Raw genomic sequence first — 72,089 nt, forward strand, 5'->3', positions numbered from 1 at the left:
ATGGCTGCGCATGATTGTGTGCAGCCTACCCGTACCATTGCCTGATAATGTCGCTTGCGTTTGCACACGGCATGCCCTAGTGCCACTTGCATTTGCTTGCGACCCTGCCCCTGGCCAAGCACGCTTGCGCACGGCTTGCTGCTGCATGCGCGACCCTGACCATGGCCTGCCATGAGTGTGTAGCTGCTCGTGAGGTTTTAGCTGCGAGTTAACGCGTTCAATGTAGTTGGAGTAGCCCGTTTTCGGGCTCCAGGGATGTTGCCTGTTGATGTGGGTAATAGCTCATTAGATAGGATTTTCTTGCGAGCTTTCGCGTAGAAATAAAAGGGTAAGGAGCCTCTCATGTTGTTATGGGAGAATGGTGTTTTAGGGATTGTAGAGTTGGCATTTTGAACTTTTTTTGCCAAGCCATCATAAAAGGGATCAATGATTGCTGTTATGGATTGTTCAGTTTATGTTTTCACTGGATATGGACTAAAATGCAAAATTTGCAAGTTTAGAGACCAATTAGAATTCCACAATTATTCAAAGGGTAATCTATAATTTACCAAATTCCAATCGAAATTTATTTTTCTTATTTCGATTGATAATATGCAATGCTTCTATGCTTGTGATTGCATGGTGTCTGTACATAAGCCTAAGACCAATGGTGAATGTTTTTATTTTATTTTTGGAAATGTATGCTTGTAAATTTTAATTTTATTAAATAGGGCATACGAGTCCTGCCTTCTTCTAATTATCTCTATGTAATTTCTCTTCTCATCTAATTCCTCTAGAATGTAACTCGAGGTTTCCATCCTTTTGTAATGGTATTAATGATGCAAAGAAAGACGAGAAAAAGAAGTGAAGCCATTCCCGAAGATTATTTTATGTATGTTTTAACAGGATCCTTAGGTTGACCATCCAATTCCTCTTGGCACGAGGAAATCGGTTTTAGATTGGCCATGTATCGACACGTTTAATTATTGTTGTAGAATGTATGCTAGGATATTTTACATTTTGAAAAACATGTTAAAACAACAATGTATGATGAGACTTAATAACAAAACCCTCGTAAATGATATTAAGTCAAACAAAGACACCCATGAATTTAACCAAACCACTGTTCGTCATTACCTTGTTCGTATCAGTGAAGGGTATGCTTCTACCAGTGGGAGGTTAAAACATAATTGAAGTTTTCCTTAATGGTGATGGGTCTGACTTAACTAAGTGTGCTTTGCTTGTTCACCTTAATGAAGGTTGATAAGTACACTAGAGGCAAAATAGAGAAGTACACTTGCAAAATTATACGTGGGGCATGTAGTGTCCACTCTATTGACCTGAGAGTTACACTTGAGGATGATGGTTGGTGCCATCAAATTGTGTAATTGGTTTGTTAACCCAATTTACATTTGAGGTCATTGGTTGGTGCCAATAACTGGTTTAAGATTGAGTTTTTTGACATACCTAATTAACCTATTCTGGCTTGTTCGCATCAGCAAAAGTTTGGAATGGAATTAATAGGATCTCGACCCACTAGGAAGTCCAACAGGCCTTTCCGAGTTTAATAGTGAGGGCTATTAAAACTTGAGTAAAATAATAGAAGTAACTATATAATTAAAAGACCTTGTTAAATAATTAATTAACATGTTGTAATTTTGTTTATTCTGCACTTGTAGATTCTGAAAATGAGCACATCATCTCTGCGATCAATCATCAAAAAAGAAAACAGGTTTAATGGATCAAATTTCTTTGAATGGTATAGAAATTTTTGGATTGTACTTAAATCTGAAAAGAAGTTATGCATCCTTGATGAACTTGTTCTAGCTACGCCTACCGTTGATGCTACTCGGGAGCACAGAGATACTTATCAAAGGTATCTCGATGATGTTGACAATGTACATGTATAGTGTTAGCATCAATGACATCTGACTTTTAAGAACAACATGAAAACTTGGATGCACAATCTATAATCTTGCATCTCAAGGAGCTCTTTCAGGATCATGCTCGGCACAAAAGATATGAGGTGTCTAAGGCACTATTTAGATGCCGATTGGCTAATGGTGTCAAAGTTGGCCCACATGTAATCAAGATGATGGTTACATACAAAAGCTCGAGACTTTGGGTTTTGCACTGGATGGAGATCTGTTTGTGGATCTAATTCTTCAATGCTTGACTAATTCATTCTCTTAGTTTGTATTGAATTTCAATATGAACTCTATGGAGAAGTCCCTCACCAACCTCCTGAATATGCTCAAGATAGCTGAGCAAGATACGAAAAAATTTGAATCAGTGCTGTTAGTAGTTGCTGCCTCTGGAAAGGGTAAAGGTAAAGGTAAGGGCAAGGCTAAAGCCAAAACCAAGCTAAACATAAGCCTAAGGATGCTTTGAAGCCTGCTGGAGGCACCAGTAAGGATGTGAAGGTGGTTTGCTTCTACTGTGGTAAGTTTGGTCACTAAAGGAAACATTACAAGGCCTTCCTAGCAAGCAAGAAGAAGAATGCTTTTTCTACTTTAGGTATATTTATGATTGAGATAAATTTATCTCTTGTTACATCTTGGGTCATTGACACTAGATGTGGTTCTCACATTTGTACTATTGTGTAGGGACTGCGATGGAGTAGAACGCTCAGTTAAGGGGAGGTGGACTTACGCGTTGGAAATGGAGCAAGAGTTGTTGCATTAGCCGTAGGAGTTTATTATTTATCTTTGCCTTTGGGCCTTGTTTTAGAACTTGAGAACTATTACTATGTTCCTACTATTTCAAAGAATATTATTTTTGTGTCCACTTTAGACGATTATGGATATCAATTTGAGAGTTCATTGAGTCGTTCATCAGGAATGTGATCGTTCCACCAGGTTGTTCATATCTCTGATTTTAACACATCTTGAAGACATATAGAAGAATACCCATTCCATGGGAACGAATGACCATTCGCGATGGGAGAACGCACGTTCCAATGTATGATCAAGTTATTCCGAGAAGGAAGAACACCATTCCAACAAGCTATTCACTTCTTTGCAATTTTTGGACTCCAAGTGGTCTAGGAAGGAATGATTGTTCGCAGTATAGGAATGCTCGTTCAAATGAATTAAACGCTTGTTGCTAGAAGAGGAACAATCAGTACCAAATCCAAATTTCAAAGAAATATGATGTTGGATCCAAGAAAGCCCGTTCTTCTGGGTTTTGCAATAGTCGCCAATTTTGGATAAGTCTTTGGATTTCCTAAGATTTGGTGCAATGACTCTAATTGACTTCTCACAAGGTCAAAGTATAAGAAGGATGATTTTTGAAGAGAAGATATAGGAGATAATAGTGCTATCAACAATCAATCAATCTTGCAAACCCTAGAGCTCAATCGTGAACATCATTTTTACTCTTTCATTGTACTCGTCTTTTATATTCTTGAGAGAAGTTTGTAACCCACTTTGTGTATTAGCCTAACTTAGAGGCAATCATTCACAAAAAAACATTTTTATACACATTCAAAGGTGAACTCTCGTTAAACAATTGTTTTTGCAAAATTTGAGTCTAGTAAAACCTCAAAGAGGTTGCCTTAAAGAAGTGGATATAAAACACTTTTGATCATAGCTCCAAATCATTATAAATCTCTGAGCATCTGTTAAGCATGGTTTTAATACATTATTTATCTTGTAATATTATTTTGTTAGTTGTTTTTAATCATATTTATTAGTTCTTTAATTAATTTTGTTTCTTTACCTTTAATTTCTTTAGGTTATCAAACTTGGACATGGATTAAATTGTTGGATGCTTTATCAAATAACTTGGGACAATCATTCATAAGAGGGGTATGGTTACAAAAAAATCTTCAAAAATAATTAAATGGGTTGAAAGCCATTAAGAAGGCCAAGATGTAAAAAGAATTTGAATGAAAGTGGGTTAACAAGTCTTGGTCTAGCCTATCATGCTTGCAAAATAAAGCCTAATCTTCTTTAATAGCCCACCACATTAGCATGCTCCTTTAAAAAAATAGGGGCACAGGAATTAAAAGGAGGAAACTTGCGACTAGAGATTGATGGCTGGTGGCTGAAAAAAGAAATAATGGTGTCTATTATGGGTTTACTCTTCTTTGACTATTTAATCTCAATCATGTGTTTCTAATCTTCTTGTACTAGGGTTTGGGATGAAACCTTGTTTGATGAAGTGATTCTCTTTTTAATAGACTAATTCCCTTTTATTTGTTCTTCAAAGATTATGGTTTTGCTTATATAAATAATTGAATTATAGTTGCTATTGAAGGTATTGACGGTGAAAAATGTGGGTAAGGGGATTATTACTTTACACCTCCAGAGGTTTGCTCAAATCTAGAATAACCCATTAAGGTACCACGAATTATGCAAAATCCCCAACCATTTTTTAATGTCAATTTTTTTTTTTTTTTTTTAATTTTTAATTAATTTAATTATTTGGTGTTAACATATTGTTAAGGAAAATTACATTCAGCTCCAAACTTTTTAGTCGCAATATTTTATGGCCATGACAATTTTGTGATTAATTATCAAACCAACATATTATAGAATGCTTTTTAAACTTATCAAACCAACATATTATAGAATGCTTTTTAAACTAGGGTTTTATGAACAAATACANTTACTTTAGACAATTCAAGGGCAAAACAGTCATAAGAATTAAAAATATAAATAACTAAAAACTAAAAAACCTAAAAATATAAAAACATAAAAGAAAGAAGCCCTTTAAACCTAACCTAACGCAGACCCATCTCAACCCACAATCTATTTCAGCCATTTCTATGTCCCCTCCCTATGTCAATTCAGGTGCGTATCCAAGCCATGGATTGCTTTAATCAAATGATCCCCACTTTTATCAACTTACACCTCTACCACTCTAACACCCATAAGCTCATTCTCGTTTCTCACTCTCTTTACTCTATAAACTATGAAGCCACACCTACCTATAAAGAAGTTGTAGAGAGCTCAATTATTCTTTGAAATCAAGTCCCAGCCTATTTTTGAAGTTTTCTTTTTGTTCAATCCTTCGACCACTATCAATTCCCCACCCAACCTAATCATAAGCCAAGACAATCCAATTTTGAAGAAATTCTTTCCCATAAGGCATTGTCGCGCAAAATCTAACTTTTTCTCTCTACAAATCTTTGCCTATAGGCAATTTAATGATTAATAGATCATTCTAATGGATTCCCTTTTAATATTTGCTGCAATAACTCTCCACTCATTTAATTTGGTAGTGTTGCTACTTTTGTGTAATGGTTATGGAGGTTGGCATTTTTTTTTCTTTCTTGGAGATGAGGGGAGGGAAGGGAAGGTAAGGTTAGGTAAGGGCTTTTGTGCAAGTGGGTTGGTGGGCAAAGGTGGTTGAGGAGGGAGAGGTGTTATGTATTTGAATAGGTTTTGATTAAAAGTTTTTAATAGGTGTATGGTTGTTGATGGTGGAGATTAAAAGGTTTCTTTATGATGGTAGAGACTGATGGTGGTAGTGAAGTTGGTGGGGGTTTTAGGTTTGGGTGATGGGTGATGAGTTTGGGTGTTGATAGGATATAGTTAGTTAGGCATGGGAACCTAAGTCAAGATAATACAAGGGCTACAGATGTTTTTAGAATGACCACCATAAGTGATCATAGGGATCTCACAATCAAGACTTATCATTGCTTGATTCGCTCGACCACTCTAAGGGCATCTATTAATACATATATATGAAATGTGCTTTACATAATATAAATGATGCCTTTATAGATTAAATAATCATGATCCATAAAGTCAGCATATAACAATATGATTGGCTCAGGGGCACCTATTATAACAATCTCCCACTTCCACCTATAGCCAATCATTTACGTATTTAATACCAAATGAAGCCAAGTGCCTATTAGACTTCTGCTATGACAGAGCTTTTGTAAGCGGATCTGAGATGTTATCATTGGTAGGTATTCTGCTTATTTGCACATCTCCCCTTTGAACAATTTCCCTGATAAGGTGGAAACATCTAAGTTTGTGTTTGGATCTCTGATGAGACCATGGTTCCTTGGCCTGAGCAATGACCCCATTGTTATCATAGAATATATGTATTGGATCAACAATGGTTGGAACCACACCAAGTTTAGTAATGAACTTCTTGATCCAAATCGCCTTTTTGGCTACATTTGACAATGCAATGTACTCGGCCTCAATTATAGAGTCAGCTACAGTACTCTGCTTTGAGCTTTTCTTGCTCATTGCAGCTCCATTGAGACAAAAGACAAAATCTGATTAAGATCAAAAATCATCTCCGTTAGTTTGAAAACTGACATCACTGTATTGTCTTAAAGTGAGTGAGTTCATCCTCTCCTTCATAAACCAAGAACATATCCTTAGTCCTCTTCAGGCACTTAAGAATGTTCTTGACCACAATCCAGTGATGCTCACCTAGATTCGATTGATATCTGCTACAAATGCTTAAAGCATATGAGACATTAATCCGAGTTAATAACATGACATACATAATGGATCCAATAGCGGATGCATATGGTATCATGCTCATCTTATCTCTCTCCTCGGGTGATTTCAGATACATATCATTCGAGAGATAAACATCATGTGACATAGGAAGAAATCCTTTCTTGGATTCTTCTATAGTGAATCTTTAAAATACGTTATTAATGTATGCGCTCTGATTTCAAGCCAAACAACTACGTGATATATCACGATAAATCTTGATACCAAGGATGTAGGCTGCTTCCCCTATGTCCTTCATGGAGAAGCACTTAGATAACCAAGTCTTTACCGTCTGCAAGTTCAATATATCATTCCCAATAAGTAATATGTCATCGACATATAATACTAGGAATGTCACTACGCTCCGACTGAACTTCTTATACACATAGGGCTTATCTTCATTTTTTATGAAACCAAATTCCTTAAGGGCTTCGTCAAAACAAATGTTCTAGCTCCGGGATGTTTGCTTTGTCAGAGTAGGTGCACTAGAGCCAACATTGTAGCTCTTGTAAACTCATATTTTATATGAATAAAAGGCAAACGCTTCTTTATAGGCAATATACTATAGTATCTATTTACTGCACGTAAAGAAAATAGTATATGTCCTTAGAAAGGTTGAAACTAGTGATAAGGGTATTAAATGTCATAAATCTTAATTATGAGAACCCTATGAGCACAAATGGTGGCCCTTCTTAATCTGTCCATAGTCATAGTATAAATTTGACATAGGACACAAATTATACGGAGAGACTATCATCGCATTGAATGACCCTATCAAAAGATAGTGACATGTCTCACATGTCGAGGTTGTGAGCATCAACCTAGTGCAACGCATGGCTGCTTGCTTGTGCAAGTCCATTGGATTGACCCATCAGATGATTCCATACAAAATGGTAACTCAGTGTCTATGGAATATATCCTCTTATGGATGGTGGTGCATGTGGTCTTTCGACTTGAGATCACGAGAGTACCGTGTGTAAAGATCGGTGTGATTTGACACCAACCTAATGTCCCCTCTCTTTGGGATTACCAAAGTGGTGGTGATTAGTTACATTGGAAAGTACACTATGGCTATGGTGGATCAACAAAGGATTCATCACTTTTAGTTATAAGAGACCTTATCTTGGTAAGATATTTCGTTAAAGAACTACGACTGCAAAGCCATGGCCACGGTGGAATCGAGTTGGTGCTCGAATCTAATCTCATACGATCGTTAAATTCAAGAATCGAATATACAACATGTCAAGGAAATAATTGAGGTAGACACTACTGTTGTACCTCAAACCTTGATGAGATATAAGGTGATAAAACAGATCAAATTGCACGGTAACCATATCGTAGAAAAGGAAATCTTAATCACTGAATCTTTGCTTACCGGGGAATCATGATGTCTTGCTAGAGACCAATCTTGATTAGTGTACGAAAACACTAATTGGCTGATACCTAATTAGTTATCGGGACATTGCCGGCAAAGTAGAGAGGCTTCGAGTCACACACATAGAAGGGAGTTAAGTGAAGAATGGAAATGGAAGGACAATCTTGTCCTTGGGTCGAAAAGGGTATTTCGGTAATTTGGGAGTCCGGGGGCATTTTCGTCATTATGGGCGAAAATGGCACTTTGGTATTTTTGCTAGGGTTGACGCCATTATCCAATATTTATATTGGAGGAATTTTCACAAAATTAGATTCATATTAATTTTAATCAATATGAAGGAATATATTTAATTTAAATTAAATATATTAAAATCCAAAATTAAATATGATATATATGTGGATTAAATAAATAGAAATATTTATTTAATTAGAATATATATGGGAATTAAATAAATGATATTTATTTAATTAAAATTCATATTTAGGAGAATATCTTAAGAGATATTCTTATCTCTAATATAAAGGATTGCAATCCAATTCATATTAGAATTAAGGAGATTGCAATCCAAACCAAATTGGAAATCAAGGATTCATAATCCTTGTAGGATTCTAGTTTGGGGTTGTCTATATAAAGGGATAATGGATTTTAATTAACAAGGGATTTTAGAGAGAACTCTTTGGAGAAAAATTAAATTAATTCTTCTCCCTCTCCCAAATAGCTCACACCCAAACCCTAGCCACCAAGAGAATTTTATTCTCTTAATTTCCGCCCCCCTTCTTTAAGCTCTAAGATTGGTCTAGCAATTAATCTTAAGGTGATCCCGAGCCTGCCTTTGTGTGGATACCGACGGACTCAATCCTACGTTGGGTTGATAGCGATTAATCAAAGATATCCAGAGAAGGAGCCACCAATGAAGGTATTATATTAAACCTTGTATGGTTTTGATTTAATTTTATGTTGATTATCATGTCAAAATCATGATCTTGGGTAAAAGGGATCGTGCCATGGCAAGATTTTTTTTTATATTTCTGCGCTTGCGACGACACGGTTCCTACATGCTTAAGTTCATATATGGACCTTTGCAACTTGCATACCTTCCATGATTGTCCTTCAAGAATGAAACTATTGGGTTGTGTCATATAGACATCTTCTTCAAGGTTTCCATTCAGGAAAGCAATTTTGACATTCATTTGCCTAATCTCATAATCATGGTATGCACCTATTGCAAGCATCATTCGAATAGACTTCAGCACTGTTACTGGCGAGAAGGTTTCATCATAGTCTATGCCATGCTTTTGCTTGAAACCTTTGGCAATCAGTCGTGCCTTACGAGTATGCACATTACCTTCCATGTCTGTCTTCTTCTTGAAGACTCATTTACATCTGATGGGTTTTATCCCATAGGGTAAATCCACTAGTGTCCACACTTGGTTCTAGTACATAGAGTCCATTTCGGATTTCATAGCCCAAGCCATTTAGTGGAGTCTAAATCTGATACAACATCACCGTAAGATTGAGGTTCATCGTCCTAATAAACTAGTACATTGCCACGCTAAGTCACGAGAAAATTGTACCTCTTGGGCTCACGATGTGCTCTACTAGACCTACATAGCTCTTGTGTAATCTAAGTTGGCTCACTTTCTTCCACAATCTGTGGAGTGACCTCCTCCTGATGTTCCTTTATTTCTGGTGGTACATCTGCCTGTTCCTCATTAGCCATATCTTGTGGAGTCGAAACTTCACTGAGTTCGACCTTTCTGTCTCTTGTACTATTTTGGATAAATTCCTTTTCCAAAAATACCCTAGATCAAGCTATGAAAACCTTTTGCTCTTCTGGCTGGTAGAAATAGTATCCTATGGTTTCCCTGTGATATCCCACAAAGATACATTTGTCAGATTTTGGGGCAAGCTTATTTGAAGTCAATTTCTTGACATAAGAGCATCTACAAAAGACTCTTTATATGACCCAAACTCTTTATTATAAAGAGTATATCCATAAAAACAAGAGTCAACATAGTCTTTATCTTTTAAATACAAATTAAAGAGTGAGTTTGGCTCTCCACATCTAGAGAGTCAAATTTCATTCTCTATCTTAATTTTAAATAATAAACTACAAGTTTCTATGCATTTTATTTATTAATTCTCTCTAATATTAAGTCTCTTTCTTGAAAATAAGGAGCATCTTCATTAAATTTAAAGAGTCCATTGCATTTGAATAAAAGTTTTGTTCTTTATATTTAGAAATTAATGAAGATGCTCTTTATTTATATGAAAGATACTTTTTAAAATAAAGAGTATCATTGGAGATGCTCTAAGTATTACAACCCCAAATTCTCAAATAAGACAACTTGGGCTTTCGCCTATTCCATAGTTCATATAGAGTCTTATCCACTGATTTGGACGGCACATAGTGTGTGAATCACAATCTCCAGGCCATAACCCCAGAATGCTGCGGGTAGATAAGAAAAACTCATCATCAAATGAACCATATCATGTAAAGTTTGATTCCTCATTTCAGATACACCATTGTGACGAGGTGTATATGGAGGTTTGAGTTGTGATACTATCCCACATTCCTTAAGGTATCCACCAAACTCCAAGATTAAGTATTTACCTCCTCGGTTCGATCGAAGGGCTTTAATACTCTTACTAAACTTATTTTGTACTTCATTTCTAAATTCTTTGAACTTGTCAAATGATTCTGACTTATCTCTCATCAAATAGACATACCCATATCTACTCTAATCATCAGTAAATGTGATGACGTAAGAATATCCTCCTCTTGCCTGAACTGTCATAGGGCCATATACCTCACTATGGATGATCCCTAATAGTTTGTAGATCTTTCACTATTGCCAGTGAAAGATGACTTGGTCATCTCGCCTAAAAGGCATGACTCGCATACCTCATAAGATTAAAAATTAAATGGGTCCAAGACTCTGTCCCTATGGAGTTTTACCATGCGAGTTTGATTAAAATGACCCAGCCTACAGTGCCAGAGGAATGTTTGGTTATGATCGCCATTCCTGGCTTTCTTATTTTCAAGATTGAATATCCTTTTATCCATTTCTAGAACATATAAACCATTATGTAACCTAGCATTTCCATAATGAATATCATTCAAACTAAAAAGACAACAATTCGTTAGTTATATCAAAATGATATCCAAAATTGTCCAAAGTGGACACCGAAATAATATTCTTAGAAATGGAAGGTACATAGTAACAATCCATAAGTTCCAAGATAAGATCCCAAGGTAAAGATAACTGATAAACACCTACAGTTAGAGCATCACCTTTGGCTCCGTTCCCAACGCGTAAGTCTACCTCTCCTTAGTTGAGCAATTTACTCTACCACAGTCCCTGCACATTAGTACAAATATGAGATGCACATCCAGTGTCAATGACCCAAGATGTGCTAGGAGATAAGTTTATCTCAATCATGAACATACATTTAAGAGAAAGAAGATGCAACAACATTCTTTTTCTTTTTTGCCAGGAAGGCCTTGCAACATTTCTTCCAATGGCCAGACCCACCACAATAGAAGCAAACTACCTTCCTTTCCTTGTTGACATCTCCCATATAGTTCAGAGTATCTGGGGACTCAGGTTTGGGCTTGGATTTAGCTTCAACCTTATCCTTGCCTTTACCCTTTTTTTCACTAGTGCTAGCATAAACTAGAAACACTGATTTGGACCTTTTAATGTCCTACTTTGTAGTCTCAGTTAGGAGCGTAGGGAAAGTCTTCTCATTCATGTTCATGTTATATATGAACTAAGAATAAGAATCAGGTAAGGACTGACTAAGTCACTGCCCAAACCAGAACCCAAAGTCTTAACCCTCCCACTGCACCCAATAATCTTGAGCATGTGAAGGCCAACTTCGGCACTCTTATCCATCATGTTGTCCCAGGTGATGTCAACACCAGGCTCTTGGGAAAGATCCTACAGATGGTGTATAATTTACTTTTAGACTCAATTATAATCTAGAGATTCCTAGACCAGTCTGAGAAATTACTACCATCCAGCCTATTTTTCCTTTTGATGATCGATCACAATGTTAAAGTAGAGTTGTCAATTTTGATTCTACATGTGCAAAATAAAACGAGTTAATATCATGTTATAAATTTAATTAATCAAGGTCTTTTAATTAACAATAATGCTACGGACACCGGGACTGTGCACCGAAATCTTACACCGAATAAAGTGTCACATGACTCAGACCAGCCACGTATCCCATTAACAAATATTTTGCGAGTGAACAGCCGTTCATCAACTTTGGATAGTTGTTCACTATTATTGGGTCCATTATATGTGGACGCCTGTCCATGCGAAATGAACGATGGACTCCTGTCCATATTATATGGACGGGAGTCTATTTACTATGGATGAGGGGCCACATACAATGGATGCCCGTCCATACTTTTAAAAAAATGAAATTTTAAATAAAATGCAGGGACACTCGATCATCAATTATGGATGGCCGTCTTTGAATTTTGGACCCCCGTCCATACTATCAATTAAAAAAAATTAAAAAAATTTATGGACGCCCGTCCATTATTCAGTGGACGAGCGTCAACATATAATGGACGCCCGTCCCTGAATTTTGGACCCCCGTCCATACTATCAATTAAAAAAAATTAAAAAAATTTATGGACGCCCGTCCATTATTCAGTGGACGAGCGTCAACATATAATGGACGCCCGTCCCTGAATTTTGGACCCCCGTCCACATATAATGGACACTCATCCATCTTGTAAATTTAAAAAAAAAATTGTATATAAATGAAAGGACGCCCGTTCATCAGTTATGGATGGCCGTCCCTTAACCTCTTCTTGTTTCCCCATTGTAAGAAAAATTTTGGCTCTATTGATGATGATGATTTACAAGCTTTCTAGTTCCTCTCTTCCTTCTCCATACCTACCACCAAAACAAACCCACAAAATCTGAGCTTTCTTTGCACATAAAGATTGATTTTTTAAAGGTGCCCAAAATAAAAAAGATGATAAAAATTAAGCTCAAAAAAATCAAAGTTTTGAGATACCCATTTCGATTCTTTGGTTAATTCAGTGGGTTGTTGGAAAAAAAAAAAAATCTAGAAAACCCTTAAGTGAAACAAACCCAGTGTGTTTTAAAACAGTATTCTAAAAACTTTAGATGGCCTTCTTCCCTGTAATTTTGTATCCCCACTGTAAAGCAAAACCAATACATAGGAACCTCAACTGCTTTCTTGATAGTAATCAAGTATTAATTTAATAACAGAGGAAGAAGAGAATAAAGCTCGTCAAAATAAAACAAGATGAGAACTTTGAAGAAGAAGAAGAGCACAGATGAGGAATGAAAACAAAGAAGAAGAGCAGAGATAGGGAATGAAGACGAAAAAGAAGAGCGAAGAAGAAGAGGGGCTTGCTATTTTTGTTTAGAAATTTTTTTAATATAAAGTTTGAACCGGCGTCTATTAAATGTGGATCCTCATTCATAGTAAATGGACTCTCGTCCATATAATATGGATGGGAGTTCATTGTTTATTTCGCATGGACGGGCGTCCACATATAATAGACTCCCGTCCAATAACAGTGAATGACCGTCCATAGCTAATAAACGGTCGTTCACTCGCAAAATATTGGTTAATGGGATGCGTGACTAGTCTGAGTCACATGACACGTAATTCGGTATAAGAATTCGGAGCACAGTCCCCGTGTCTGTAGCATTATTGTTTAATTAATTAAATACTCCCGCTATTTTACTCAAGTTCTAATAGCCCTCACTATTAAACTGGGGAAGGATCATTGGCTTTTCTAGTGAGCCAAGATCCCATAAATTCCATTTTGAACCTTCGTTAATCGAATCAAGTTAAAAATGGGTTGATATAGGTATGCCACAAACTCAATTTATATCAGCTAATGGTGCCAACCATTAATCCTCAAATATAAATTGGGCAAACAAACCAATTACACAATCCAATGATGTCGACCATTGACCTCAAGTGCAACTCTTGGATTTGTAGAGTAGACACTACATATCTTCCCGTGCATTAGTAAAATTGCACTTCTCTACGTGTGCCTCTAGTATGTTTTTAACCTTCGTTGATCGAAAAGCCAAAACTACTAGTTAAGTTTCACCCGACATCATTAAGGAAAAACTCTAATGCAACTTAGCTTCCCATTGATAGAAGCATACCCTTCGTTGATCGAAAAGGTTACAACGATCTATGGTTTGATTAAGCTCATGATGTTGGAAGGCATTAATCACAGACTTAATATCCTTCATGAGGATTTTTTGCTCTTTCGGTCTCATCATTTTTATTATCTTTATTAACATGTTATATCCATAACATTCAACCTTAGCATGCCAACTAAAGCAATAAAGATAAACGTATTGGTTCATTGCTTTAGCTAAACCAAATTCCCTGAGCCCTGGGGAATTTGTATGTTAACCTAGGTAATTAAATTACAAAAGGACTTTCAATTTAAAAACCTGTCTTCTTCAATCCAATACTTCTTCTCCTCAATCATTACTCTAAATTAAAATAAAATCTAATTTAACTTTACATCAATAAGGAGAAACCTCAATTTACATTCGAGGGGAGTAAGGTGAGAGATAGAAATAGAAGAGATTAAAAGAAAGGCAAGGCACATAGGCCTTATTGAAATTGAAATTGAAATTACAATCCTCTAATTTAACTAGGTCTAAAGGAAAATGGAACCAACACCATGCAATTTCATCTCAAGAATATGCATATAACAATCAAACAAAAACAACAATTTTTTATCACCTGGTAAATTATGAATTACCCTTTGATGTTACACCTTGTTGTGTTTAAACCCAACAAGTTGTAAACCTTTTAGTTTAGTCCCTTGTTGTTGGGACTCTTCAAATTAGGCCTCGAGAATGATTATAATATGCAACAACAATTATATTAAATTCTGGACCAACATTTATGTGCAACAAAGCCCAAAATAGCCCAAAATGAAGCCCATCTACACCAACCGTAAGCTACCCAAAACAACAATTTTACATGCATTGACACATATTGGCAGTAGTGTTAAAGACTTGCTAAACGTGCATCAAAATTTTAACAATCCACTAGTGCAAACCGTGAGTCAATTGACTCACTATTGAATCCGTTATGACTTATTTACGAACCTACAACGAATTAACGAGCACCAACGTCGATTGACTATGAATAGACTGAACCCGTTGCTACAACAGTTTGAAAACAAATGTAAGCCCACTGTAACGATCATCACACATGTAGGAACATGTGAGATTTTGAATTGCTAAAAAATGAGCACTGTAGTGTAAATGAGAGTGATTTCCCTAGAGGAAAATTCAGGCTGCCTAGAACAGGACAGTTAAGCGTAAAAATGCCCAACGTGTCAAACACTTGAGTGAAAACACAAAGTAAAGAACAAGGCTACATGGGCAAGCAACAGCCAACAAGGCAGGGTTGTTTGTGACAACGATCGGCCTAAGGCAGCCACCGTATACAGTCGCATTATAGTGATCATGATGACAATTTGTAGGCTCCTTATCATGTCGGTAGTGAGTAATATCGCGATCAACACCCTATTAATCATCTGGTTACACATAGACCAAGATTGACCTCTAGTAAGGCATCATGACCACTCGACAGATTCAGATTCAGCGTATTCGTTACCTGTCAATAGTATGGTTGCCGTGCAATCAAATCCTTTCATCATCTATTATCTTATCAAAGTTTAAAGCATAGACATAATGTTAGCTTCAAGTATAAACCACCTTGACATATTTAGATTCGGTTATCGGACTGATCAACCAACCGAGCATCAACTTGATTCCACTATGGCCACAGATTCTAAGGTCATTGTCCTTTACCAAAATCTCACCGAGATAATTTCTCATGTACCCAGGAGTAATGAATCTTTTATCGATCCACCATAGTCATGATGTACTTCTTAATGTAGCCAATCACTACCATACTGATAACCCTATCAAGATTATGTTTGGCTAATGTCAAACTACACCAATAGGTACACAAATTGGGATTTGGGATGGCACAAATTGGAGTTGGCTGGCAACAAATTCCTCTACAATCTTAGAAGTGGATAGTTTGGTGAATTCTATCCCCATAAGTATTGAAGATAATGTTAAATGGAAGCCAAATCCTTCAGGTTCATTTAGCATAAAATTGGCATGGGAAGCATTAAGGATGCATAAGACTAAGGTGGATTGGCATCTTCTTGTATGGTACCATAAGGCAAACCCGAGGCATGCTATTATTTTGTGGATGGCTATGAAGGATAGATTGCAAACTAAGGATAAGTTTATAAGTTATGGGGATTCTTCTAATGATACTTGTTGCTTTTGTAATGGGAATGTGGAAACTATAGACCATCTTTTCTTCTCTTGTTCATTCACTATAGATATTTGGAATCGAGTCCTCGGTTTGTGTTCCTTAGGTTATGTACCTTGACCTTGGCTTGATTACATTAGTTACCTTACAAGGAGGTGGAAATCCAAGAACCTAAAGTATGCCATTGGTAAGTTGTGCTTAGGCGCCACCGTGTATTTCATTTGGCGAGAAAGGAATAATAGACACTTTAGGAGGGATTGGTAAGATGCAAATACTTAGTCCAATTTGATCAAGAGTATGGTTAGGGAAAGGGATGTGCATCTTACAAGCTTGAAGAAGACCACTAATAGCATGCGGCTAGCTCATTCCTTGGGTCTTCCTTTGTCCATTTTAAGGAAACTAAAAAGAAGTTTTGACGATCCCTTGGTTTAGTGTGTTTGAGCGAGGTGGAGAGAGTTTGGTGTCATTGTTATTGATTGGTCTATTCTTGGGGTATGGGATGTTTGTACTGGGTGTGGTTCCTTTTGGCTAGGTGTTCATGTTAATGCATGATGGGATTCGTAAAGATGATTTTTATACGGGTTTGTAATTGGGTGGGAATGGGTTTGCATTAGATATGGTCGTTATTGTTTGGCTTGTTCACTAGACCTGGCAAAACGGGCGGGTGTCGGGTCATCACTGGTATAGGTCCCACAGGTATAGGTCCAATACAGGTCCAAAATATTGGGCCCATACCATACCCTATATGGGTACGGGTGGACCCGCAGGCACCCGATTTTTCTCTCTCCAGGTTTTAATTTTTGTTGTTTCACCCCCAACAATTTTCAATTATGACAGTTACGCCCCCAAAATCCCTACAGTTTTAATTTTTTACATTTACACCTCCAAAATCAACTACTCTAAATTCAATTCAATTTAGAATATAAACAAATACGAACCAAAATAAACAAATAACACATAAACAAACACAATAAGTCAATAACATATAATACAAAACTATAAATACCAACCAAAATAAACAAATGCATTATCACTAATAGTAATACAAATAAACAAACACAACAAGTTAATAACATATAATACAAAACTACAAATACCAACCAAAATAAACAAATACATAATCACTAATACACATAAATAAACACAATAAGTCAATAAACTACAAAACCCAACTAAAATAAACAAATACATAATCAAATGTTCAACAAAAAACATTCTTAGGGCAGCAAATGTTCATCCCACAATGGGGGTGATAGAGTCTCTTGATTCCACAGTCTCAGGATTAGTTAATGGCATATCAAGATCATCATCTGAATCATCATTCACATCATCATCTACAAAACAATGATCAACTACAAATATTAATAAATGTAAATAATAAAATATATGAAATATTATATTAACATGTTACCTGTAAACTCATATCCATATAGCTAAGTCTGAGTGCATATCAAAGATTCTGCATTTTTTGGTCGAAGTGAGCTTCGATATTTGTTGAGCACTTTACTGCCAATACTAAAAGCGGACTCCGAAGCAACAGATGTTATTGGTATTGCCATGATATCACGAGCCATCATGGTAAGTACCGGATAACGATCACGATTTTTCTTCCAATGATTGAGGATATCCAAATTATGATATTTGACGCGATCAAACCTCATCTCTTCTAAATAAAGTTCTAATTCAAATTTCTTAGTGGAAATGAAATCATTCTCATAGTTGTCAAAATCCTACACCATTTAAATAGTTAAGTATCAAAAGTTAAAATAAAACAATAAACAATACTTTATTTATCATAAGAATATAAAACTAAAAAGTATAGTGACTTACAGAAGAATGATCTACACGCCTACTAGAAGTAGAACCACTCGTAGGAGAAACAACTGAAGGTGAGGTATGAACTTCTTTGGAACATTGAGCCTCGTAAGCTTGAAAAAGCTTTTTCAAGTTATTCTTAACAACCTCCAACTTCCGTGTGGTAGTAGTTAAATCATAAACTTTCTTGAAAGCATACTCCATAAATTGAAACTTGAGATGTGGGTCAAGAATAGTTGCAATCGTCAACACAAGACTATAAGAATCCCAATATTTTGTAAATTTTGGGATCATTTGTTCTGTCATGCTCCTAAAAACTTCATCCTCACTCATCCTCTCTTCAATTAAACGCAATTGAATTTCCCACACACATTTCAGGTACAAGTTTGCTGTAGGATATTTAGAACCCGAGAATAAAGTCGTAATATCATAAAATGGTTCCAAGAACTTGCATATCCTCACCCCCTATCCCATTCGTCATCTGATGGACAAAATTTATAACTGAGATCTATTGTTGATAAAGCCACAAACACAAGACGATATATTAACGTCATTTCAAGCATTAAAAATGTCGAATTCCATCTAGTGGAAACATCCAATCTCAACCCCATTTAGCTTTTCACTCTCATTTGTATAGCAAGTTCTCCAAACTTGATTCTTCTAGCCTCAGTTGTTTTAATATATTTCACACTATCTCAAATCTTATTTAAAGAGACACTAGTAGCTTTTAACCCTTCTTGAACAATAAGATTCAAGATATGTGCTGAACATCGCACATGGAAAAATTCACCCTACATAACAAAACATTCTACACACAAAGCTGGTTCCTCAAGATATCCTCCATCCTATCATTACTACTTGCATTATCCAAAGTAACTGAGAAAACTTTTTTTTAAATTCCCCACTCTTGCAAGAAATTTATAATATTATCTGCCAAAACAACCCCTGAGTGTGGAGGAGGAATATGGCAAAAGTTCAGTATTTTATTTTCTAACTCCCAATGCTCATCTATATAATGAGTTGTCAAAGAAATATATCCCTCAGTTGTACCAGAAGTCCAAACATCAGAAGTTAAGCACATTCTACTAGTAAGCCTCCCTAATTCAAGCTTAGTTTTTTGCTTCATCCTTTCATATATTTTCAAACAATCCGCCTTAGCAGTGTTCCTAGAATAATGCATAAGCTCCTTACACACATATGAAAAGACTCTCCTAGTTCTTTGATTCTCCACATATGAATATGGATAATTATGTTGAATAATTGATAAGACCATATATTCACGATAAGTCTCTTGACTAATCTTTCTACTTTGCAATCTATGATCATGATCAATCAATAATTGCCCTACATCATGGTTGCCACGTTTTGGACAATCTCCCATATGACGCTTCAAATTTTTAGTCTCATGTGTGGCACTGCCATATGTATAAGTTTTATTGCATGCCTTACACCTAGCCCTCTCATTCTTATTCTGATCAACATATGTCTCAAAGTAATTCCACTTTTGATGTTTTACGTTTATTTCTAGAACTAGTTGTAGGAATACTGGAATTAGAAGGAGGTGACATTACCCTAGAAGCATCGTCACTTGCTCTCCTGTTAACCATATCCGTATCTATAGTTTTTGAATCCGCCATGTCAATGCTTGAGACTATATATATATTGACGGGGTGATATACATTAAAATAGATTGAAAAATAAATATAACTAATGTTTGTTTGAATGACTCAGTGACCTGGGGTCTAAAAGTAATGGGAGCAAATTAATTGCTTTTTCTTGGTTGATATTTGTATGGATGCATTCTGGTCAGTATATAAACCACACCAAATTATCTAGACAATGAAGCACAGAACAAGTAAAAAGCCTACTAGTTAAGATGTTGCAACAAACAAATTTAGGATGTCCGAAAATCTAATGACCAAAAAAGCAGAGTCATGTATGAGATGATTTTACAGCCAGATTCCTATCTCTACAGATACAAAACATAAATAAAGAATAGATGGCAAAAGTGTTGACAAATATGTTAAACTTTCTGATGTGCATCAAATTCTCTTTAGCTTAGTCATCAAAGACATCAATCTTATATAGCAATTACATAAATCATCACTCTGCACACTGCACTTTCTAATTGCATTACATCTTTTTCATTGCAGATAATAAAATTTGACAACTTTTTACAGCGAAACTTTTTTAACCAAACATGTTGCTCTAAAATCTGAAGTCTACATTTTCTTAATTTGTTTCAATCTTCACAATCATTCTGATTAAAAGAAAATATAAGCAAGGTTTTAACATTCTGATACAAGCCACCATAATTAATAACAAACTCAAAACCATGCCAAGAGCATTATTAAGGCAATGGATTGACAATGTCAAACTTAGGAGTGAACAACTGCTACCTAAAATAATAATAGTTTAACTAAATGTTTGTTTTTTCTCGCTAATGTTTATGTCGGATTGAATAAATCAACCTATGGCTCTATTTTTTCTTGCAAGTGGTGTATGGAGAATATGCAAAGAGCTCCATGCAGAGAAAAATGGAAGGGAAGGCACACACTGAGATAGCAAAGATTGAAACTTGACTGATATTTCTAAATTTCAGGATCCCCCCACCAAGGCTGATATTGCCTCGTCGTGCTTGTGCCAATCTGCATAAACTCTATCCGAACTACTTTATCACTGTAAAAGATCTAAAAGTATAACTTCATTCTTCAGTGTTCTGACCCAAATTTAATGCAATGCTCTTACTCCTTAATTTACTTTTTTTTTCGTTGAAATTCAATTCAGAACTAAAATGGGAGAAAATTACTAGCAAAAATCAACATCATAAGTTTCACCTTACACAATTTCTGCTACACATCGTTCATCAGCCACTAAACCTCAAATTGAAGTTAATTCAAGTTCCATTAGCAACAGAAGACCAAATTTTTAGTCCAAAAAATCACATTCAATGTACATTAGAAATCTAGAATCCAGCCAAAGAAAAGAATAATGAATCTCTGGCTTTTCCTAGAAACAATACCAAGCAAAGGTACGTAGTAAGCCCAAGGAAAACACAGTCAATGGAAAATTAAATATAAAAACACACACACACACACACACACTTTACCTTGTTGTTTTAATCTATACTGATCTACAATGGTGGTGTGAGAGAAGAGATGTTGACGACGACGGTGACAGTGATGGTGACAACGACGATATGAGACAGTGAGAGAAGAGAGTTGCGAGTCTTACGATGGAGAGAGAGAGGAGATGGCGAGTCACGAGTGGCGACTATGGTATGTGAGAGAGAGGAGTTCAAAGATGGTGACAGTGGGAGTTGGGACTGGGATGAGAAATTGAGAGTGAGATGAGACTTAAGAGTTGAGAGAATGAGAGTAATTGGTTTAGTTAGGGATTTCAATTTTGAAATCCTTTTTTTTTTTTAAACAATAAACGGGTAACCGCGAGCACCCGCTGGTTTACCCGTATAACCCGTTAATAATACGAGTCGAGCCGGGTATTGGTCCAAAAAAATGGGTCCAATACATTAGACTCGTACCCTATATTTTTTACCCGGGTATGGGTCGACTCGCGGGTCTGGACTTGTTTTGCCAGGTCTATTGTTCACCTTCTTTGTTTTCATGTTTCTTGATTCCTATCAGATTGACTTGGTTAGGGGTGTGGTTGGTTTGTTTTGTGCTTATGTTTTGGCTTTTGGGCAGCCTCATTTGAGGTGTGCTTACGTTGTATTTTGTAATTAGTTGTTAAGATTAGCAATTAGTTAGCAGTCTTAGTGACTTTTGATTCTTTTGTGCCTAACCTCGGGTGTCTCCTATGGTAGGTTCCGATTTGTACATGACCTTTGTAAACTCTTTTCATTTTTCTAATGAATATTTACTTAAAAAAAGAAAAAAGAAAAAAAGAAAACACTTCAGTTGGATTTGGTTCGGGGTGATATAAGATTAATCCTGTAATCTTTATTTAATTTTCAAAATTCCCTCGTTTGGTTGTCAAGTAATAAAATATTACGTAATCTTTTATTGCAAATAGTGTTTACTATTGGTAATATTGGGGGTAATCAGATTACCTTCCCAAGGGGTGTTAACATAAGATTACGGAATTATCATCTTGGGGGTCCTTCACCTCAATGTGCCCTTAAAGTTGATATTCGGAAAGCTTTTGATACTGTGAGTTGGGAGTTCATCCTTTTGGGATTGCGTACTGTGGGGTTTCCTGAGCGTATGGTGAGGTGGATCATGGCATGTATCTCTACACTGTATTTCTCTGTTGCCCTGAACGGAGAGCTTCACGGATTTTTTAGGTCCTCCCGGGGTGTGCGGCAGGGGGACCCTTTTTCTCCTTACCTTTTTGTGTTGGCTATGGAGGGGTTAGCTGGTATTTTTCAGGAAACCTCTCACAGCCCTGGTTTTCAGTATCATTGGAGATGTAGGCAGGCAGCTATTACTCATTTGTGTTTTGTAGATGATTTGATGGTGTTTTGTAGAGCAGATGCTTCCTCTGTTAGCTTGATCAAATCGGCCTTGGATTATTTTGCTCAGGTTTCTGGATTAGTGACTAATGCAGAGAAGAGCCAGTTGTTTCTTTCTGGAGTTACAGATGAGGAGCAGATTGGGTTACAGTCTATCATGGGTTTCCAGTTGGGCCAGTTACCGGTAAGATATCTAGGGGTTCCTCTAATCTCTACCCGCCTTCGACACTCTGATTGTAGGCCTCTGTTGGAGCGCATTCTCTCTCGGATTAGGCTATGGACATTCGTCATCTTTGACCTAGGCAGGCGATACATTGATAAAGTCGGTACTTTTCTCTATACAGGTTTTTGGTCCTCCATGTTTCTTTTGCCGGCAGCTACAGTTAGACGATTGAGAGTATTTTGGCCTCATTTCTTGGAAGGGTACTCTCTGTCCCATCTGGTGCTAAGGTTGCATGGTCTTCTGTTTGCTATCCATTGACGGAGGGTGCCTGGGGATTAAGAGGATCCAAGATTGGAATAGGGCCGCTATTCTCAAACATGTTTAGGAGTCACTTACTGATAGATCTTCTATATGGTCTTCATGGGCCCATTCGGTTCTCCTCCGTGGTCGGTCCTTTTGGCAATCCGAGATGGTAGGACACCATGTTATGGCGAGATCACTAGCTTCCGCAGGGTCCTCTGTGTGACTTGTTTCCTTTTAGAACCTTGACTTCTACTGGGTTGCCGTGGGATGCTCGGGTTTCAGACATTATTCGGGATGGTTTGTGGATTTTCCTTCGGGCAGTTCAGACTTCAGCATATCTGGGACTCTATTACAGTGCAGCCTTCAGCGAGTCATCCTGACCATATTGTGTGGAAGGGCCATCCATGGGACGGTTCTCTTTGATTCAGCCTGGAATTGTTGCGAGACAAACGAGATGTGAACTCGATTCATCATCTCTTGTGCTTTCCCGGGCATATTCCACGTCACTCTTTTATTCTTGGCTCGCTTCTCTTGGTCGGCTTCACACCATGTCGCTCCTCTCATGGTGTCATTACGTCCTCCCGATGTGTTTTGTGCAGATCAGCTACAGAGACCCATGACCATTTGTTTTTCAGATGTGACTTTTCCAGTTATGTTTGGCAGGAGGTCACTACCAGGACTCTTTACATGGCCTACTCTCTCCTGGCTCCCTCTGCTTCAGTGGGCTAGTTTGCATCTTCGACGAAAAGGGACTTCGTCACCTTCTTTCCCTGTTTCCTTTCAGCCACAGTTTATTTCCTTTGGTTTGAACGGATAATCGCGTGTTTCGTCAGCATTGTAGCTCCCGCAGATATATGTCTTAGCTATTTGGATCTAGTTCGGCTCAAGATTTTGGTCTAGCACTAATACGAGATCTTGCCTCAGCTCCGTGTGATATGGCATCTTCCTGACTACTTTGTAAGGGACCTGCATGCTCTTTTGTGTCGGTTTGTGACTTTGTGTTTGTGGTGAGCCTGCGTGCTCTTTTTTGCCGGTTTGTGGCTTTGTGTTTATGGTGAGCCTGCGTGCTCTTTATGCCGTTTTGTGGTTTTTTTATGGCATCTTATTGCTTTGTGGAGCCTGCGTGCTCTCTTTTGCTGTCATGACTTTGTGGGTTTTCCACGTGTCTTTACTGATAGTTACCAGTCATCCTCTTGGGGTATGCCCCTCGTATTTGTATTTTTTTCTTTTATACATACTTACCTTATCCAAAAAAAACATAAGATACGGAGGGTAATCTTAATTTTGACCCTATTTTGCCATTAATCTTTAATCATTTCAGACACATTTGCCCTTAGGGCTGCAAACGAACCGAACAGTTCGCGAACGTTCGTTGTTCGTTTCGTTACTGTTCGATAAGTTCGTGAACAGTTCGATATTCGTTCTATAATATGTTCGACGTCGAGTTCGAACAGGAGTTGTTCGTTCGATTATGTTCGCGAACACTATACGTTCGATTGATCCATCCTTTCGCACAATCGTTCGATTGTTCGTTCGTTTATGTTCGAAAACATGTTATGCATTATTATAATTAAAAAATTTTTTTTCATTTTTATTTATGTTTGATTTAGCTTGGATGAATTTTTTTAATGGTAATCAATAATTAAATATTATAAGATAACATTTCAATTAATAAATAATAAATATAGTATGATATTGATAAACATAACTATTGTATATCAAGTGATGTATAGCATAACAATTTAATAATAAATAGCTTAATTAAACCTAAATAATACACACATTTGTATTGATCATTATTACAATAAACCCTCATACCACATGATTTATAGGTGTTAATACAAATATACATATAGACAGTAATGATAACACACATATATATAACAAATTAATCAACATATGTATTAATCATATATTACAATAGACTATCATTCCACTAAAATTATATAGGTGTTGATACAAAATATATTAAAACATTTACAATATTTATGATAATTTATGTATGATAATAAATATATGATACCTATAATTTATTAATTTATATATATTATATATTATATTTATAACAAATTAATCACACATATATATGATCATATAATACAATAGACTATCATTCCACTATAAATTTATGGGTGTTGATACAAAATATATATGTAAACATTTACAATATTTGATAATTTATGTAATGATAATAAATATATGATACCTATAATTTTGGTAATTCATAACATATTTAACTATATATATATAACAATTAATCACACATATGTATTGATCATATATTACAATAGACTTTCATTCCACTATAAATTTATGGGTGCTGATACAAAATATATATGTAAACATTTAAAATATTATGATATTTTATGTAATGATAATAAATATATGATAACCTATAATTTTGGTATTTCATAACATATTTAACCTATGATTAATATATGTATGATAATAATTTTGTATATACACAATTACACATTATATAACAAATTATCACACATATGTTTGATCATATATTATACTAGACTCTCATTTCACTATGAATTTTGGGTGTTGATTTAAAATATATATATAAACATTTAAAACATTTACGATAATTTATGTAATGATAATAATATATGATAATCTATAATTTGGTAATTTATAACATATTAACATATTTAATTTATGATTAATATATGTATGATAATATTTTGTACATACTATATAGTCATGTTCACTCATTGAATCCTTTTGTTGTGCTGTAATGTCTATGCAAAATGAAAATTCCTTTGTTTGTGTCATGTTGATATGGAACTAATTTGTTTTGAACGATTTTAGTTCTGTTTAATTTATTTTCAATTTTAATTATTTATGATAGTTATTTATTTTAATTTACTGAGTTTTTATTGATTGATTTAAAATATAAATATAGATAGAGAGTTGGTTTATTTTCAAATGTTGAATTAAATGGGTATGAATTATAAATTGTTGCATATTTGTTTTTTAGAGCATGAATTGGAAAGTTGGTGTATATTTTTTATTCGAACAGGTATTCGAACGAGTTATTCGAACATGTATTTACAAGTTATCGAACGAGTTATTCGAACAGGTATTTACAAATTACCGAACGAGTTATTTGAAAATGTATTTATGAGTTAGTCGAACAAGTTGGTCGAATGAGTTAGTTGAACAAGTTAGTTGAACGAGTTAGTCGAATGAACACGAACGAATTACGAACGAACACGAACGAGCTTTTTGTTAATCGAACGAACACGAACAGACATTTTGTGTTCGTTCGAACACGAACACGAACAATCGAACATGCTTATCGAACGGGCTTGTTCGTTCATGTTCGGTTCGATTGCAGACCTATTTGCCCTCATATGTTTACCAAATAACAATTACCCAGACCCTCTACATTTAAGAATTTAGCTAAAACATCCTAGCCACAAAAAAGTTTAAAAGTTTAACAAAATATCCCCAACCACCGAAGACCATTGTCGACCGCTCGCCACCACTATTGGCCGCCAACAAAAGTCGTCATATCGGCGCAAGACCGGTGGGATCTTGCCGGTCATGCGTTGGTAAGGACGTTTCCGGCCATGGATTTGTGATCCATGGTGGAAAACAACCAGATTTGGCCGTTTCATGGCCAAAGATGTGCCCATGAAACGCCATAATCTAACCATGAAAAGGCCAGATCTTTGGCCGTGAAATGACCACCATTTCATGGCCAGATCTAGTTGTTTTTGGCTATAGATCTTTGATTATGCCTTATCAGTGTACGACCAGCCAGATCCGATCGATTGTGCGCCATTACGGTGGCTGCCGGCGGTGGTGGCTAGCTGCTAGTAGTGGTTTGGGATGGGTGGGGGTGATTTTGCTACAAATTAAAGTTTTATATGGCTAGGTGTTTTAGCAAAATTTCAAATATAGAGGGTTAAAAAAATAATTTAAAAAATAATATTATATTATTATTTAAAAATAAGGGTAATTTAGTAACATACCCATTCATTTATCCTCCCAACCAAATATATTATTATAACATACCCACTAATTTATTCTAACAAACCAAATACATTTTTCTAAAGGTTTTTTGATAATCTATCTTTCCAGTAATATAACATTCTCTAATAATAAAACATTCTCTGAATCAAACGCACCCTTAAGCACACAAAAATACCATAAAATTTGATAAATAGAAATGAAAGAGAAAAGAAAAAGAAAAACACATGAGAGGGTGGTCTTGCAAAAATACCCTATCAAAACTCTCATTAAAGTAACTCAATTTGTACTCGAAACCCCAAAGTAACTCTCCCTTTCTCTCTTTCTCGTTTGTATCCGTGTTTCTCCCCAATTTGGTCGCATAGCTTTTTCTAATTTTTTTCTGCAAATCGGACACATTACATCCTCTAATTAACTGTCTCTCTTGAATTAGGGTTCCCACAATAAAACAAAATTTTACCCCAATGAATATCAATCTACTCTTTCCTGAAACCTAGGGTTTTCTTTTCTTAAATCTTATCTTTTCAATCTCTTTTTCCTATCTATCAATCAAGATTCGACTGGTTTTATCTGATTCTTCTGTGTGATTGGTCGATCTGGTCATGGATTCTCGAGATTCAACGCAATCAACCAACGCTAATAACTCCACTGACGACGATGGCGTTCTCTCCGTCACTGCCACTTTAGCTAAAGAAGCCGCTCTCTACTTTCAGTCTCGCAAGTTCGATGACTGCATCGATTTACTTAATCAGCTCTTAGAAAAGAAACCTGACGATCCTAAGGTAAATTATTTTAATTTTTTAAAATATTATTCATTTCTTTTACTATTTATTTCGATATTTACAATTAAACCGACACGGCTTCTATCTTTTTTCTTTTAATTTTTTGTGCGTGTGGATAATGTTTCGATCTTTTGGTGATATTTTATTGTCTAGAGCAAGAAATGTATATGAGTTCTATAAGTGGTTTATTGTTGTATCACTACTTGATTTCAGTTTATCCCAAGTTGATAAATTGTGTTAATGGCCCTTAGTCGTTAGTGAATGATAATTTAATCAAAATTCTGTTTAGTTGGAGCACTTCATAAGTTAAATTTTTTTAATGTCGGTATTTCATAAGTTAAATCTTTAAATGTGAGCTCATATGCAAGTTAATTAAAATGTTAATGTTATGAAACGGACCGTGATTTTAATAAGCAGAAGTGAAAGTTTTCTGTTTGCTTAGAAACTGCTTTGAATAGAAACTATTTTGAATGAAGTAGTTTGGTGGACTCGTTGAAGTCAATTGACTGAGAAAAGAAAAAACCACTAGTCTACGGCATTCTTGATTTCCTGCTGAGTGCAACAATGTTGGGACCCAAAAAGTATGGATTCTGTTCTCTGGGTTTTATTATGAAAAGTAACATTTTCTCTTTTGGTAGGAGGTCATGCATACTATAATAGCTTTCCTCATGCAAATTTGTTCAAAGGTTTTCTTTTTGTTTTTTTGGTCTCAAAGAGATCCTAGCCACAATCAAAATGTTATTAATGATTGTGTTTTCTTTAGAATATTAGATTTTGATTGTTTTTCATTAAGATTGGAATTTATTAATTTTCTCCTACATGCAAATGGATGAGTATGGTATTTTTGCAAGCAATTGCTCCATGAGATACTGGAAATGGAAAAAAGTGCTACTGTAGTTTTATTTGTGTTTTTAAGAAGTCAAGGAGAAACTCTTTGCAGTGTATATGTGATGGATTTGATGTCAATTACCATTTATTAAGTCATGAATCATTTTGCATGCTGAGATGGATATTTTCCAAAGGAAAAATGGTAGTTTTCATTAAGTAAAATATATCTAACTACTAATTTTAATACGATAATATAAGGATATCTGTGTTATATGAGGATGAAAGGGTGGCACTATATGCCTGATGGTAGTTTATTCAACCATTGTGTAAATGCAATCGTTATTCCACTTTTGATATTGGTTCACGTGGTTGAATAAACTCCACCATTGTGTAGATGCAAACCCTTTTACATTGTAGGCTACTTTAAGATCTATCTGTATCATAACCATGATCTGCTTTTTTTTAGAGGTATAAAATAGTTACAAATTTAAAAATATGTTTTGATTTGGATTTTGTGATGTTGGGATCTTAATATGCTGCCCTATTTATTCAAAAGTTTTTGATGTAAGTGGCAATTGATTTTTGACTTTATCCTGATTCAATACGGCTTGTGCAGTTTATTTCTAAAGCACAATCATAGTTGTTTTCATGGTCATAGAGTTAACATAATAGCATCGCTGAAATGGTCTTTTTGCATTCTCACTGCACTTTGGTGGATGTTTTAAGTTCATGTATAAAAGGATGTTCTGTTTTATCAGATTCTACATAACATTGCAATTGCGGAATACTTCCGGGATGGTTGTACAGATACGAAGAAGTTGCTTGATGCACTTAATAATGTGAAGGTATGATACCATCTTTTCTATTTGGGTTTACACGTATGAACCTACTCACACATCCACATATCATCCATGATTTGTGCATATTATGCATCCCGCCAAGATATGTTTTGTAGAGCAAACAATTTAGCTTTCTTTTGTGTGCAGAAAGCGCTTTTTTTTTTTTTTTTTCCTATTTGAATGTTCTGGAATTTTCTTTCTTTTCTAAGCAATCTTTGTGACAATTTTTAAACTTATCATGTTCAGACCTCAACACATGATCAGAAAAATGAAAATGAACGCAGGAAAGAAATTGGAATACAATGTGCAGGAACTAGTCTTTTTTTTTTTTTTTTTTTCCTTCTTTTGTTAAATATTTGAAAAATCTTGTAAAGCTTCTGATGGTTCTCATCTATATAAAAGAGAAGGAAATAAATTTCTGTTGTTAGAATTTTTATTATGGTAGTGTGCTTATCATTTCTTTCTAGTTAAGTATTTTCTTCTGAGAATGTAAGTGTTTTGTTTTTATATGTGGAATGACTTCTTCTTTTTAAATAAATAAAACCAGAAAAAATTTCTTGCTTGCTTTCTGGCCTGCCTGGCTGTTTCTGTATGAATAATAACATGAATTGATTTAAATTAAAAATATCTTTATCTTCTCAACCAAAGCAATTGGGGATTTGTGTCTTATTAACATCATTATTTTTTCTTCTTTTCTGTTAAAGAAGACAAGTTTGATACTCTTTATTGACTGAAAAAGGTCTCTCCTGTCCTAGAATTTACTTTAGCCAACCAGTATTAGATAATGACCCCTTTTTCTGTTTTTTCTTAACCTGCAGTTGGTAGATGTTACTGTTAGTTGATTAGCTTTGCATAGGTTTTGAGAAAATTAATGTTAGTCTGTTGGAGTTTGATACCAAGGGGTAGTAATTTGTGAATACTAAAACTTAAAGGATATAGTGGTGTGCCAATTTTCATGTTGAGGAGCCCTTTCATTGGAATTGTTGGTCGTATGTGAAAGTGATTATACTATTGTGAGAAGTACTTTATATATATATATATATATATATATAATGATAACCATATATATTGTTTGGCTAATGGAGAGACAAATCTTGCACCAATAAGGATGCACATTGATATTGGATTCAAAATTACCAATTTGTATTATTTTAAAGTTTTGCGTTTTCTTTATTATATTTCATCCAGTTTTCTTAAGATGTATGCCCAGTGCATTTCTGAATTTTTTTTTTTTAATAATGTGAGCACCGATTTTGTTGCTGTTTATATGTGCTAAAATTTGACCTGAGTTGCTTAGTTAGATTGGTTGAATGGGGGTATATTTTTTAAGAAGTTGAAGCTGATTAGATGTCCTGGGAGATTTCGCTAGCCCCATGTAGTTTGGACTTGAATTTTTACTGGGTTCAGTTTATATGTTCTCCATTTGTGCTTGTTCTCTCATGACAGGTTACTCTTTGTTTCTGTGTTATTTTAAAAAATTCGATCAGAAAGGATAGTTCATAAGAATATACATATGGCTGTTATGAAAGATTTAATGCTTATGGTTTCATTTTTTTCTGTTTTGTAAAGTTTTGTAATGTCATGTAATATATTTATGTCGATTCTATTGTAATCAATAGTCATCTGATTTTCCTTTATTGGTCTTGGTTTAGAAGAGAAGTGAAGAACTTGCACATGCCTCTGGGGAACAGGTGGAGAATTCTAGCAATCTTGGAAACAAAGTTATTTTGGGTTCAAAAGGCAGCGGCACATCAGGTCATCAATTTTCTGCTGCAAATAGTGGCAGTTTAGTTTACATGGATGAATTTGACGCTTCTGTGGCAAAACTAAACATTGTATGTTCGCTTGAATCCGTGTGGCTAACTTATTGATGCATTTCTGTTGAATAAAAAGGAATTTAATTTTAATTTTTTTCTTTTTGGATTGATTTGTTTGTTTTAAAATTGATTTTGGGTAGGCGGTTATCTGGTTTCATCTTCATGAATATGCAAAGGCTTTATCGATACTAGAACCTTTATATCAAAATATTGAACCGATAGACGAGGTATGGTAATTTTTGCCTCTTGACTGTTCTGTTTGGCTGCTGTAATTCTGTGTTAATTGCTTTTCTATCTGATGTGCAGACGACAGCTCTTCAAATTTGCCTCTTGTTGCTTGATGTTGCTCTTGCATGCCATGATGCATCAAGATCTGCTGTAAGCAATTATGATCATATTGTTATTTCTGCTTTCTTTGAAATTTTCTGTGATGTGTTTTAGTTTCCACCATTCTTGGTTTAAGGAATGAGATGATTCTATGTGAAGTAATATTGATGGATTGTTATCCTTAAGCTTTGTACTCCATCTGATGGAAGGTTTTGGTGTCATGATTCTTGCCTCTACCTTTTAAGTTTGTATGAGTGGAATTTGGAGGAAATGAATCTACTTGGCAGTAAGAATCTTTTTGTAAATCATGCCAGACTGTGGTCTTGTTTTTTCACACGGCCTGGAAAACAACATTCTGCCATAAAGTAGTACTTTTGGAAGATGCAGTTTTGATAGTTTTTAATGATGTTGATAATGTATTTGAATACTCATGTTTATTTTGAAATTTGTGTTGACTGGTAATGTGCAATTGGGATGCGCCATTTTTGCTATATAATTTGTATGGGGTTTGGAAGTAGCCCAAATTCGGAGCTTGGTGAACATGAGGAAGGTCGAAGGAGTTTTTGGTTATCAAAAAAAAAAAAAAAAAAAAAAAAAGAGGAAAAAGAAGTTTTGTTGCATGATCATGTTCATTCTGCATTGAGGGAAAGAGGACATGAGTGTTGTACCTTGTTTATAATCATTGGATGCTGAAATTATAGTATAACTGCATTTTGGAAAGGATAAGTGTGAAGCTGAGTCTAGTTTTTTATTGTAAAGAGCATATAGAGGCCTCCATCTAACTTATGTATAGTGATGATGAGTACCATAAGGTCATAATTTAGTACTTTAGATGACTTGAGATTGTAAGTTCATTGAACTGTTCATATGTTTGGTTGTGTAATGCTGTGAGCCTTGGATTGATGATGGATTTCACTATTTGAGAATTTTAAGATGTGTGATCTTCTGCTTTCTTGTTAAGTTGATTTTATTTTAGCAAGTAGCTCCTAGCCGGGAATGTTTTAAGGCTATGATATTGGACTTTTAGCTCTTTGCCTTTCGAAATTTTGATAGCGTTACTTTTGTGTTAATAAATGTAGAAAGGAGTAAATATCTTTTTTTCATCTGGATATTACCGAGAAAAAAAAAAAAATTATTTATGTCCTCGTTTGACACAATATGGTGGCCTCTTGAAGGATGGGAGTCATGATTTGCTGGATTATGTGTATGGATTAAATTTGGTTCACAGTGATCTTGATTTTTTTTCCCCATTTCATTTCATTGCTACCTCTAAGTGAATAGTGTGAAGTTATTTTTTGAAACAAAGGTTGCTTATAAAATCATTTTCCGATAAAGATGAGTATTCATTTAATTTAATCAATTTTTTGACTTTGGGTTGTAATCTCTAATACTTTAGTCCTCATTGTTGAAGTAGTGAATGTTACTAGTGTAAGTCGATGAGTTCAATATGCAGATGTCTAGTAGTAATTTTGTTGAAAACTATTCCGACTAGTACCTTTAGTTATGGTTTGTAAACTTTAAGGTGTCAACTTTTATCAAGTAACGAAATTGTTGTTCAGATTTATGATGACCTAAAGTTCCAGGCAATTTATTAACAAAACTTGCTGGACCATTCCATAGATATTGAGCTTATATGCACAGAAGCTTTTTTGGGCTCCTTCATGATTTTTAATTTTCAATGGCTTTCGCTTTTTATGGGTTGTACTTGAGGTGATTTGAAAATTATTTAATCAAATAATTTTTAAGGTTGGTTTTTTTTTCTTACTATTTTGTGTTTCTGTGATGGAAAGAGATAGATGATAATTCTTTTGATATTTAGTCGATGTGTAGGGAGAATACCTGTTTGCGATGATCTTCATATTTGTTGTGAATCTTTCTGGTTTGTGATAATGGATGAATTTTATTTTGTATCAAATATCTTGTTTTCTTGCAGTTTTTGTGTCTACTTCATTGGTTTCATACTAAAATCTTCTCAATTGTTATTCTTGATGTCCAGGATGTGTTAATTTACTTGGAAAAAGCATTTGGTGTTGGTTGTGTGAGTCAAGGTGACACTGGAAGCATGGCACAGCAACAATCCGCTAATCTACTTGCAAAATATTCCTCTGTTCCAGCCAGTTCATCAGCTGCAGATGGTTCTAATTCGGATTTAGCTGCTAGTGTAAATGCCGCTGAAAATCCTTTAACAAGAACTTTATCAGAGGAGACACTTGAGGATGATACAGTGTTAGCATTGTCGACACTGGAGATCAGTGGTCAGAATTTAACAAGGCCGATTGGTCTTTCATCTGCGAATGAATTATCAAGGACCCTAGTTGATAAGTCTATCTCTACTGTTGATCTGAAGCTCAAGTTGCAACTCTATAAGGTTCGCTTTCTTCTTCTCACTAGGAACCTGAAGCAAGCTAAACGTGAAGTCAAGCATGCTATGAACATTGCACGTGGGAGGGATTCATCCATGGCTCTCTTCTTGAAGTCCCAGCTTGAATATGCTCGTGGGAACCACCGCAAAGCTATTAAATTGTTGTTGGCATCAAGCAACCGAACAGAGATGGGTATTTCAAGTATGTTCAACAACAATCTTGGGTGCATTTACTACCAATTCATCAAGCACCATACATCATCAGTTTTCTTTTCCAAGGCACTAAGTAATTCTGCAATCCTTCGGAAGGACAAGCCGATTAAGCTGTTAACTTTCTCTCAGGATAAATCTCTCCTCATAACTTATAACTGTGGTGTGCAATATCTGGCTTGTGGGAAACCAATTCTAGCTGCTCGCTGTTTCCAGAAGGCAAGTTTAGTTTTCTACAAACGGCCTCTCTTGTGGCTTAGACTTGCAGAATGCTGTTTAATGGCTTTGGAAAAGGGACTAATTGTGGCAGGTCGGCCTCCATCTGACAGATCAGAAGTCAGAGTTCATGTTATTGGGAAAGGGAAATGGAGGCATCTTTTAATAGAGGATGGTATTTCTAAAAATGGGCATGTGGATTCTGTAGAGAAAGAGGACTTATTTTTTGGCAGTGATGGGCAGCCTAAGCTTTCTATATCTCTTGCACGGCAGTGTCTCACTAATGCCTTGCACTTATTGAACTTTTCTGACTCAAGTTATTCGAAGTTTGGTTTGCCCTCTAATGCATCTGTGGAGGAAAATGAATCTGGTGAAGCAGCATCTTCAAAGAATTCAAACCACAAAAATTTACTTGGAATTGATTCCAAGATGCCAGTAGGCTTAAGTCAGGTTACTGCAAATGGGGATGTGAAAGAGCAAAAAGGAGGAACAACTCTGGAGATCATACAGAATTCTGTGTCCTGTTATGAGCATATCTGTACAAGAGAAAATCAGATGATTAAGCAAACTCTTCTTGCAAACTTGGCATATGTAGAGTTGGAACTGGAAAATCCTGTGAAGGCCCTTGCTGCTGCGAGGTCTCTCTTGGAGCTTCCAGATTGTTCAAGAATTTACGTCTTTTTGGGTCATGTATATGCAGCAGAGGCGCTTTGCTTACTGAACAAGCCTAAAGAAGCTGCAGAGCATTTCTCAAAATATTTGTCTGGAGGTAATCATGTTGATTTACCATTCAGTCAAGATGACTGTGAACAATGGCGAGTGCAGAAAAGTGTTGATTGTGAAGAGTTAAATGGAGGATTGGTGTCTGCTAAGAATTCTTCTCCTGATGAATCACAAGATGTTATCTTCCCAAAGCCAGAAGAGGCACGTGGAACCCTTTATGCAGATATTGCTGCAATGTATGCAATGCAAGGAGAACTGGATCGGGCCCATCAGTTTGTGATGCAAGCATTGTCCCTATTACCCAGAAGCACAGAAGCCACCCTGACTGCAATCTATGTTGATCTCATGCTTGGCAAGTCGCAAGAAGCTATTGCCAGGTTAAAACATTGTAGTCACGTGAGGTTCCTCCCCAGTGGATTACAGTTGAGTAAGTCTTGCTGATGGTTGTACTAGTGGTTTTTAATTCTTTGTGTCTGGCCCAACGCGCCTTTGGTGCTAGTTAACAGGTAGATCAGCGATCCTTCTAAAGGATTTGTAACATATATATAGTTCATTTCAGAGAATAAATTTTTTTTTTTTTTTTTTCATCTTTGATCCTAGGTTTCATTAATCCACGGTGAGCGAGTGTTTTGGTAATAGCGGATGCCCACCTTTTACTTTGAGATGTAGTAGTTCTGGTTCGGATTTATTGTGTTTTAGTGGCTAATCCATTTGGTATTCAAGAAGAATAGAAAGATCATGAGCACTTCTTGAGATTGAATCAGGAAAAGAGAAAGATTCATTTTGGATTTGAATTACAAGTTAAATTTTTTGTCGCAATTGCGATGCACTGTCTCACACTTCTTTGTTCATACTGTTGGGTTTCTTTTTTACATTTATGTCCTTTATGACGTCAACGCATGTTCTTACGAAATGCAGTGCTTAATGGCTGTGAAATGTTTTAACGAATTCACGAGTCCTCTGAGTTTGAAAGAATCTTTATTAGCTTTATAATGGAAAGCTTTTCCAACTCTTGGGCCTTATTCAGGGGAAAAGATGAAGCTTTGTGGTAAGATTACGGTTGTTGGTTATCGGATTGGAGTCCTGCAGGTTCATGGTCCCATTGGGCCGTTTAAATGATTCAACTCTACTGCTGTTATTGCAAAACCCCCATACGAAAAGCAGTCAATCAATCCAAAGAGCTTTGACTTGTATATTTCTCTTTCTTACCAACCCTTGCTACAGACAACGCTTATAATCTTTGTAAATTGGGTTTTTCTTGGGCCAAACGCATGTTCATTCACTTTATTGAAAGGGTTTATGTTGTTTCAGTAATCAAATCTCAAATTGTAAAAGAGTATAGGTTTCACTCTTGGGGTTTTCGGCTTTTCCAAAATCTTTGTAAAGGTTTATTAGCACTTGGAGAAAAATTATTTGTTTCGGATTTTGGTTGGTTGGGTAATCAACCAATGTGGATAGTGAAATACTCCAATGACATATAGCTTGGAGGCCGAGTTAGGACGAACCATTATACATCGTTGTGTACTTGTGTTTGATTCTTTCTTCTCTTATCTCTTTCCTTTGTACAATGTATCTTTTATTATTTAGATTCCAGTAACATAAGATTTCGGTAATCTTTCAAAACCAATAGTAAATATTGTTGGTTATATAGGTGGTAATTTTATTGTTGGTTATATAGATGGTAATTTAAATATCTCCAATTTCTTAGGTATTTTAAAACTATTTGGTAATTTTAATTTTGTTACAATTTTACCCTTAACTATTAATTTTTTTTTTTTTACAATAATACTCTTATTTTGAAATTAATTTGCATGAACCTTCTATTACAATTTTATCCCTAATTAATTAAGTTTTTGGATAATAATGCCCTTATATTTAAAACAGATTCCAAGCCACCACCACCCGCCAGCCACCAACGTCGGCCGCTGGCCACCACCGTCAACAACTAACGTTGCCGAAAAAGCGCATGATCGATCGAATCTGGTCGCTATGCGTTGATCTGGCCGAAAAGAGCCAAATGGTCGTAGATCTGGCCGGAAACACTAGATCCATGCCGCATGACGCCAGAATAGATTTGGCCGTTAATAGCTAGATCCATGGCTATTAATAGCCATAGATCTAGCCATTTTTTGCCATTGATCTAGCCAGGAACGACCAGATCAGTGCATGGTCGACCAAATTCGGTCGTTCGTGCGCCTCTCCAATGAATTTAAACGACAGCCGACTGTGGTGGCCAACGACAAACAGTGGCTTGGGATGGATGGGGGTGATTTTGTTAAAAAATAAATTTTTATGTGGTTAGGGTGTTTTAGCAAAATCTCAAATGTAGGGAGTTAAAAAAAATGATTCAAAAAATAATAATAAAAACAATAATATATTAATATTTAAAAAGGAGGATAATTTAATAATCTATATAACATACCAATCAATTTATTTCTTCCAACCAAACATATCAATATAATATACCCACAAATTTATTCTAACTTAAACAAACACATTTCTTTAAACATTCTCAATAATTTTTAAAATAATCTAGTTTTTCATTAATATAACATTCCTAATAATACAATATTATGTGAACTAAACGTACCCTTAAAATAACATATAAAAGATGTTGAATAACAAATTTTGGTTAGGAGGGTGATGGATTTAATTGATGATTTATTGATCTTTAGACATCCTCCTCTTATAAGTAGAATTTTGAGAGTGAATTTTATCTTTGAGTTTGGAATATTCAGTATCAGACCACGATTAAAGATGTCGTTGTTGCATGCACAATAATATTGACTCTGAAGCTGTATTCAATAAAACTAGAACAGATTATTTTCTGCAAGAACATTGATCCATCAAGTACTGCTGATTTGATTTGCTGAATTGAAAAAACATTTCTGTAGCTGATTTGATTTGCTGAATTGAAAAAACATTTCTGTAGCTGATTTGATTTCTGTGGCATAAAAATCAAATTTGTCCAAAGGTGCCTGTCATCCGAGGTTTGGCTCCATTCTCCATTTTGAATTTTTATTTTTATGACTCCGACAACCTTATATTAAAGTTTAAAATGTGACATTTTTTATTGTGATCATAAATGAGTTCGTTTTTATTTAATACATTTTCTTAATTCCTTATTTTGTTTTTCTTTCCATTTTTGTACAATCCCTTTTTTCTTATCTTCCTGTAAATCCCATGGCGATTTTATTGTTCTTTCAACTTTTCTATGTTACTTTGGCTCTTCCATTGTAGAATTCGTATGAGAAGAAATCAAAACCCAAATTAGACTGAGACGACTGCTTTGATTTCGAGGGCAAAAACAATTTGCTTTTGATTGTATATATGCAGGTAAAATTTCATGCTTGAAATAAATAAAAAGATAAATTGCACATTAAACATGAATTTTGACTTCTTTTCTCTTACGAATTTATCATGAATCTCTTTCTTTGAAACACAAAACTGATTAAATTAGGAAAGAAAAAGGAACATTTTATAGTATATATTCTTTCTCATGCTTGATTGAATTAGGAACAAAGCAATGAATAAAATCACAAGGTATAATGTGGCTCCTACATTTCTTAGTTTTAGAATGAATGATAGCTGATTGGTTTCTTTTGCCATTGTAAGTCAAGAGGCAATTGTTTAACCAAAGATAGTTACTATATAAGGAATCTCTAGTTGTTGAAAGAGGAAGCCATGAACAACAGACACCACATGTTATGAGGAGAGAAAGAGACAAATGACCTTCATGTACCATGGCCCTATCTTGCTGGGGTCTCCATTCACAATACTTTTTCTCTTTAATCTGTTCAGAAAAACAGTAGCTGTCTATTGGCAGAATACGAAGATCATGATTCCTATCAAGTGAAGAAGAAAATTGAAAATATATTTTATATCCTGTAAGCTAAAGGGTTCCTCGTCCTCGACACGACTATTGCAAAAGTTTTACTAATAATGAAATAATAATAAGGTCTCCATTATGTGTAGTCTTGATTGATTCATTTAACTGAGACAAGTTTCATGATATCACATGCATCTACTGTCAACACTTTTCTATGTGCCACTTATCTTCAGGTTCACAGTACATGATATGATATATATTTTAAGGTTGTGAGCACATCTGTTTTAATTTTTGTTATGCCCGAAAAATATAGGGCTGACGTAAGGTCTAGTCAGCCTGTAAAAGTCAGAGCATAGGTACACCCGCAGCCTACTTCTGTCAGAATAGTGGACGCGCGTCAGGCCAGCCAGGAGCTATGGTGATTCCACGTGTCCAATCCCTACTCGAAATCACGCAAATCACTATAAAAGGTGGGCAATGTGACATAAAAAAGGATTTTACACGGATAATCCCACCAACCCACAGATTCAGTGATGATTGCCTCAATCCATTCCACTATAAATTGAGAGCCCCTCTCTCATTGAAGGGGATTCACACATTTTTACTTTTGATTAGCTACCCTCTCTCTAGAATATACAACATTTGATACCTTGTGTTATCATTGTAAAGTCAGTCAGCTAAAGCGACTTGACCCTTATCATTAATACAAACATCAGTGGATGTAGGACTTGCTTCCTTAGCATCCAAACCACTTTAAAAACTCCTTTCTCACTGCATTTGCTCTCGATTCTCTTTTTTTCACGTGTGTCTTCTGGGCCAGCTCAGCATCTCACATGTGCGTTTCGTTGGTGTTAAAATCACGCATCAACAGTTTGGCGCTAGAAGGAGGGGCTAATTTGGCATTCGTCCTTCATCAGAAGAATCTCTAACTTGTCGGCCCTACAATCGCTAATGGCTCACCGATTTGAACCTGAGAAAACCAACCAAAATACTGAAGGGATCCCTCAAATGCAGAAGGATACCTCCCCCGGGGTACCCTCGGCCCTGCAGACTACCACGGGGAACATCCCGTCGAGTTCACAACTTGACCCTGCCTTTCTAAGCTACCTAGAGGGATTCAATAATACTCTCCAAACGGTCACGGGGAGACTGGACTGTTTGGATCAGGACGTACTGCCTAAGTCGAATAAGACAGTGTAACCACCAAAAATGCCTGCAGGTTGCGCGAAAGCGCGACAAAGTGCGATAGCCCGTGCCGCGAGCACTGCAGTGCGTCGAAGAAAGGGTAAGCAAGTGGCAAATGGGCCTAAAAGCTCAAAAGGCCAGGCGAACGCCGACCACGCCCCTAGTAGAATACCTGTGGCGTTGAGGCTCGGTGAAAGGGCGCAGCCCGAGCCATCCCATGCCATGTCGCACAAAAATCCCCACAAAAGTGCTGGGCAGGGCAATTCTCATTACCGCCAGAACGATCCTGATCGTCGCGCGGGAAGTTACCACACTCTGCGGGCCGGTTCGCACCACCGCGGAGGTCGTGAAAGTTCCCCGAATAATGCAACGCCATCACACGGCTCTAGCCAGTGTGTGTCAAGATTGGTCGGGATTGCTGGCAGAGGCAAGGGGAAATCCGACCTACGGTCATTCCTCAACCATAATCGTGAGGGTCGCACCCACGTTGCGGAAAGTAATCCCTAGGTAGCGCCGCTACCTCAAATCGAAGAGCTGCAGCGAGCTCTTGATCAACTAAAAGCTCAACAGAACGAGCAAGGGCAGGTTGCATCGGCGTCTCCCTTTTCTCCGGTGGTATTAGCCACCCCACTACCATCGGGGTTTAGAATGCTCGACATGCAGGCGTTCGATGGAAATTCTGATCCGCAGGATCACTTATATGAATTCAATGACCTGATGGAGCTTTACTAAGTCTCAGATTTGGCAAAATGTCGGTGTTTGGCAATGACCTTAACCTCTCATGCCAAACGGTGGCTCAGGTCACTCCCAGCGGGGTCAATCAGCTCGTGGCCTCAGATGAGCACGACGTTCCTAAGACACTTTCAAGCGAACAGAAAGTTCTGAATGCCTTTGAGCTACCAAGCAACATAAGGCAAGAGAGGGACGAATCCTTCCAATCATATATAGACAGATTCCACAGAGAACTCAACAAAGTGGCTCACACTCCCGAGGAATCTGTTTGGACTCTTATCATTGCAGGAGTTCGTCCACAAACCGACCTGTGGAAAGAGTTACAGGCTGAGGATGATATTTCCCTCACCCGTTTTTACAATCTCGCGGAGAAGTATCTTCGTATTGAAAGTTCTGTAGCGGCGCTCCACCGCCGCGATCGCGACGCCTCAGGCAGTGCGCCTGGTCGGGAAGAAAGAGTGAGAGTTGATCGTAGATGGGCTCTTGACGATCAGCGAGAAGGGAAGAAGCCACGCTATGAGCCCAAAAAGTCTTATGCCCCAGTTCCTCGTCGCGATCGCTATAGGAACCAATATACTTCATTGAATGCATCTGTATCGGCTATTCTTGACAAATCAGAAGAGACCAGCCTGCTTGGAGAACTTGAGCCCATGAAAAATCCCCCATCGGCCAGGAACAGTAAAAAATATTGTCACTATCATCGGGACAATGGACACCATACCGATGAATGCCGGGCTCTTAAGCAGGTGATCGAAAACCTCATCAAGTAGGGACATTTCAAGGAGTATATTGACGACTCTGCTCCCTCACAAGAGAAAAATCAGGGGGATTCGAGTAAGAAGCGCCATGATCAGAAAGGAGTGTGCACCCTCAATTTAATCTTCGGGGGATTGCACTTCGTCGGGAATTCGCAGGGTGTCCAAGAAAGGTATGCTCGCAAGGCACATCACGACCCCATCAGAACAATGAGCGTGACGCAGCAACTAAAAAAGGTTCGCCGGGAGGAGGAAATCTCCTTCTCTGAAAAAGATGCGGCTCGGCTACATCATCCTCACGATGATGCCCTTGTAATCACGCCCCTTATAGGGCGCCATAATGTCCAGAGAATGTTAGTGGATAACGGAAGTGCTGTGAACATCTTGTTCGCTTCAACTTTCGAAAGAATGAATTTGGACGAGGCTAACCTGAAGCCTGCCTTGTTCCCTTTATATGGCTTCACAGGGGACCACCTGCTCCCCAAGGGAACGATCTCACTCCCAGTCACGCTGGGTGACTTCGATGAGGTGACCAAGGTAATTGAGTTCTTGGTAGTAGATTGCCCATCCGCCTTTAATGGAATCCTGGGGTGACCTCTGCTGAGACACTTCAAGGCAGTTACTTCAGTATACCATCTGAAGATGAAGTTCCCCACCCTGACGGGGATTGGGAAAGTTAGCAGGTCTCAGCGCGCATCTCGCGACTACTATGTGAAAGCAGTACAGATGGCGTGCAAAGGCAAAGGCACCTCGCGCGGCAATCACAACCAGGCAATGGCGATCAGTCGAATCGAGCCACAGCCTGGCCCAGCCGAGGATAATATAGATCCTCGCATTCAGGATTGCCCTTCTAGTGGGCCAGTTGAGGACTTGACTGAAGTACTGGTCGACCAGAACGAACCAAACAAGGTGTTAAAGATCGGTAAAAATCTCCATCCCCAGCTCGCTACCGAATTGACTAGCTTCCTCAAGGAGAACATCGATGTGTTCGCATGGTCGCACGCAGATATGGTCGGGATCAGCTCGAATGTTATTTGCCATGCATTAAACATCTACAGTGAAGCCAAGCCAATTTGCCAAAAGAGGAAAGCGATAGATCCGGAGTGGCATGCTGCCTTAAAGCTTGAGGTGGACAACCTTCTCTGAAATGGATTCATCCGAGAAACACTCTATCCGACCTGGGTTGCCAACCCAGTTCTAGTAAAGAAGCCTAATGGGAAATGGCAAACCTGCGTCGACTTCACCGACCTCAACAAGGCATGTCCGAAAGATAGTTTTCCCCTACCAAGGATCGACCAGCTCGTGGATGCCACCTCAGGGCACAAGCTGCTGAGTTTCATGGACGTGTACTCGTGATACAATCAAATTCCAATGTACATGCCGGACGAAGAGCATACATCTTTTGTTACAGACCAGGGACTGTACAGCTACAAAGTTATGCCCGTCAGCCTTAAAAACATTGGTGTAACTTACCAGCGACTGGTTAACCGGATGTTCTCTGAACAGATAGGCAGATCGATAGAGGTCTATGTAGACGACATGCTGGTCAAGTCGCATAGCGTTTCAGGTCACGTAGCACAACTCCCTGAGATGTTCGACATCTTCCGGTAGTACCGAATGAAGTTGAACCCCCTCAAATGTTCATTCGGAGTATCCTCAGGGAAGTTCCTAGGATACATGGTTAACTAGCGGGGAATTGAGATCTACCCCGAAAAAATCCAAGCTCTCCTCGATATGAAGAGCCAGACCAACAAGAAATAGGTCATGAGCCTGAACGGGCGTATAGCGGCGCTAAGTTGCTTCATATTGAGGCTAACAGATCATTGCTTGCCATTCTTCAATGTACTCAAGGCCAATACGAAGTTCGAATGGACTCTCGAGTGTGAACAGGCCTTCCAGAGAATAAAGGAACACCTTAGGAAGCCACCACTTCTGTCCAAACCTCTCCCACAAGAGATCCTCTTTTTGTACTTGTCTGTCCGCAGTTCGCAGTCAGTGCAGCTTTAGTTCGGGAAGAGAACAAAGCGCAATGGCCAGTATATTATACGAGCAAGTGCCTGATTAATGCAGAGATGCGGTATTCGAAAATGGAGCGATTAGCCTATGCCTTGCTGATTACTTCCCGAAAGTTGTGACCTTACTTCCATGCCTATACAGTTCACGTATTGACTAATTACCCGCTCAGGCAGGTCCTCTAAAAACCAGAAGCGTCGGGTAAATTGCTCAAATGAGCCATGGAACTCAATCAGTTCGATCTCCATTACAAACCAAGAGCAACTATTAAAGGGCAGGCTGTTGCCGACTTCATATAAGGTTTCTCGCATCATCCAGCAAACGAGTCGGAACAGCCCAACGAAGTCATCCAAGGAACTGTTCAAAGTCTCTTGACCTGGACCCTCTACGTCGATGGATCATCGAACAGAAAGAGGGCCGGGGCGGGTCTTCTCTTATTGAGTCACGAAGGGGCTCGCATTCATGGCATTCTCCAGTTTGATTTCAAAGCAACCAATAATGAGGCCGAGTATGAGGCTCTGCTCGCTGGACTGATTTTGGCTAGGGAAATGGGCGTAACCGTGATCAGCTTCCATAGTGACTCGATGCTAGTCGTTAACTAGATTTTGGGAGAATACCAAGCCAAGGAAGACAATATGATCCATTATCTAAAGAAAGCTAAGGCCGCACTCGAGTCGTTCAAGCACTTCACGATCACTCAGATTCCTAGAGAGAGCAATTCTGTGGCGGACGCCTTGGCAAGAATAGCCTCATCATTAGGCTCAAATGCACCAAAGAGCATTCCTGTTCGATTCATCGAGATCCTCAGTATCAACCCAAACGAACAGACCGTGAATATAACGGATTCAGACTCATGGATGACCCCCATTATTCGGTATCTCAAAGATGAGACCTTACCTGATGACAAGGTCGAGGCAAGGATTCTGTGAACAAGATCTATCCGTTACACCCTCATCAGAGATCAATTGTACAGGCGAGGGTTCAGCGCCCCTCTCCTCCGATGTGTAAATAATGAAAAGGCCGATTATATCATGAGAGAGATACATGAAGGGATCTGCGGTAACCACACCACTGCATGATCTCTTGCCAACAAAGTTGTTCGCCAAAGGTACTACTGGCCCTTGATCCAGAAAGACACCTACAACTTTGTCAAAAGGTGTGATAAGTGCCAACGGTTCGTGAACATACCACAAGTTTCCTCTCACCAACTGACGACCATGACCAGCCCCTGGCCATTCTCTATGTGGGGGATCGATCTCATCGGCCCCACGCCGGCTGGTAAAGGGGGAGTGAAATATGTCATGGTCACGGTAGATTACTTCACCAAGTGGGTCGAAGCCGAGCCGTTAGCCGCGATCATAACCAAAAAACTCAAGGACTTCGTCTTCAAGAACATCGTGTGCCGCTATAGAATTCCTCATACCCTCATCTCAGATAATGGTAAACAGTTTGACAACGAGGAATTCAAGCAGTTTTGCGACGAGCTAGGTATTCATAAAAAATTTGCCTCTGTCGCGAGACTGCAAGCAAATGGTCAAGTTGAAGCTGTCAACAAAACCATCAAGCACACTCTAAAGGCCAAACTTGGTGTAGCCAAGGGAAACACGGCCGACGACATTCCCAAAGTCCTGTAGGCATCTCGAACAACCCCGAGAACCTCTACCTCGGAAACTCCCTGTGGAGGTAGGAACCAGGTCACTTTGGAGGGACCTTTACAACGAAACAGACAACGAAGCGCTTATGTGCGCAAGTCTGGACCTTGTTGAAGAATGTCGCAGAAAGGCCTCACTAAGGATAGCAGCCTATTAGCAAACCACAAAAAGGTTCTTCGATTCTAAGGTCAGACGAAGAGACTTCCAGGTCGGTGACCTTGTATTGAAGGAAGTTCTTCTCGGCACTAGAGAACTAAGTGCCAGAGTTTTGGGACCAAACTGGGAGGCCCCATACCGCATTGCCAAAGTGATAAGACCAGGGACTTACCACCTCAAAAGGCTGAACGGTTCCGTGGTACCGCGAGCTTGGAATGTTGAGCATCTACGACCTTACTATCAGTAATTCCGAACTCAATTTCCTTGTGAAAACTTTTATTTCTCACAAGCTTTTATAAACAACGAATGAAATTCAGTTATTTTGTAATCACTTTGTATATCCAATTCTGCTTGCATAGAATGTATAATTATGTTCGCAGACTTATTCCAATGTAATTGTAAGCAACTACTATGCGATCTCATATGTACTAGAGGGTACTCAAAATTTCTATACACACTGAAAAATTACTCAAATCAACTTTTATTCATGATAAAAAAGAGGGGGGGGGGGGGGGCAGGAGATACATAAAGTAGGATAAGGGCTACAAGGACGAATCACTGATCCTCGTTCCCAAGCCCTGGAGGAGCGACCTCTATGTTCCCAAGCTGGTCACCGACTTGTTGTTCCTTTTGTTCGGGCAAAACCGCCTTGGGGACATACTCCGGATAATCTTTCAAATCAGGCCCTAGAGCCGTCTCCTAAACCTCAGCTTGGGCTAAAGCAGCCAATTCGTCCCCATACTCGCCTGGAAGATCGGACAGGTCCATTTCAGGGTTCTTCACCTGAAGAGCGAAGATGGACCTGATCATCTAGTCCACAGCCATGTTCTCCGTTTCCGCCTCCTACCTTTCCATCTCTGCAGTTAGCGAGGCAACGAGGCCCTGAGCGAAGTGAAGTGCGGCCTCGAGCTCTATTCGCTGCCTTTCAGTAGCCTCCCATAGGTTGGCCCTTTCCTGTTCAGCCCGCATGGCTCACGGAGAGGAATTCTACAACGCTTGATCCTTCTCTCCAGCCTCCCTGGAAAGCCTAGCCACAGTCAGCTGGAGTTCCTTCACCTTCTCGCCACGCTTGTCCAGTTCGGCCTTCTGAAAGTCCACGGCGCGGCGAGCAGCGTCCCTTTCAGACAAAAATTGGTCTGCTTGAGCAATGGACTAATCTCTGTCAGCTCGTGTGGCCTCCAGGTCCTGCGCGAGCCGAGCATTCTCCTCCCGTAACTCGACCAATTGCTTATCAGACCCCAGCTGGGCCTTCTGTTGAGACACGTGCAAGGAAAGCAAAGTCTGCATGATAAAAATAAAGAGTTAGCATATTTCCCTTTAAGGAACAAAGGTCCCCGACCTAGACAGCTTGTTTACCTGGCTAAACAGTTGGAACGACATGGACAAGAGCTCGGCAGAACTGGATGCCAAAAACTGCTCGAACGACTCCGCGAGCCCGCATTCCAGGAGTGTTAGGACCACCGGCTGCAGATGGTTCGGGAGATGGGCCATGGACTTTAGCACGGGCATGCCGACGCCCTTGACGGGTGGAGCCTGGCCCGCGGGTTCTTTGCTCGGTCTCTTCTCGGGAACTGCGACCATAGGTTGCGGCGGCTGACTGATGGAAATACCGGTCGTGCCCTTAGGCAGCCCTCTCGAGCCGAGCGCTCGGTAAGGTTACGATCTCTCAGGCTGGATGCCCATATTTTCCCCCTCGGACTCCGTCTCCTCAGTCCGAATTTGCCGCCTCTTTTTAGGCCTCAAAGCCATTGTCTTCTGCTTCGGGCGAGCAACAGACGGAGAAACTTCAGCAGGTCGGGCCGGAGCATAGGCGTGTGCTCCGACTGAGGGACCGTTGGGATCTGCTCTAGTGGGTCCGGCAGTTCGCCTCTGGGGAAAAGAAAACTGTCTTGCTCGCAGCGACTTGGACACTCTGGGAGGCATGGTCGCTGCATGTGCGTTAGTAAAACAGTTCGCTACCAAAAAAAAAGAAAAGACAGTAGAAACTTACTCGGTGTAGGCTCTAAGGTAGCATCCGCATTGAAGAAGTTGTACCTCCGCAAGTTCTCGATTGTCACAAGCAACCTTGTGTCTCAACTTTCTACGGGCAGAAAACCGAATGAAACGATTTTGCCCGAGTCCGCGAGCATGTTTAAAATGGTCGTTCTATTAACTGTCAAGGAAAACAAATAGCTTGTTAGCGAAGAACGAAAATCGAGTGAGTTCAGAAGGAAAGAGAACCTACTCGGATCCTGAAAGCTGTTGATGCTCTCATAACAAAAAAAGAAAAATTTTGTGGTGTATGGTCCTGCATTGCTCGGATAGCTATGTATCCCCGCTTGTATTAAGTTTCGCCTGGACAAGTACCAAGAATCCTTGTCCTTGCTTTTTTTTAAGATGTATGAGCAACCGAGCTCAACCACAGTTAGCTCGCCCAATCGATTCTCCCGACACGCAATGTACATGGCAATGGCGATCATGTACGCGTTCGGGGTGAGCTGCATTTGTGCGATCCCGAAGTGATGAAAGACCGACCTGGTGAAAGGTGGAAAGGGATCAAACCCCCACCCTTGAAGATATCTTCCGAGATCGCGGCCATCCCACATGGCGAATCCTGGGCAGTATGCACCCTGTCGCGGAAAACCTCTACACTAACACCAAACTGGTCAGTCACTCGCCGAGTAAATTTCTCGAGGGGGGCCCGCAAGTGCATCCTCTACGAGCAAGTTGGCTCCTTCCACTGCTCTGGTCATTGGAGGGGTCCATTTTGCAATTTGCAAAAGCGACAAAAGGGTACCATTCAGTCTTCGTACATTTTCGTACGATGACGTGGAGGAAAGTTTTTCCTCCCTAAACCTATAAAAACCGTAACAAAATACTTAAAAGAGCCACCACCAATGGCTCCAACCCAACGGAGAGTATTTTGTCTTCGATGAGCTACCGACGGACAGTTATCGCATGATAACTATCGAAAGCAACAAACATTGAAGATAAAACAAGGGAATCATCTTTACCTCTAGGAATGAGAAAGATTGGCTCTTCTGTTTCGAATATCGAGCAAACACCACTCCGAAAGGCAAAGAATCAAGACTGGCAAAAGTTTCTTGCTCTCTAAGAATGAAAATACTGTGACTTTGCCTGAAGAGAGCTTGGGATTTTTATAGTGAAGGAAATGGTGCTTTGGTTTCCCGAAATCAAACGATGTTTGGGCGGAAAACGCATCTGACCGTTGATCGCAACCACGTGTCACTAATCAACGAGGAAGAGTGACCATCACGCCTCAAGAAACCAGATCGTCAACCCCTTCCGTTGAAACGCTCAAGCGACGACACGTTTTCCCTTCTCCACATTTAATGCGCCCACAGCCGCATTTAATGCTCTAATAAGGAATGTCGTTTTAGCATGGCTTGCATTTAATGCGCATAGCTAGCACTTATTGCGTATAAGACACGTCTGTTAGAACAAAGAGCATTTTATTTAATGCACCCGCTNATGTAAACAATTTAAGAGTTAAATTGTTAATTGTGATTAAATGTTAATCCAATGTTATAATTTAAAGAAGTTTAACAACTTCATAACAATTATGGAATTGTTTAAGGAAGTCCAAAACAATTATTGAATTGTTTACAAGGATTCCTATATAAAGAAAATGATATATGAATTTTTGTGTAGAGAAAAATCTCTAAGAACCCTAAATTTTCCTCTTGGTCAAATCTCTTCTTCCCTTGGTGTGGATACTCTTTTGCTTAGTTTCTCTTGAAATTAAGAGTCTCCAAGGTTGCTAAGGACTTAAGGTAACATGTTCTACCTTACTTATTTCAATTTGATTGAATTTTTTTTTTTAAACTATGACTATACTTATTATAGCATGATATGCTTGATTCTTCATGCATCCATCTTTCAGTCTCTCCCTGGGCAGAAAGCCAAATGATACAATCCTGTCCGGGTCTGCGAACAAGTTTAGATTGGTCGTTCTGTTAACTGTCAAGGAAAGCAAACGGCTCGTTAGCAAAAAGTAAAAGTTGAACTGAGCTCAGAAGGAAACAGAACCTACTCGGATCTTGGAAAAGGCTGATGCCGTCATAACGAAAAAAGAAAAACTTTGTGTCGTATGCTCTTGCATTGCTCGGATAGCTATGTATCCCAGCCTGTATCGTGTTTCGTCTGGACAAGTACCAGGAATCCTTGTCCTTGCTCCTTTTCAAGACATATGAGCAACCGAGCTCAACGGCTGTTAACTCGCCCAGTCCATTCTCCCGACACGCGATGTACATGGTAATGGCGATCATGTACGCATTCGGGGTAAGCTGCATCAATACGATCCCGAAATGATCGAGGACCAACCTGGTAAAAGGGTGGAAAGGAATCAATCCCCCACCCTCAAAGATATCTTTGGAGATCGTAGCGAACCCACGCGGTGGATCCCGGGCAGTATATGCCACCTCGAGGAAGACATCTACCCTGACAGCGAACTGGCTAACTACCCTTTGTAGCTCATCAGCGGTAAGCGCTCAGTAAATTTCTCGAGGGGGGACTGCGAAAGCACCCTTTACAGGCAAGTTAGCCCCTTTCTCGGCCTTGGTCGTTGGGGGGTCTATTTCGTAATCTGCAAAAGCGACAAAAGGGTACCATTCAGTCTTCGTACATTTTCGTACGATGACGTGGGTAAAATTTTTTCCCCCCTTTTAACCCATAAGAACCCTAACAAGTATACTTAGAGCCTTTAGTGGCTCCAACCCGACGGAGAACATTTCGTCTCCAATGAGCTACCGACGAACAACCATCGTACAGTGGCTATCAAAAGTTAAAGACATTAAAGATAAAAAGGAAGTCATCTTTACCTCTGAAAATGAGAAGGATCGACTCTTCTGTTCCAGATATCAAACGAACGCCGCTCTGAAAAACAAGGAATCAAGACCGGCAAAGATTTCTTGTTCTCTGAAAATGAAAATGTTATGGCTTCACCTGAAGAAGGCTTGAGGTTTTTATAATTGAGAGAGTGGCGCCTCGGTTTCCCAAAACCAAACGACGTTTGAGCGAAAAATGCATCGACTGTTGATCACGACCACGTGTCACTAATCAACGAGGAAGAGTGACCGTCATGCCTCAAGAAACCAGACCGTCACCCCCTCCCGTTGAAACGCTCAAGCGATGGCATGATTCCCCTTTCCTGCATTTAATGTGCCCACTGCCGCATTCAATGCCCTGATAAGGAATGTTGTTTCGATATGTCTCGCATTTAATGGGCATAGCTGACACTTATTGCGCAAAGGACACGTCTGTTAGAACAAAGAACATTTCATTTAATGCGCTTACAACTAAAGGTGCAATGGATATTTGAAGAAGTCGTTACCAGCAACGTTTTTCATCACCAGTCACAAGGCGATGCGACTCTTCGAACCTCATCGGTCGCGACGCGACCTGATTGTTCGGGCCGAGACCATCGCGAAGTGATGTGACGCCTACTGCAAAGCAGCATGACCATTTGTCCTAAAAAGTTACTAAGTGAAAATAGGTCGAGAATCTCCTCAGGTCGGGGTCACCGCTAACGTCGAGTACCCGAGGCCAGGTTGCTGGCCATGGGGTCGCAGATCCTCAGCTACCTGAGAGTCCTGATCTCTTTTACAAACTGGTCGTAGCGGCCAGCTTCTCTTCGAACACCAAATCGAGGCATTTATAGTTTCCAAGGTTCGATTCTCAAACCTTAAAAACTAGGGGACTTATGTTATGCCCGAAAAATATAGGGCTGACGTAAGGTCTAGTCAGCTTGTAAAAGTCAGAGCATAGATACACCCGCAGCCTACTTCTGTCAGAATAGTGGGCGCACGCCAGGCCAGCCAAGAGCTGTGGTGATCCCACGTGTCCAATCCCTTCTCAAAATCACGCAAATCACTATAGAAGGTAGGTAATGTGATATAAAGAAGGATTTTACACGGATAATCCCACCAACCCACAGATTCAGTGATGATTGCCTCAATCCATTCCACTATAAATTGAGAGCCCCTCTCTCATTGAAGGGGATTTGCACATTTTTACTTTTGATTAGCTACTCTCTCTCTAGAATATACAGCATTTGATACCTTGTATTATCATTGTAAAGTCAGTAAGCTAAAGCGACCTGACCTTTATCATTAATACAAACATCAGTGGACGTAGGACTTGCTTCCTTAGCATCCGAACCACTTTAAAAACTTCTTTCTCACTGCATTTGCTCTCAATTCTCTTTCTTTCACGTGTATCTTCTGGGCCAGCTCAGTATCTCACACGTGCGTTTCGTTGGTGTCAAAATCACGTATCAATAATTTTTTTCTTAAATTAGTTTTTGCATGTCATATCAAACAGTTGGCATGAAAGTTTCATTAATATATATCTATATGTTTTTACATAACAAACTGTGGTCCTATTGTGAGATTCTCACCTCATTTCTATTCATGGATCGATATTGGAAGAATAAAGGCTCCGCGTTCATAGTCTCAATCATTACACACTTTATAAATACACTTCTAAGTTGGGTGGGAATCCTCCCAGCCCATTGGAAATTCAAAACCAGCTATCTCTCTTGTCATCTTTTCTGATTTAATGATTATAACTATGGATCAAATTAATTTATTACAATAAAGAAGTTATAATTTAATAAACCTTTTATTGTAAAAATTATTTTTTTTATTTTTTATTTTATAATTCACATTTTACTAGTATATATTAAGATTTTAATTTATTGTTTTAGTAATCATTATTGCAATTAAATAAGAAGAAAAATAAAATAATCTTAAGAATGATAGGATGAAAATACAAAAAAAATTCGTGTTAAAAGGCTCTAAACATACTTGAATACTTGAGAAACTAAAAATATTTTAGTTTCAACGCTTGAGAAATTAAAAATATTTTAGTTTCAACAAGAAAGTATTCATGCCAGCCTGTAATTTGATGCGGTAACAATTTTAAAACATAAATAATTATCCCAAATAACTTTAGATAAATATTTTATTTCATCTTAAACATTTAATATAATATAGCATATGTTTTTTTTACAATATACAGATAATTATTATTATGTGAAAACAACTTTTTTAAGATGGGAATTAGAATAATTATAATTTATTACAATGTAAAATTTATAGTTATTCTTATTTATAACTATCTCAAGTTGGGACTGTAGTTTTTTATGACTGTACAAAGGTTATTCTTATATAAAGAAGTTTGACTGTATATATATGATTTGTTTTTTTAATCGAAAAGTTTAGAGATATTTAATTATAAAATTTCCCATAACTCCCGAATCAAGAAGTTGACCTTATTTGAGTTCAAATGTAACTGTATATATGTATCCCTTCCCCCTCCCAGTTTTTAGCGGTTGCTTTAGCTTTTCTCTTTCGATCAATGCTAACCTTTTAGTTATAGTAATCAAATTTAATTTTCTGAACACTTTAATATCAAACTTCACTATTATAAATAATTTGAAAAGAGAAAAATATTACCCATGAAACAAAAACAAAAACAAAAAGAAAGAAAAAGACCATTCAAGAAATTAATGTTAAGATTAATTAAAGTAAGATAGAAAATCATTCTTGATTAATGCGTCTTTGTCAAAGACATTAATTAATTAATTAATAAAACGCACATGCAAACAATCTCACAAAAATAAATGGTGTACAATATGCCAAACATCACAATCCCAATAGAGAAAGAGAGAGAAAGAGAGATGAGGCTCGACATCCTCTCATGTCGATTTCATCCGAGAAAATCCATCAATTCTGGAGACCTGCAAACATCAAGACATCTAATGAGCCAACAGTTCCTCGCATACATAATATATTATAAACTTTATTTAAAGAATCTATTGAAGAGGAAAAACAAAAGAAGAGAAAGATAGAATAATAAAGAGCATCATTGTAGAAGAAAATTAGATCTCTACTTATATTTATTTAAGCCTCAAAAGAACTGGCTTTTAGATATTTGTCTACTACTTATCAAAACATCATAACATTTTCTTGCTCTTGGCAAAAAATATTGACTATTTATTATGTCCCCCAACAGTGACTAGATCGACATTGTCTAGTTAAACTTTGTTCTTAAAGTAAGAATAAATTCTAAGTCTCAGTTGGAACTTAGAAACTGTCTCGCAGTCACTGAAAAGCTGAATCTCATAGTAAACACTGACTGCTAGAATCCTAGAAAGCACTTCTTTAAGAAAATGAGTGATAAAATGATTCCATTTTAGAGTTGTAATTATATATGCAAAAGAAGGAAACAATTAACGTTTCAGTTCAAATTAATATTGTAGTAAACAATTAGTCAGACTCAGACTGAGGTAATTAAGACCATGCAACGTTGATCCTGTAGTTATATTAGCAAATTTTCGTATTGAGAGAGTGTGAAGTGTACTTAACTTAGATCTAAAGAGTGCAAGTGTAACCGGAGGGAGGAGTCTTCCCACAAGTCACAAGGAGCTGAATAGCAAGAGGAACATAAATGTTAAGGTCGAGTAGCTTTAGCTTGAGTGTGGTGCACAAGCAGACTGCAGCTTCAAGCTCAACAAGCCCTTTAAGAACCGGGCAACACTGGTTAACAACGGGGTCACCGAGACCGACGTGAACCAATCCGCCGAGAAGATCCACACAAGCGCCCAATTTGAGTGTGTCAATAGGGCATGTGGCTGGTTTAGTACCTGGTGATGGTGGGCAAGTCTTTCCACTTGGTGGCTTAGTCGTTGGAAGACCAGTAACTGGAGGAAGTGTCACCGGAGGGAGGTTAATTGGAGGAACGGTCACCGGAGGGAGTGTAACGGGAGGCTTAATTGGAGGAACAGTCACTGGAGGGAGGGTAACTGGAGGCTTAATTGGAGGAACTGTCACTGGAGGAAGTGTCACCGGAGGGAGGTTAATGGGAGGCTTAATTGGAGGAACGGTCACCGGAGGGAGTGTAACGGGAGGCTTAATTGGAGGAACAGTCACTGGAGGGAGGGTAACTGGAGGCTTAATTGGAGGAACTGTCACTGGAGGGAGTGTAACAGGTGGCTTTACAATGGGGGGGAGAGTAACCGGTGGCTTAATTGGAGGAACAGTGACTGGTGGCAAATTGATTGGTGGTTTAACAATGGGAGGAAGAGTAATGGGGCCTTTTGGGTGCTTTTGCTTAGGCTTCTGATTTGGCTTGCCGCAGGCGCCACATCCGAAAATGGGAGTGGCTGAGGAAATGAAAAGCATGTAAATAATGAGGAGAGCTGAAATTTTGGAGGAATACATGTTGGTTTTTTTTTTTTTTTTTTTTTTTTTTTTTGTATTAAAACAAAGAGAGAGTAACTAGAAAGGTATAGAATTTGTAGAGGAAGGAGGTGTTATATAGGAACAGTGAAGTGGGAAAATGAACAAAAAACACTAAAAGCACTTCACGTGACCAAGGGTTGGGCTCAAAGGCAGCTGCCAAACTCTGCTAGTTGGCAATGTACCTTACAAATGAGTAGATCCATTGTATTTTATGTTACTGCTGTCTCATTTTCGTTGGCTGTTCTCTTGTTTTGGAAATGGAAGAGATTTTACTTACATCAGTTTGAATAAAAACCCTAGAAGTATATTTTAACTACTCAAATTAGGTTTCTAGGGAGGTTGGTGGATACTATTCTACACTGTTAATTAAGTTGCACCACAATCCGACAGTCATTGTTACTCACATGAATTTGCAATGCTTGGAATATTAACAATTTTACATTGTGTTGGGACAAAGATATCCAATTTTTATCAAATTATTGGCTTTACCCACTCGTGTATCCATTTTCAAAGTAACAAATATAAGAATCATACTATTTTAGTGACAAGTCTATTATATATTATGCAATAAGCTTGCCACCAATAAATTGAACAACATAGTTAATGAGAGTAATTCTTTCTAATAACACCACCAGATATTAGTTGTACCCTGATGCAGCCATCGAGTCGGCAAAGTAGACAGTTGTATCTGGGAAACCTAACACCAGCATTTAAATTAGCGTCAAACACTCGTCAAGATATCATTGTCAAAATAATGTGTCTCAACGCTAGATAGATTTCACTCTGTTTAAACCTAGTCAACTTCTAACACTATATGAGATGAGAAAATATATTTACAACCAAATATAATTGACTGACCTGCACTGTAATAGTGTTGGATACTTGGATTTACATTACAAAAACTACAAATTATCTTGGTAAGAATTGCTAATCATAGCAGCTCAATAATCCAAATTAATCTACGAATTAGAAGTTCTAAATTTATCGATCCCATGTGTTGCTTTTGGAATACACGTGATGCTTAAGCATTATCAACTCATTATTTAATGTAAATGAATCATTTTCTTGAGATTTAGATGTTTTGAAAATCAGAATCTGCTCTGATACCATGTTAAGAATCGAACAGCAATACAACCAATTGCTCTGATACCATGTTGAAAATCAGAATTTACTTTGATACCATGTTGAAAATCAGAATCTGCTCTAATACCATGTTAAAAATTGGAGGAGTAAAACAAAAACATAAAATTAAAGAATAATACATAACACAATACAAAGACACACAATATTTTACGTGGTTCAGCATAACTTGCCTACATCCACAGATGAGGGGGTTTTCACTATAATAATATGAATACGATACAAGTGTTTCATCACACCATCAACCTAATATATTTACTTAGGTAGACATCCCGTTTCAATGGTGTTTAATACATCTTGGTATTTACTTGATACTCATAGTATCCTTACATCAAAACCCCTTGTATCCTCACATTCTCTCTTTCTTTACTTCCCTCTCTCATAACATTGAATTAGTTTTAACTCTCCTATTTATAGGTAAAATATGACATTTTTATTTTACTAGGATTCATATTCATATTCCTAATAGAACTCTTCTAATTTAAACAATTCTCCTATTTTAACTTAAATAAATTGTTAAACCAATTCTTCTTTCCTAATACATCTCACAATAGAAAAGGAAAACAATTATCATCAATTACAAATTCCTAAATTAGAAATTTGCCTAAAACTTAAATTATTTTTTCTTCTTGTTTGCCTTTTCTTCTTGCTTGCATTTTCTTCTTGATTGTCTTTTCTTCGTCAATTACCAAAAAGTCTTTGCATTCCAACAGGATGACTACCTTCAACATTGCATTTTTAATTTAAATTTGGTATAAACTTAAATCTGTGCATCGACTGAGGTCATCCAAATCAAGACAAATGGAGACTGATATAAGCCATTACCTCACTAATACTATTATACTACGACTGATATTTTACCTAGAGTTTATTAATCTGCAAGTCTGTAAGCCAACAAATTTAAAGATTTTCTACTGTAGAACTTTGGTAATTACATAAAAAAAGAAGGGTTTTATATGTTCAGATTCAATTTATTTACAACAATGGATAAATGTTGAGATGATAAATACTGATCTAATTATATCAACAACCGCATACTTAAGATATAAATATGTAAATGTTGTATTCCTCTTACAGACTTTTTTTTTTTTGGTTGTTTTATCCGATTCTTATCAAACTTTGAAATCTCAATTATTGTAGAAAAGACAGAAGATAATCTTCTATATTTACTAGTTGCTCTTGCTGAAATTGCGAAAGAATAATATTTTTGCTAAACAAATTTCGCCATCTGACTGTGACACAAAGCATTTTGAATTTGCGATTAGTGTGTATATATATATATATATAACTATCCAGATCTTCCACATGCATGTTAAATCTCTCACATTAACCATGCATTAAGCTCTTCTTAAGTTAGTTATATATTTAAATAGATTAACAGCTATATGAGAGACAATGAATGCTAAAGGTCAATTAAAAGTAATAATAAAATCGTGAGACATAATCTCAAAATGTCTATTTAGTGTCATATCTAAAGGACACACGCATGTTGAAAGACACAATTTTAAATATATTTTTAATACTTGTCATACCACAGAGTCACATCATTTTCTAAAACTTGGTTAAAAGTTGTGCGTGAAAGGTTTCCAGCAAAGTAAGGGACCACCGACATTTTAAGGTAATGGACAAAATACATAAAAAATCAATCTCTGTACATTCAAAACAGCGGCACCACATGCCCAGGAATTACTCTTGAACAGGAAAAGGGTCCTACTTGCTGACATGCTTAATCATTTTTGAAGAATAGGGGCCACATGTGATAAATTAGATTGGCTAATTATTAAGCTCTTTCCCCAATCTAAGCTCACATGTCCATAGTATGGATTTATTTAACTGTTATTATTTGTTGAAAGCCTGGATTCAATTATTATGGCTGGCTTCGATTTCGGAGTTTCATGCATAACCATGGGATCCACTTACAGTTATTATATTAGTTTGTGACAACCAGATGATAATTTTGATTTACCTCTTACTTTGTCAGTTTTAAGTAACGAGTATAGCTAGATGTGTACAAGAGGTCTCTTCCGAATTAATTTCAATGTTCAAAACCTTATTTATGTTTATGTTTATGTTTTGCTTGTCTAATTCCTCTCAAAGTATATGAGAAGATGTAACTATCATTCTTTAGTTTTTATTCGTGTATAATAAGAGAAAACTTATGCACCATTCGATATTAATGTTTGAAGCAAAGAATTTCTAATATTAATATGTATAATTTTAAGGTCAAAGTATGATGGAAACAAATCATATAATAATTGAGATCCGAGCAAAACTAGCTAGGTTTCTATTTCAAACATGATAATGTATTAGAAATCATCATCTTTTAACCATCTAGAGTCTTAAGATAAAACTTTGACGCCAACCTTTTATTCGAATCACATGTATAATTTATTGGATTTTTTAGATTTTCAAACCCAAAACCCGATCTAAAAAAAGAATTATATATATATATATCTCTCTGAAAGATGGCTAAACATTATGGAAAAGTCGGTCAATTTAGAAGATATTGAAGAATATTGTAGGACAATTATAGAGATAGAGAACCGAAGAGGAAGGGGAACATGTGACATAGTGTGATGAATCATATCATATTGGTCCGTGAATGAATGGAATATACTTGTCTTTAAAATGAGGCTGGATTCTTTTGTAATTTTGTGCATCCGTGATTCTGCGTTCCTCATCATGATGTGATTGGTCGGCCTTTCCTCTGTTTATTCTCTCTCTTCACCAAATAATTCTCCCTTAACAAATTGATGGGTTAGTCGTATAATTAATACCATAAAATTAACATGAATGGAGTTAAAAGATTATTTAATGAATGTATAAACTAATTAATTAACTCCGACGACGTCTCAATCATTGTTTACGTATAGAGTAATACCGCCAATGGGGCATTGCAATATATATATATATATATATATATGTCGCCTTTGATGTCCCATACAGTAACATCTGATGGCTATCAAATGAAACGGCTGAGATTTGCTGAGTTGAACGAGTGGCTCTTAGTACGAGATCCGAAAGGGTCAAGATCTAGTGGTTTTGATTTGATGAAGATCACATTGTTAGATAAAGTACATCCACATCATCTTAGTTTATTATCTTGGTTTTATTTTATGTCAGGGATACGACACATGGGCGGCACGTGAAGAGAGATTTTGCATTTGCTTGTACCACTTGACTCGTTAAATATTACTTACTTTTTAACTAGAAAAATAGACATGAAGAAGTATCTCATATTCCATGATTTCATGTTTTTGTCTCCACGGATATTTAAGCAATAGAGATTTTGCAATTTGTCATTTGTTATTATTATTATTTTTTTCTAAAAGAAAATATAAACCCTTTGAAATTAAGAATATAGAATTTTTGTTTGGGAGCTTCAACGGATGATCTTTATAATGATAATTAGTCAACTTTATTGAAAGTGATTTTTTTTTTGTATGTTATAGGTTTTTTTAAATTATTTTCTTATTATTACTTTTTAAATAACTTGAAATTTTAATTTATAAAAATGGATAAAATATTAAGTGTATTATAAACAAAAGTAAAATAAACCAAGTACAGTATCTGAAAGTGCATAGCCAAGGGTGGCTCCCCAAACTGTAGTCCACGTCTAAACTTGATAAAAGAATAAAAATATATTTAAAATTTTCACAAATATAACAAAATTCATAATTAGTTATTTATATATATAATATGTAAAATTAGACTGTGTACTTTTATGTAAAATTAAGGTTGCTTAATAATCTGAAATATGTACTTTATGAAGCTTGAAATATTAAAAAAAAAGGGTGTTTATAGCTTTTTTGTGAGTGAAGAATTTGAACTTAAGTATTAAGGTTCCTATGTGAGGATGTGGAATGTGTTGGAATATTTTATTAAATTGAATGAAATAAATAGAATGAAAGTGATGGTGTAAGTTGAGAATTTAAAAGGTGAAAGGTTAGTGGATTAATGGAGGAAGTTTTAAGAATTGGAAAGTGAAAAGGTGGAAAATAATGGTGGAATTCAATGTTTTGTCCCACCTTGAGTAGTATAAAAATGTGTTCTTCCTCTCATTTCAAACACACCAAAAAAAATTGAGAGCTCTTTCAATCTCTTATTTTCTTTCTAGTTTTTAAGGTTTTCTTTTGTTGGAGTTAAGGCTTTATTCAGTTCGTTAGAATAGAAGAGTGGTGCTTCTCTTGCTATTCATCTGTCGTTGTATCTTGGGAAACAGACGCTACTCAAATCCTTGTGCACCCGAGTGAAAGAGACGAATCTGTTTTAAGGAAACTGTGTGTTACACAAGCCTCGACATTCTTCCTAAGGTTGTATTCTCCTGATCTCATCCTATTATTCTGAAGGATTTCCTACACGTGATCAAGTTGTTGGTATTGTTAATTTTATTGTATTGTCTTTTTATTTTATTGACAGTTAATTCTATTGTTTTATATTAAAAAGATTTATTATTTGTGGTTACTAATATAATAGTTGATTATTTTATAACAATATTTTTTATAAAAATCTTAAAACAGATTTGACTTTATTAGTAATCGTAGTTTATTTTGTTAAAAACATTGTGTTTTGATATTCCCAAAGGCTATAGTCCTTGTGCAGTAAAAGTATGGTGTTGAAATTTGAACAGTACGATTTAGAGAAATTCTGTCTAAGGAGACTAGATTTTAAGAGGGACCTTTTGCAACTGCTCTAATGTTTCCTGGGAATTATCTTTTGACTACCGTTCAAAAATTCACATAATAATTTTTTGGTTTGGATTTTTCAGAAAATGACATCTGAATCAAACCCTGGTGATGTGTCGAACCAAGTTGTGGCTCCCACAACAACTCATGTGGCACCGGTCTCTATTCCTATGAACCATGCAGAAAAACCAGAAAAATTTAGTGGAATGCATTCCAAGAGGTGGCAACAAAAGATGTTTTTCTATTTGACCACCTTGAATCTTGCGAGATTCTTGACTGAGGATGCTCCTACGCTCAAAGAAGATGAGCACGATGTTCAAGTTATCAGTGCTATTGATGCTTGGAAACATTCTAAATTTTTGTGCCGAAATTATGTCATGAATTGTCTAACAGATACATTGTACAGTGTGTACGCTTGGAAGAAAACAGCCAAAGAATTATGAGAGTCTTTAGATCGTAAATATAAAACTGAGGATGTTGGGTCCAAAAAGTTTGTGGTGGGATGACTCCTCGATTATAAAATGGTGGACTCAAGAGCTGTTATCAATCAAGTGTAAGAGATCTAGTTAATTTTACATGAAATTCATTCTGAAGGGATGGTGCTAAGTGAAATTTTCCAAGTAGTTGCCATTATTGAGAAGCTACCTCCGGCATGGAAAGATTTCAAGAACTATCTTAAGCACAAGCGAAATGAGATGAATCTTGAAGAACTCATTGTTGGACTTCGGATTGAAGAAAACAACAAAAGTTCTGAAAATAGAGGGTTTACTCCTACAGCAGCAAAAGCAAATGTTATGGAGCATAGTCAAAGTTCTAATTCTAAGAAGATAGGGAAAAAGGCCAAGTTGGGGCCAAAAGGAGGCAGCTCTAAGAAGCCAAAAAAGTTCCAAGGCAAGTGTTTTAATTGTGACAAGATGGGTCATAAAGCTTCCGATTGTAGATTGTCAAGAAGCAACCGAATCAAAGAGGCAAATGTTATGGAGAATATTACTCAGGATGTCTCTAACATAAGTCTCTTTGCGGTGGTTTCAGAAGTGAATCTAGTTGGGTCTAACCCAAGAGAATAGTGGCTTGACACTAGAGCCACTTGGCATGTCTGCTCAGACAAAGGACTATTTAATTCCTTTGAACCAAATGAGAATGGGGAAAAGTTGCACATGGGAAATTCAGCTACTTCAGAGATTGAAGGCCAAGGAAGGATGGTCTTAAAGATGACATATGGGAAAGAGCTAACTCTGAACAATGTTCTGTATGTGCTAGAAATCCGTAAGAACCCGGTGTCTGGTTCTTTGTTGAACAAGCATGGTTTCCATATAGTTCTTGAGTCAGACAAACTAGTTTTGTCAAAGAATGGAATGTATGTTGGAAAGGGTTATGTGAGTGATGGGCTATTTAAGATTAATGTTTGTGTTGTAAAACCTAATAGCATTAATAAGAGAATTTCGTCTGCTTATTTGCTTGAGTCTTCCTATGTGTGGCATGGTAGACTAGGACACGTTAATTATAATACTTTGAGTAAATTAATTAACTTAAATCACATACCTATTTTCCAAATCGATTCCAAACATAAGTATGAAACTTGTGTTGAGGCAAAATTGACAAGGTCATCATTTAATAGTATTGAAAGAATCACAAATCCTCTTGATTTAGTTCACAGTGATATTTGTGACCTAAAGTTTGTACAAACAAGGGGTTGCAATAAGTATTTTATTACTTTTGTTGATGATAGCACAAGATATTGTTATGTGTATTTGCTAAAAAGCAAGGATGAAACTATTGATAAGTTTATTCTTTATAAGAATGAAGTTGAGATTCAACTCAATAAAAACATAAAGGTGTTACGAAATGACCGAGGTGGTGAATATGAATCATCGTTCCATGATTTCTGTGCACAACATGGAATTATACACGAAACCACATCACCTTATTCACCTCAGTCAAATGGAATTGCTGAGCGAAAGAATCATACTTTGAAAGAAATGATGAATGCAATGCTAATAAGTTCTGGGTTGTCTCATAACATGTGGGGGGAAGCTATGTTGTCGGCTAATTATCTTTTAAATAAGATACCTTGAAAAAAGGAAGACAAAACCCCTTATGAATTATGGAAAAGAAGGAAACTTTCTTATAAATACTTGCGAGTGTGGGAGTGTCTTGCCAAAGTAGCAGTACCAACACCAAAGAAGGTGAAAATAGGTCCAAAAACAGTTGATTGCATCTTCATTGGCTATGCACATAATAGTAGTGCTTATCGATTTTTTATGCATGAGTCCAAAATCCCAAACATACACGAGAACACGATAATGGAATCTGGAAATGCATCTTTCTTAGAACATTTATTTTCATGTAGATCCAAAGAAGGATCAAGTTCGTCTAAACGAACATATGAGACTATGGTTAAAAATAGTCAAGAAGTTGAAAATGGACCTAGACGTAGCAAAAGAGTAAGGACAATAAAATCATTTGGTTCAGATTTTCTAACTTATCTATTAGAAGATGAACTTCAAACATTTGAAGAAGTTGTGAGATCTTTAGAAGGACCTTTTTGGAAAGAGGCTATTAAGAATGAAATTGACTCCATCCTGCAAAATCATACATGGGAACTAGTGGATCTTCCTCTGGGATGTAAACCTTTAGGATCCAAATGGATTTTCAAGAGGAAAAAGAAAATAGATGGTTCAATTGACAAGTACAAGGCTAGACTTATAATTAAGGGATACAAGCAAAAAGAAGGCCTAGATTACTTTAATACGTATTATCCTGTGACGAGAATAAATTCCATTAGGATGATACTCGCGATTGCATTTCTGCGAAATCTAGAAGTACATCAAATGGATGTAAAAACAACTTTTCGTAATGGAGTTTTGGAAAAAGAAATCTATATGGAACAACTTGAGGGTTTTTCTGCCTTAGGGCAAGAAAAGAATGTTTGTAAACTAGTCAAGTCTTTATATGGATTAAAGCAAGCACAAAACAATGGCATGTAAAATTTGATAGTGCTATGATGACTAGTGGCTTCAAAATCAATGAATGTGACAAATGCATCTACGTTAAAGAAACGAATGTTGGTTATGTCATTTTATGTCTTTACGTTGATGACATGTTCATTGTTGGTAGTAATGATAAGATGATCAAATCTACCAAAGATATGTTGAATTCAAGTTTTGACATGAAAGATATGGGTTCGGTTGATGTAATATTGGGAATTAAAATTTCAAGAACTTCGGAAGGGCTTCTTTTAAGTCAATGCATTATGTGGATAAAATTCTTGGAAAATTTAACAAAGATGATTCTAGTTTGGCTAGAACACCTTTAGATACTAGCCAACATCTATCGAAGAATAAAGGAGAAAGTATTTCTCAAGTAGAGTACTCAAGAATTATAGGAAGTCTGATGTACTTAATGAGTTGCACTAGACCAGACATAGCTTACACAGTTAGTAAATTGAGTAAATACACGAGTAATCTTGGAGCTGATAATTGGAAAGCAATAATAAGAATACTTAAGTATTTATGGTATACTCGTAGTTATGGGCTACACTATACTAGATATCCAGATGTGCTAGAAGGATACAGTAATGCAAACTTGGTATTTGATATAAAAGACTCAAACTCTACTAGTGGATATATGTTCACACTAGGAGGTGCAGCTGTATCATGGAAATCCTCTAAACAAACTGTTATAGCTAGATCCACTATGGAATCTGAATTTATTGCTCTGGATAAGTGTGGTGAAGTGGTTGAATGGTTACGCTAATTCTTAGAGGATATTCCAAATTGGCCAAAGCTTGTGCTAGCAATCTGCATTCATTGTGATAATCAATCTACAATTGGAAGGGCACAGAGCAATATGTATAATGGTAAGTCTAGACATATACATCATCGACATAATACCATTAGACAACTACTCTCAACAGGAATTATCTCTATTGATTATGAAAAATCAAAAGATAATTTAGCGGATCTGCTAACCAAAGGGTTAAATAGAGAGGTAGTTGAAAAATCATCGAAAGGAATGGGACTAAAGCCTATGAAATAAGTCGATATAATGGAAACTCAACCTAATTGACTGGAGATCCCAAGATTTAGGTTCAAAGAGACAACTTAATTATAAAGACTTAGATAGATCACTGTGAGAGGCACTCTTAGTCTGTTCCTATGATTAAATGAAACAGTGATTGCCCGTAAGGAATAAGGTTAAGCGAAAGCTTTTAATGATTCTTATGTATCTGGTTTCCGAGCAGAGTAATGCAAGTTACTCTTAAAGAAATCACTTATGTGAGAAAGAAGTAGTGCCGCTTCTAAAGGGAATTGTATAGGGCTCAATTCTTAAGAACTTCTCGCAGAATCAGGGGTGTGTTCATGGCCAAAATGAACATAATAATGAGAACTGAATAATGTCAAGGAGGATTCTTGTGTGAACTATGTCATCATTTACATAGATGACAAATTAGTTCAAGGACATCATGTCTACTAATCAATCAGTAAAGTAAACATATTTTCACAAAGGAAGGTTCAAAGGGTAACACCTACCTATCCTATGCAAGTCCAACTATTTAAACTCCATCATTGCGTCTTGTGTCTAGATCTGCCAAATTTCATTCATGTGGGGGATTGTTGGAATATTTTATTAAATTGAATGAAATAAATGGAATGAAAGTGGTGGTGTAAGTTGAGAATTTGAAAGGTGAAAGGTTAGTGGATTAATGGAGGAAGTTTTAAGAATTGGAAAGTGAAAAGGTGGAAAATAATGGTGGAATTCAATGTTTTGTCCCACCTTGAGCAATATAAAAAGGTGTTCTTCCTCTCATTTCAAACACACCAAAAAAAATTGAGAGCTCTCTCAATCTCTTGTTTTCTTTCTAGTTTTTAAGGTTTTCTTTTGTTAGAGTTAAGACTTTATTTAGTTCGTTAGAATAGAAGAGTTGTGCTTCTCTTGCTATTCATCTGTCGTTGTAACCTGGGAAACAGACGTTGCTCAAATCCTTATGCACCCGAGTGAAGGAGGCGAATCTGTTTTAAGGAAATTGTGTGTTACACAGGCCTCAATATTCTTCCAAGGTTGTATTCTCCGGATCTCATCCTATCATTCTAAAGGATTTCCTACACATGATCAAGTTGTTGGTATTGTTAATTTTATTGTATTGTCTTTTTATTTTTATTGACAGTTAATTCTATTGTTTTATATTAAAAAGATTTATTATTTGCGGTTACTAATATAATAGTTGATTATTTTAAAACAATATTGTTTTATAATAGAATGTATTGAGTTTAATTAGATTTCCTTAATGACGATGTAACGTGTAAGAGTGTGAAATTGCTTTTGTGTTTAATGGTTGCGAATTTGAGAATATTTGTGAACTGTGTATGCTTTTCTATACAAGCAAAAAAGTTGATGTTTTTTATGAATAAGAACTTAAATATTGAGGTTCCCATGTGAGAATGTGGAATATATTGAGATATTCTTTTCCTTTTGTTATTGTAGATCATCTTAGTTTTTAGGAATTTTTTTTATAACTAACGTAACATTAAAATAACCAAAATACAATTAACTTATTTGTTTTCTTAATTTTCAATTATTATAGCTAACCAACATTGAAATAAAAACATTATAAAACTATGATTTAGTGTTACTGGTTGCTGTTGTATTTGGCAAAGGGAAGGGCATAGGCTTGTAAGGCTAAGGCTAAGCCCAAACCCAAACCCAAACCCAATTCCCAAGGTGGTCTAACAACTTCTAGTGGTGTTAATAAAGATGGGAAGGTTATTTGTTTCTACTGTGGAATTCTAGGCCACTGGAGAAAGCACTACTAGACCTTCTTAACAAATAAAAAGAAGTCAACATCTTCTTTGTCAGGTATGTTTATGATTAAGATCAATCTATCTCTTGTTACATCTTGGGTCATTGATTTTGAATATAGTTCTCACATTTGTACTAATGTACAAGAACTAAGACAGAGTGGATCACTCACCAAAGAAGAAGTTTACATACGAGTTGGAAATGGAGTGCATGTTGCTGCATTGGCCGTAGGGATTTATTAGTTGCCTTTGCCTATAGGCTTAATTTTGGAACTGATTAATTGTTATTATGTACCTACAGTTTCTAAGAATATTATTTATGTATCTGTTTTGGATGAACAAGGATACCATTTTTCGATTACTAATGGATTGATGTCTTTTAGTTTATATGGTATATTTTATGAAACTGCTTGTTTACATAATGACTTATATGTTCTAAAATTAAATAATAAGCAAGTTCTTAATCTTGACAACTAGAAAGCCAAACATGGCGATCTCAACCAAACATAGCATTGTAGAGTAGGTCATGTGAATCAAACTCGCATCGCAAAGCTCTACAAACAAGGAGTTTTGAACCCATTTGACTTCAAGTCTTAAGAGGCATGCGAGTCATGCCTATTAGGCAAAATGACCAAATCACTTTTCTATGGAAAACAGTGAAAGGGCTACAGAACTGTTAGGCATCATCAATAATGATGTATGTAGACCATTAACAGTTCAAGCTAGAGGTGGTTATTCTTACTTCATCACATTTATTGATTATTTCAGTTGATATGGTTATGTCTATTTAATGAGACATAAATCTAAATTTTTTGACAAATTCAAAGAATTTAGGAATGAAGTACAAAATCAATTGGGTAAGAGTATTAAAGTTTTTCGGTCTGATCGAGGAGGAGAATACTTAAGCTCAAAGTTTGGTGAATACTTGAAAGAATATGGGATAGTTTCACAACTCATGTCTTCGTACACACCTCAGCATAATGGTGTGTCTAAAAGAAAGAATCGAACCTTGCTTGATTTGGTTCGATCCATGATAAGTTTGATTGATCTACTCATATCATTTTAGGGATATGCTCTAGAGGATACGCGACACACACTAAAATAGGGCTACAAACGAACCAAACAGTTCGCGAACAACTCGATGTTCGTTCGATAACTGTTCGATATTGTTCGTGAACATTTGTTCGCGAACAGTTCGATAATCGTTCGATAATATGTTTGATCGAGTTCGAACAGGGGTTGTTCATTCGATTATGTTTGCGAACATTATACGTTCGACTAATCCATCCGTTCGTGAACAATCTGTTCGATTGTTCATTCGTTTATGTTCGAAAAACATGGTATGCATTATTATAATTTATATATATATTTCTTTTTTCATTTTTATATTATGTTTGGTTTAGTTTGGATGAATTTTTTTTTAATGGTAATCAATAATAAAATATTATGATACTTTTGTTTTTCTTATATATATAATATGGGAGGATTTTTTTTTTCTTCCAAATGTCATCAATAATTAAATATATAAGTATATAGCATTTTAATTAAAAAGTAATAAATTATTATGATACATAGCATGACAAATTTAATAACATAATAGATTGTATAATCAAGTGATATATAATATAGTAAATCCAATAACATAATAGCTTCATATTTTTCTAAATGTAATCAATAATTAAATATTATAAGATAGCATTTTAATTAATAAATAATAAATATAGTATGGTAAATTAATAAACATAACATATTGTATAATCAAGTGATGTATAGCATAACAAATTTAATAATATAATAGTTTAGTTAAATGTAGTATGGTAAATTGATGAACATAACATATTGTATAATAGCTTAATTAAATATAATATCGCCAAAGTACAAGATGCATTGTATGAGTTGTACAGGGAATATGTGGAGGAATTCCACTATTCCAACAATGAAGAAAATGTTGGAATGAACATGTCTACTCAAATGAATGTAGGAACCGGAGCTCCTACTTATGGGGAATTTGATTTAGAACATTATCTTATTAAGGATGAAGATATTCATTCAGAAAAGTCAGAGTTAGATTGTTATTTGGAGGAGTCACGTTATGTTTGTCAACCAGATCCAAACACATTTGATGCACTAGTGTGGTGGAAGGCGAACAGCATAAAGCATAAGATTTTATCTAGGATGGCTCGTGATATACTAGCCATTCCTATAACCACGGTGGCTTTAGAGGCGACTTTTAGTGCTAGTGGTAGAGTTATTGACCCTTATCGATCATCATTGTCTCCGACAACTGTAGAAGTGATACTTTGTGGTGGAGATTGGTGTCGCAATCTCCATGGAGTAAAGAAAAAGAGCAAAGTAAGATCCATGTTTTTAAGTGACATAAGTATTTAATTATTTTAATGGTTTGATGTTTATTCTAACTTAATTTTTTTTTCTTTGTGTATTTTAGACAGAGGAGAAATTGGAGATTGATCTTTCCATCGATTGAATCAAGTATATTGATATATGATTACTTTTTTAAGTGTAGCCATATTTAAAATCAGTCTATTATTACTAATGATTTTCAATTTTTTTTTCTTTTGTAGGTTCACACTATATACTATATAGTGGCATGTTCACTCCTTGAAATCCTTTTGGTTGTGCTGTAACGTCTGTGCAAAATGCAAATTCCTTTTGTTTGTGTCATGTTTGATATGAAACCAAATTTGTTTTGAACGATTTATTATTCTGTTAAATTTATTTTGAAGTTTTATTATTTATGATGGTTAGTTATTTTAATTTACTGAGTTTTTATTGATTTATTTAAAATATAAATATAGATAGAGAATTGGTTTATTTTCAAATGTTGAATTAAATAGGTATGAATTATAAATTGTTGTATATTTGTTTTTTAGAGCATGAATTGGAAAGTTGGTATATATTTTTTATTCGAACAAGTATTCGAACGAGTTATTCGAACATGTATTTACAAGTTATCGAACGAGTTATTTGAACAGGTATTTACAAATTATCGAACGAGTTATTCGAACAGATATTTATGAGTTAGTCGAACGAACACGAATTGACCTTTTGTTAATCGAACAAACACGAACAGTCATCCTGTGTTCGTTCAAGTTCGAACACGAAATCGAACAATCGAACATGCTTATCGAATGAGTTTCGAACGGGTTTGTTCGTTCGTGTTCGGTTCGATTGCAAGCCTACACTGAACCATGTGTGTCATCAAAGTTTGTAAATAAGACTCTGTATAAGTTATGGTGTGTGCAAGCCCACATTATCTTATTTGAGAATTTGGGGTTGCGAAGTGTATGTCAAGTAATTAACATCAAATAAGCTTGCCTCAAATTCTAAAAAAGTGTTTCTTTGTGGGGTATTCTAAGGAAATTAAATGATACTACTTTTACTATCCAAAAGAGTACAAAGTTTTTGTTGCTCGTACTGGGTCTTCTTGGAGAAGAAATAAGTTTTTTTTTTTTTTTTTAAAAAAAAAAAAAAAAAGAACTAGTAGGAGGAAGATAGAACTTGACAAAGTTCTGATTCCACAAGATACATCAGAAAAAGAACGGGAAGATTTGCCACAAGAAGTGGTTGAACATCATGAAAAGGTTACTCCACAGTTTGTGAAACAAAGTGAACCACCTTAGGTAACACAAGAGCTGTGTAGATTTGGGAGAATACGTTGTGAGCTCGAGAAGAATGGTTTTTTCTTGACTATTAGTCTATCAAGACAATGAACCCAAAATATACGATGATGCTATATCATATCTAGATTCCGTTAAATGGCTTTAAGCCATGAAATCTAAAATGGACTCTATGTACCAAAACCAAGTTTAGACTCTGGTTGATCCACCTATAAGGGTAAACCCATAAGGTGTAAGTAGACCTTTAAGAAGAAGACTTACATGGATGGTAATGTGCAAACCTATAAAGCACGGCTAGTTGCCAAATGTTTCAAACAAAAGTACGACATAGACTATGATGAAACCTTTTCACTAGTAGTGATGCTAAAGTTCGTTCGGATTATGCTTGCGATTATTGCATAACATGACTAGGAGATTTGGAAAATGGATGTCAAAACTACTTTCTTGAATGAAAACTTTGTAGAGGATGTCTATATGACACAACCCGATGGTTTCATTCTTGATGGACAAACAGTTAACGTATGCAAGTTGCAAAAGCCCATATATGAACTCAAACAAGCTTCAAGGAACTGGAACATTCATTTTGATAAAGCCATCAAAGAATTTGGGTTTATCAAAAATGAAGATAAGCCTTGTGTGTACAAAAAGATCAGTGGGAGTGCAATAGTATTCCTGGTGTTGTATGTCAATGACATACTTCTTATTAGGAATGATATACCGAACTTGCAGTCGGTAAAGATTTGATTATCCAAGTGCTTCTCCATGAAGGACTTAAGAGAAGTAGCCTACATCTTCAGTATCAAGGTTTATCATGATAGATCATGTAAGTTGTTTGGCCTGAGTTAGAGTACATACATAGACAAAGTGTTGAAGAGAATCATCATTGAATCCAAGAAAATGTTTATTCTAATGTCACATGACGTGTATCACTCTAAAGATATGTGTCCTAAAACACAAGAAGAGAGAGATGAGTAGGATACCATATACATCTACAATTGGATCCATCATGTACGTCATATTAAGTACTTGGATTGATGTTTTGTGTGCCTTGAGCATTTGCAGTAGATATCAATCGGATCCAGACAAACGTCACTGGACGACAGTTAAGAACATGCTAAAGTACCTGAAAAGGACTAAGGATATGTTCTTGGTTTATGGAGGAGAAGATGAGATCTCTAAGAGTGTTTAGATGCATTTAAATGTTTGAAATCGAAATTAATCTTTGCTCATAATTGTTGCACTCAATTGGGAATTACCTTTTGAACTTATGCGCGATGCAAGTGATTATGCCATAGGGGTTGTTTTAGGGCAGTGAAAAGGTAAGATATTGCATGTGATTTATTATGCTAGTAGAACTTTAACGAGACCACAAATAAATTATGCCACTACCTAAAAAGAATTTTTAGTAGTAGTATTTTCTATTGATAAGTTTTGTTCTTATTTGCTAGGTACCATGGTTATCGTGTACACTGACCATGTCACATTGAAATACCTCCTAACAAAAGAGATTCCAAGCCAAGGTTGTTGCGATAGGTGTTGCTACTACAAGAATTTGACTTGAAAATCAAAGACAAGAAAGGAACTGAAAATCAGGTGGTTGACCATTTATCCTGATTAGAGTCTTATGAAGAGATTCAATAGGAGTTAGGCCAATAAACGAATACTTCCTCGATGAGTAATTATTTTTCATTCAAGAAGGGTCTTGGTTCAAGGATATTACTAACCATTTAGCACATATAGTTTTGCCTCCTGGAATGAATTCCCAAGACGCAAAAAGTTCTTCTTAGATGTCAAGTATTATTTTTGGGAGGATCCATTATTGCACAAGCATTGTGTGGATCAAATAATAATGAGAAGTGTGCCAGAAGAAGAGATGAAAAACATTCTTCGTCATTGTCATTCCATAGAAGTTGGCGGCCATTTTGGTGTAACAAAGACAACTGCTAAAGTGTTATAATTAGGATTTTTCTAGCCTATTCTTTTTAAAGATGCTTATAATTTTGGATGGGTTGTGATGAATGTCAACGGGTTGAGAATATATCTAGGAGAAATGCAATGCCTTTACATAATATCTTAGAAGTAGAATTATTTGATGTGTGGGGCATAGATTTTATGGGACATTTCCCTTCCTCGTTTTCTAACAGTTTTATTTTGGTTATTGTAAACTATGTCTCAAAGTGGGTGGAAGTGGTAGTGTTGCCGATGAATAATGCTCGCGTGGTTGTCAAATTTGTGAAGAAGAATATATTTACGAGAATTAGCA

The 72,089-nt window shown here is 36.7% G+C and overlaps 2 protein-coding genes across 4 annotated transcripts; one reads left to right on the forward strand and one right to left on the reverse strand.

The window, feature by feature from the left end:
* Positions 1-27,392: 27,392 nt before the first annotated feature.
* On the forward strand, positions 27,393-35,835 carry LOC116141456 (CCR4-NOT transcription complex subunit 10-like). 3 transcript variants are annotated; one of them, XR_004129810.1, is made up of 7 exons: positions 27,393-27,676; positions 29,263-29,349; positions 30,996-31,178; positions 31,301-31,387; positions 31,467-31,538; positions 33,484-35,504; positions 35,599-35,835. XR_004129810.1 is itself a non-coding variant. In XM_031426955.1 (6 exons), the coding sequence occupies exons 1-6, from the start codon at positions 27,497-27,499 to the stop codon at positions 35,437-35,439; spliced, it is 2,565 nt and encodes an 854-aa protein (XP_031282815.1). In that variant the 5' UTR covers positions 27,393-27,496; the 3' UTR covers positions 35,440-35,835. The 3 variants fall into 3 exon arrangements, 2 of the variants coding, with proteins under 2 accessions (XP_031282815.1, XP_031282816.1); XM_031426955.1 differs by having other exon boundaries at positions 33,484-35,835; XM_031426956.1 differs by having other exon boundaries at positions 30,999-31,178; positions 33,484-35,835.
* A 17,154-nt stretch (positions 35,836-52,989) lies between these two features.
* Positions 52,990-54,577, reverse strand: LOC116141510 (repetitive proline-rich cell wall protein 1-like). The gene is made up of 2 exons (XM_031427017.1): positions 53,689-54,577; positions 52,990-53,061 (listed from the first exon to the last, which is right to left on the reverse strand). The coding sequence occupies exon 1, from the start codon at positions 54,542-54,544 to the stop codon at positions 53,696-53,698; it is 849 nt and encodes a 282-aa protein (XP_031282877.1). The 5' UTR covers positions 54,545-54,577; the 3' UTR covers positions 52,990-53,061; positions 53,689-53,695.
* Positions 54,578-72,089: the final 17,512 nt, after the last annotated feature.

The sequence above is a fragment of the Pistacia vera genome, unplaced genomic scaffold, assembly GCF_008641045.1.
Source record: "Pistacia vera cultivar Batoury unplaced genomic scaffold, PisVer_v2 Contig4, whole genome shotgun sequence".
In the NCBI taxonomy this organism is placed as follows: domain Eukaryota; kingdom Viridiplantae; phylum Streptophyta; class Magnoliopsida; order Sapindales; family Anacardiaceae; genus Pistacia; species Pistacia vera.

What these genes read in the sequence shown, in the direction of transcription:
- LOC116141456 (XM_031426955.1), top strand. Translation starts at nt 27,497, where the DNA reads ATGGATTCTCGAGATTCAACGCAATCAACCAACGCTAATAACTCCACT. An exon ending in AGAAACCTGACGATCCTAAG is followed by an intron (nt 27,677 to 29,262) that starts GTAAATTATTTT and finishes CTGTTTTATCAG; the next exon opens with ATTCTACATAACATTGCAAT. An exon ending in ATGATGCATCAAGATCTGCT is followed by an intron (nt 31,539 to 33,483) that starts GTAAGCAATTAT and finishes CTTGATGTCCAG; the next exon opens with GATGTGTTAATTTACTTGGA.
- LOC116141510 (XM_031427017.1), bottom strand. Translation starts at nt 54,544, where the DNA reads ATGTATTCCTCCAAAATTTCAGCTCTCCTCATTATTTACATGCTTTTC.